Genomic DNA, 72,089 nt, shown 5'->3' on the forward strand with positions numbered 1-72,089 from the left:
TTCAACATCAGTCCTTCCAATGAATAGTCAGGACTGATTTCCTTTAGGATGGACTGGTTGGATCTCCTTGCAGTCCAAGGGATTCTCTAGAGTCTTCTCCAACACCAAAGTTCAAAAGCATCAATTCTTAGGTGCTCAGCTTTCTTTATAGTCCAACTCTCACATCCAGGCATAATTATTGGAAAAACCATAGCTTTGACTAGATGGACCTTTGTTGGCAATGTCTCTGCTTTTTACGCTGTCATGCTTCCTGCTGTCTAGGTTGGTCATAACTTTTCTTCCAAGGTGGGAACAATGTCAGGGACAAAAACACAGTTTATACGGTATCCTTGAACTCAGCCTGTACAAGTTGAGAGAACAAAATTTTGTGGACTATGTAACTATCTGAAGGGGCTTCAAGGATAAAGAAGACTGTTTTCTTGACAGTCTTAGGCCAATCACTATTCCTTTCCAAAATCATTCTATATTCACACATACACTTATATAGAATAATACAGTGTGGATGTTTATAATTTAGTTAACTCTGGCCTAAAGGAGATGGTTTTCTTGCCTGGGGAGAGAAATGAAAAAATAAACAAACTTTCCACTCAGGAAAGAAATCTCCAGAAATTTAAATGAGGCAAATGAAATTTAACAGTTGAGAAATTACAACTATGAAGAACTAGGTTAATCCAGGAATGAAACAGAGTGAATCAGGAAAAAAAATATAAGAAGCTGAATTTAATTAAGGGACCAAGAAGGAAGATATTAGTAGCTGATCTCTGTGAGGAATAATAAATGAAAGATTGTCATTTTTGGTTGTAAAGGCCTAAATTATGGTCCTCTGCATGCTTCCCTCCTCAGAAAAGAATGAATTTAATTTATCTGTAAAAATTTCACAAATGGAAGGAGCCAAGGCGGGCTGACTACAGTTTGTTGATTTGTTTGTTTGTAACAAATTCTACTGCGTTGACTACTAGAGGCAAAGTAATTCCCAAACGGGGAGAGAAGAAATGTCCTTTGTTCCTGAGTGTGGTTGGTGAACCAAGAGAAGTTGTTTGAGTCAGAGATGGGCACTTAGCCTGAAACACTTCATTGCTCACACTGCATAACTTCAAATGCATTTAATTCCTGTGTTTGGGGAGGTTTGTGTGTGTGTGTGTGTGTGTGTGTGTGTCTGTGTGTGTCTGTGTGTGTCTGTGTGTGTGTGTTTAACCTCCTGGTGCAAAGTCATTCTATAAAAACTTTTGGAATCTTGGAATCAACATGCCAGATGCACCATACAATGGCAGTGAGGTAACCGCTACTTCAGTCATTTTCAGTCAAAAACTACTTTGTTCTCTTCAGAGGAAAAATACAATTTTACTATTTTAAAAACAGTGTGGTGATTATAATAAAGTCACAGCCAGCATTTTCCTCTAAATCTATCACTAGGGCCTTGTGTATGTCGCTCAGTCACATCTGACTCAGCCCCACAGCCTGTCGGTTCCTCTGTCCAAGGGGTTCTGCAGGTAAGAATACTGAAGTGTGTCCCTTCCCCAGGGGATATCCCCAACCGAGGAATTGGACTCACACCTCCTGCATTGCAAGTGGGTTCTTAACCACTAAGCCACCAAGGCTCTAGTTGGGCCCAATTAAGGGTGACTGAGGTGAGTTCCAATCTTTCTGGATCTGTAAAGTAACTGTTTGCAAGGAAATGTCGGTAAATGGAAGTTTGAAGCCTCTTTGGAGTTCTGTGTCCACAATGTGCTAGCCATGGGAACCTGACCGGTAACAAAAGCAAATGCTTACGGAGCACTTACTATGTGCCACATACGTTTCTAAGTGTTTACATGCATTAACTCATAATCCTAGCGACAACAAGATGTAAAGTAGCCATTATTATTCACATTTGCAGGCAGGAAAACAGAAGCACAGTAACTTGCCCCAAACATATAAAGATTTTCTCCAAATCAGTAAACACAAGACAATAGAAAAATGGGCAAAAGACATGAATAGGTATTTTATAAAAGAGGGACAAACTAAGGGTATGGGATTAACAGATACAACCTACTACATATAAAATAGACAGGCAATAGGGTTATATTGCACAAGACAGGAAATTATAGCAACCATCATATCATAGCCTATAATCAAGTGTAACTGCAAAAATACTGAATCACTATGCAGAAACCCCACTCCTAAGTTTACAACAAACATAAATGTTTACATTTCCGCACTAAAAAACACACACAGGAATGTTCACAGACGCATGATCTGGGAAACTCCTAAACTGGAAACACCCTGAACGTCATCAACACCAGGACTAAGAATCTTCCAATACTCATACAATATTCAGCAGTAACAAAGAATTCCATCTCCAAGCAATGGCATGGCTGAATTGTATAAACAAGGTAGAAAAAAAGGCCTGGGACTCAGAATAGTGATGTCTGCTGGTATTTAAATCACATTCCAGTTTGCAAATTTAATGTCTAATTTTAAAATTCAGGAGAGGGGGTGATTTTGGGGAAGGATGGGAGGGAGGATGTTTGATGAGGAAGAGGCCTGAAAGTCTCGTAGAGGTAAAGACCTACTCCTCCATCTAAACCCATTCCTGGCTCAAGTTAAACATAAACAACTTTAAATGCTATAGACTTAGAAATATTCTAGTACAATGAACTGGTGATTTCAATTTCATTTTGCATTCCAGTTATTGTCCACCCAGTTTTAATCCAGGAATTGCCTTCAGGTAGTGATATTATTGTTTTCTTTTTTTCTCTATCTAATTTTCTGTGATTTTTTTTCCCAAATTAGCTATAATGAACAAGTATTACTTTATAACAAAACAAATGCCAAAGTAAACTTTAAAATTTAGCTTAACCCTTAATACTGGGATGTGGAAGTTTGAAAACACTATGTGGTCCTTGCTTGTGCATTGCTGGTGGCCTATATGCCTTTCTCTCCTCTGACCTGGTCAGTAAACTTTGTAGAGAATTTTGCTATTTGAAACTTCTACTGAAACCAAGCATTATGTGACATGGATGTGGCCCAGATCCCACCTCTTTGTGAAGGATTCTGTTCCCTGATCAGCTGATCTTTTCCCCTGAATCCATCAAACACTTTGAGGGTAGGGCTTCCCTAGTAGTTCATTTGGTAAAGAATCTGTCTGTTACGCAGGACACATGGGTTTGAGCCCTGGGTGGGGAAGATCCCCTGGAGAAAGGAATGGTAACCCACTCCAGTATGCTTGCCTGGAAAATCCTATGGACAGAAGAGTTTGGCTGGCTACAGCCTATGGGATCACAAAAAGTAGGACACAACTGAGTGACTAACACACTTTCACATGCATAAGGGTTTCCCAGGTGGTACAGTGGTAAAGAAAACACCTGACAATACAGGAGGCTCCAGTCTCGGGTTCGATCCCTGGGTCAGTAAGATTCTGTGGAGGAGGAAATGGCAGTTCACTCCAGTATTCTTGCCTGGGAAATCTCATGGACAGGGGAACCTGGTGGGCTATAGCCCATGGGGTTGCAAGAAGTTGGACATGACTGATCATGCATGAAGCAGCTGTCACATGCCTAGAACTTAGTGGTATCCATCTCTTGACTGATTAAATGATTTACTAATGAAGTACCTCAAAATTTGATTCCACAGTTTTGGCTTTCTTTATTCTCTATTATAACATATAACTACAAAGGTAATGTGGAAATTATAAGACAAAATGTATAATACATCATGTAGGGGTGCCATTTCAAAGGTTCTAAGGAATAGCATTGCATTTGACTGACTTTAGGATTGTTTTTTACATTTTAATATTTATGAAACTGAGATTACACTACAGTTGATAGCATCTCACCATTGTGGTCGGCCAGGAAGTTGTCATGAGGCTGATGCTGCTGCCTGTTTGTGGGTGGACGTGCCTGTTGCCACATCCAGTGTATGCTCTGTACCAGGCACTGTCCTTGTAATCAGAAGAGAAGGGGGCCATTTTCAGGATTTTAGACAAGAAGAAGCTAAGGCTAAATAACTCAGGTGACATCACAGAGCTCATTCTGCAGATCTAGGACCTGAACCCTGGCAACCTGGATCTGGAATCTGCCCTCTTGAGGTTTGTCATATGTCCTGAATGTTTATTTTGGAAGAATTCACTTCATGTTCTCTTTCCAAGAATGAATAGGGTCTAAAAGGCATAAACTGTGAATCCAACAGACTTCCATTAACCCCAGGAAATGACCTTGGCCATGGTAACAATTAGAGTGCAGGATGGTAAATAATGAGAGCTAATTATGGGCAGTTCTGGAGTTCAGCTCAATGAAACTATGAAGCATGCCATGTAGGGCCACCCAAGATGTACAGGTCATGGGGAGAGTTCTAACAAAACATGGTCTACTGGAGAAGGGAATGGCAAACCACTTCAGTATTCTTGCCTTGAGAACCCCATGAACAGTAAGTTAATTAGGACAAGGGAAAAAAGAGTTCATCAGGTGGGAGATTTTAAATCAACTTCTGTAAGTGGCACCCCTATTCCGTGCCCATGCCATAAAGACGAAGATGGATATCAGCTAAATAAGTCCTTTATTACTAAGGGAAATGAGATTGCAGAAATTTCCCATGTGAGAGCTAAGAGGGTTGCATAGCTGAACCCCAGAACTGGGCAATAACCCAGAGAAGAAGAGACAGCCCCGGGCCAGAACAGACCTCTCTCCCACAGAGGAGGACCCCAAAGAGGCAGCAGAACAGTCGAGCAGGTGGGACACTTCCCACAGGCATCTTGCTCCCAAGAGGAAGAAAGACAGAGCTAATGGAGGATCTGAAGATATTCTTCCCAGTTCGTTCACAAGTAAGTCCATTCACTGGGCTTCCCAGGTGGTTCAGTGGTAAAGAATCTGCCTGCCAATGCAGGAGATGTGGGTTCAGTTCCCGGGTTGGAAAGATCCCCTGGAGGAGGAAATGGAAACCTGCTCCAGTATTCTTGCCTGGAAAATCCCATGGACAGAGAAGCCTGGTGGGCTACAGTCCATGGGGTTGCAGAGAGTCAGACATGACTGAGGAACTGAACACACACATACGCCAACACACAAGTCCATCCACTTCCCTACGCAGGCAGAGTGTCTCTACCAATCAGAACAGCTTCTAGGTAGAGTGAATCCAGAAAGGTAGGCTGACTCCAGATAAGGAACAAGAGCTGGGAAGGGCATTCAACCCTCCAAAGGATGTTTGGATGCCTTCCTGATTTTCAGCTCTAAAGACGACAGGGAGTGCTATCTCCACTCCACTCCTGTATCTCCAGGGCCCACCCCTGTGCCTGGCACAGACTAAGAACTAAAAACTGCATGGTGCTGGAATAAATGAAGGAATGACCACAGACACCAGAGCTGAAATCACCTGCATGAAATCAAGGGCCACGGTGTGAGATAAAGTTTGCCAGCAATACATCTGTATCATAAATGTATGCAGGGCTAGAAAAACAATTACACTGAGAACTGAGCTTTTAAGCCTAGAGTTAGTTTACTAAATGCAATTATAACAGTACCATGAATATGGGATTTAAATACCTTATGGATAATTCCTAGAATGTAAGTATCTTTTCAAGGCCTGAAAAGAACCCCTGATCTCTTCTTCATTTGGAAGAGATAGACCATAAACCCCACTGGATTCTTCTTTCTTTGATGAAGTGACTATATGAAATTAAGTAAAGAAACAGAGATTATATCATGAGATGGGGGGAAAAACACAGAAGGACTTGATGTTCACCTGATCCTAAATCCAGCATTGCTGGTTGTATGCCCTTTAGGAATTTCCTTAACTGCTCTCTGTCTGGGTGCAAAATGAGGATAAGAGATAATCAGATTCCTAGCACAAAGTTTATCAATAAATGCCATGATTTTTATTTACCTTTTCATACCTCCACCTTATTTCCCATGCTGTCTAATATGTTTTCCCAACTTTGTACAAGTTAGCCATTTTTAACATGGAATTCAAGCATGGTTTCATCTAATCAAAGTTACTCAGTCGTATCCGACTCTTTGCGACCCCATGGACTATACAGTCCATGGAATTCTCCAGGCCAGAATACTGGAGTGGGCAGCCTTTCCCTTACTCAGGGGATCTTCCCAAACCAGGGATCGAACTCAGGTCTCCCTCATTGCAGGTGAATCCTTCACCAGGTTTCATTGAGTCTCTATCCTAATCCGTCTTTGGTTCACTTGTTTTGACATCTTCTGTGTCCGGGATGTCAGACCCTGTTTCCACGCTGAGGTCTCTCATGGTCACAGGACAGACACAAAAAGGAACTGAGGTATCATATTTGCAAGCTAGCCATTTTAACATTTTATAATAAATATTGTTACCAATATATTGAGATATATCAACTTGATCATTTTAAATATCAAATGCTTTTTTTTTTCTTTTGGAGCTAAGTTGTCTGAGCTTCAAAGTGTTCTATAAAATACACGTTACTACCATAAAGGAGAAAAAAAATGTATATATATATATAGATATAGCTAGCTCTTTCTGAGTGTCATTACAAACTCTTTTATAAGAAAAGTATTATAAAAGTCAGAAAGAGAACTCGTGAGCACCTTTCAAGACTTTTCTCATAGTTTTGATTCTATTTTAAATCTGGAATCAAAACAAGGCTCAGAAGTGAGAAGGCAGCCCTGCCGGTTTTCAGGGACAATAAGGCCACACTCTGGAGGACTTCAGCAGGGACTCCAAGAGGAGAGAGCTGCTAGAAATAGCAAGTGATGCTTGAATCTGCGAGTTCAGGGTAGAATGTAGGGGCGTGAGAATCACATCCCAAATGTTCCATCGACCTCCCTAGTACACAGGGAAACTGAGCACATGAGAATCATCAGGCTGAATTGTAATTTTTTCTGTTCTGCGCATCTGTGAGCCCCTTTGGGTTAGGGCTTACACTTTATTCCTCTCTGTACGTCTCCCGCCAGGTACTTACCACCGGGCTGCTATCTAGGATGTACCCAGTGCTTCCACTGAACTGACAGGGCTAGAGAGAGAGGTACAGATCCTTTTTTTTTTTTTTTCCTGAAGAGTTTGAACCTCTCAGGATCCTTGAATAAGGCCTAAAAGAGAGAATCAGCAACATCTGCTTGTCAAAGCATCATCAGCTTTGGTCCCTGCAAACCTGAAATCAAAGAGAGTGCCGCAATTTCCCATGGCCATGAAGGTTTTCTGGCGCTCAGCAGGGTCTAACAATTTGAACAAGGGGACCACTTCAGGACTGCAATATTGCAATTTTTGCAGCACTGATGTGTGTAATTTGGGGCAAAGCTTGACACAGGACCAGAAATAAAAGCAGCATGTTTTCTATAGTTGTTTATCCAACATAACAAATGGACCTTAAAGTATGAGTCTGGAATTGCGGTTGTCACACACACTCTGTGTGATCAGTCTCTCAGTCGTGTCTGACTCTAGGCGACCCCATAGACTGTAGCCCTCCAGGCTTCTCTGTCCATGGCATTCTCCAGGCAAGAATACTGGAGTGGGTTGCCATTTCCAGGGATTCTTCCTGACCCAGGGATCGAACCCATGTCTCCATCTCCTGCATTGGCAGGCAGATTCTTTGCCACTGCACCTCCTGATCAGAATCAATTAAGTGTTCATCCCCAACAACATCACCACCAACACAGGGCCAACCACTCCATTAGAAGTCTTGAGAGCCCAAGGTACTTTCAGGGCCTTTCAAAAATATTTTAATTTCTTTTAAACTCCCAAGAAATACCGATTTGGAGGCCTCAGAAAGTATTTAAATAAATAAAAAATAATATCAATATATTCTTTACTGGAGAAGGAAATGACAACCCCTTCTAGTGTTCTTGCCTGGAGGATTCCATGGACAAGGGAGCTCAGAGGACTACACAGTCCATGGGGTCATGGGGAGTCAGATCATGACTGATCAACTGAGCACGCACACACATGATTCTTTATGGCGACGTAGACATGCAATATAATTTTAATATTTAATTAACTACATAAGCAATATGGGAGAAGGATAGGTCCTACAAAGGCAAAAGTTAGAACTGAAACTTGTAACCACCTGTGCCATGTTACAAAGGGGATGAAAGTCCTGTTTTCAGAAAAACATCCAACAGTCTATTAATTGCAGAGGCGTGAGCCATTTTCAAGGACACATAGATAAAGCTGGGCGTTGGACAGGCTGGTGGGGCAGGCAGGTGACAGGTGTGCTGACTGGGAAGAATCACAGTCCTACATATTTTCTGGATGTGACCATCATTTTTCTATTCTCACAAGCCTTCTGCTCCAGCTAATTAGCAAGTCAAAAGAAATGGAAACAATTCTAGACCTCAGCACAATCAAATTAGAGGAGTTATTTGAGGATACCGTTTTCACACAGTGTAATCACACTCTCTTTGTTTTGGTCAAATGAGCGAAAACTATCTTTCAAACCAAACGCCCTCTCCTCTGCCAACCAGCTCCGTGCACAGTGGCATTTCATATCGGCTCTCATCCATTATACACGTGATCTTTTCTATGACGACAGGGATGCACAGTCTACAATTAAACGACACCCATCCAGCTTTCTCTACAACAAGGACCTTTTAAAAATACACTGACTTTTAAGGTGATTCAGCACTGAAAGCCATTAGTGCATCATCTAAATCAAGACTTGGAAAGTTTATTAAAATTGGATTTTTAACCTGATCCCAATTTCCTCTGCTTATAAAGAATCCCATTGGACTCCTTAATATTCATGCTATTAACCTGCAAGTTTCAAATGGCCATTAAGGGAGGAAAGGCTGAGGCTGTATGGGGTAGCTTTACAGATAAAATCAGGGTGAGCTCAGGAAGGTAGAGTGACTCTGTGTCCTCGACGTCTTCCGAGGAAGCAAGCCCTCTCTCTAATTCTCCTTCTCCTGACCTCTCTCTTCCATCATACATTTGAGGAAAAGTAGAAAACCAAAAAAAAGATAACAAAAGCAAACATAAACTATTCCAGTACAGAAGGCACTGGGCTAGGAATCTTTTTCATGGCAAATAGATGGGAAAAAATGGAAACTGGCAGATTTCATTTTCTTGGGCTCCAAAATCACTCTAGATGGTGACTGCAGCCATGAAATTAAAAGATGCTTGCCCCTTGGAAGAAAAGCTATGACAATCCTCTATAACGTATTAAAAAAAAAAAAAAGAGATATCACTTTGCCAACAAAGATCCATATAGTCAAAGCTATGATTTTTCAAGTAGACATGTATGGATGTGAGAGTTGGACCACTAAGAAGGCTGAGCACCAAAGAACTGATGCATTGGAACTACGGTGCTGGAGAAGACTCTTGGGAGTGCCTTAGACTGCAATGGGATCAAGCTAGTCAATCCAAAAGGAAGTGTTAATTGCTCAGTCATGTCCATTTCTTTGTGACCCCATGGACTATAGCCCACCAGGTTCCTCTGTCCGTGGAATTCTGCAGGCAAGGATACTGAAGTGGGTAGACATTCCCTTCTCCAAGGGATCATCCTAACCCAGGGATCAAACCTGGATCTCCCACATTGCAGGCAGATTCCTTACCATCTGAGCCATCAGGGAAGTCAGGAAATCAACCCTGAATATTCATTGGATGGACTGATGCTAAAGCTGAAACTCCAATCCTTTGGCCACTTGATGCGAAGAGCCAACTGATTGGAAAAGACTCTGATTCTGGGAAAGGCTGAGGGCAAGAGTAGAAGGGGGCAAAAGAGGATAAGATGGTTGGATGACATCACCAACTCAATGGACATGACTGAGCAAACTCTGGGAGATAGTGAAGGACAGGGAAGCCTAGCATGCTGCAGTCCACAGGGTTGCAAAGAGTCAGGACTTAGTGAGTGAACAACAATTACAGCAACAAAGATGCTAAATAAGAACAAAATACCAGTGAATACTTTCTTATTAACCTAAGCATAAGAATATTGATCAGTGATCAATGAATGCTGGCCAAAATAAAAAAAGAGAGAGAAGCTAAAACACCCATCCTTGCCAGTGGCCATATCCGTCTGGAGTCATTTGGGGCAAGTGAAGCTTGTTACAGAGTCTCAGGGCTGCAGGCCTAGGTTCTAGTTTCCTTTTAGGGCTTGCAGTGGGGAACTAAGTAGACCAGTTAACCCGACTTTGGCTCCCAGGGTGTAAATGGAATCACTGCCAGTCTCACTTTGCATCTCACAAATGCGTTGTGAAATCCAGACTGTGGGCCCAAAAGCACTTTGAATTCTTAAGGAAAAGCAATCATACCAACTCAGGACATCAAAGTGGCTCCCTATTTTGAAGAACTTGTGATCTGTGCTGGGCTTAGCTGCTGGTAGGAGCTTCAGGGCTCCAGTGCTTGGCAAGGGCGTATCTGAAGCTACCATTTGACCTGCACAACCTCATCATACATGATTTTACAGGGCTTCATAGAATGAGGCAGGAAAAGTACTTTTTTTTTTAAAGCTAATGCAAATTTGAATGTTAAAGCTTTTCAAAAAGGGGCTTTAAACTGACTTTGTTTTTTTTCTGGGTTTACTGAGGAGTAATTGACATACATCACTTTAAGGCATACAGCCTGATGGTTTGATTTACATCTATTGTGATATAATTATGACAATGAGTTCAGCTAACAGACACCTTCTCGAGTAAACCCAATAAAATGGAAGAAAAGAAGAAAAGAAAAAAGTCTCTTTGTGATGAGAACTCTTGGGATTTACTCTATTAGCAACTTTCCTATATACCATACAACAGTGTCAGCTGTAGTCATTGTGTTATACATTATACCTCTGATATTTCTGTGTCTTTTAACTGGAAGCTTGTACTTTTTGACTACCTTCCTCCACACCCAGCCCCCAACCACAAGTTTGATTAAAGTGACTTTTTAAAATACATATGTGTGTGTGCATGTGTGTGCATGCATGCACATGTGTGTGTGCACGTGTGTGTGCATGCGCGTGTGTGTGTGCGTGTGTGTGTGTGCGTGTGCGTGTGTGTGTGTCCAGTGGCTCAGTCGTGTTTGACTCTCTGCAGTCCCATGGACTGCAGCCACCAGGCTCTTCTGTCCATAGAATTTTCCAAGCAAGACTGTTGGAGCGGGTTGCCATTTCCTTGGGCTTCCCAGGTGGCACTGGTGGTAAAGAACCCACCGACCAACGCAGGAGATCTAAGAGAGGACTGTTGGATCCCTGGTCCAGGAAGATTCCCTCCAGGAGGAAACGGCAACACACTCCAGTATTCTTGCCTGGAGAATCCCCATGGACAGAGGAGCCTGGTGGGTTACAGTCCATGGGGTCACAAAGAGTGGAACATGACAGAAGCAACTTAACACAAAGGTACTCCAAATGTATTCTAAAAGTTCAAAAATATTATGTCAATGTTAGTCTGGCTCAAAGAATCGATCAGGATCATTAAAACTCCTATAATCTTATTTTCCAAAATAAGACTTGGCTTTGGCGTCCCAGATGCTCCTGGTTTTATTAGACAGCCAGAAAATGCTGATCATCGTTTTGCTTTCTAAAAGGGCAGTGGGTAACACTACATGAGAAAGAGGTCAATTTCCTATAGGATTTATTACTTAAGTGAGTGTATTTTTAATCTGAGCAAAGTTAATGAGATTTTTTACACTTGAAGGCCAAATTTGATTTCTTCCAAACATTTATTTTCCACTACTTAAGATATGGAAGAGCGACTGAAATTTCATCTAGAATAAGTTACTTTGGCACTCATCTGGTACGTTTTCTCTTTCTTTCATTTAATTTCTTAACGTATTGGCTGATCTGCCTTTTAGGACCACTAGTTTGGGCTCGGATAGACAGGCAGCCTAGCTTCTCCAGCGCGATTCCAACCCCGGGTCCCTGGAAACCTTACATCTGAAATTAGACCGAAGGCCGGTCTAGTTCTGACACAAAACTTCCCAGGTATTGGAACGCGGGGGAAGCGAGCAGGGGACCGGCTTAATTTCAGAGCTGACGTTTGCAGTCCCGATGCACTAGCGAAGGCAGAGCTAAAAGCTCTGCGCTCTCCGGGTGAATCCGCATCCGCTCCGGGGACGCGAAACCGAAGAGGGAGGGAGTGTTCAATGGCGACACCGAGCGCTGGGGAACTGGCTCGTCGCGCGGATCCTCGCTCCGGCTGCCCGGCCGCCGGCGTCCGGGTCCGGCTGCGGTCAGCGTGGATGGCTCCCCTCGCTTCCTGGGCGGCGCAGGGAGCAACCGATGTCCAAGGTGGGCACCTGCCCGGACGGAGATCGGCCCCGCTGACGCACGTGGGAGGACCCGGCAAGGCCGGGGAGTGGAGGAAGACGTGGGCTCGGGGTTAGCACCTCGCCTTCCCTAACAAGAGTGACGGTGGAGACAGGATGTCCCAGGTTCGCAGGGACGGCAGTCACCCAAGCCACAACCGGCCCCACCCTCCCGGGAAGGAGCGCTGGTCCCCTCCCCAAGTCCCATCCCCACCCCCAGCTTCCCAGGGCTGAAACCCCGGGAACTGCCGCGCCAGGGAAGGGGCGGGACTGACTCGTGCGGTACCTGTCGGCGGGATTTCCCGAACCCTGCCCCGGCCGCCCCGGGAGCGGTGTGGCGAGCCGGACTCCGAGTCGACCCGACCCCGGGGCAGCACCGGAGCCGACCGGGCAGCAGTGGGCGCTCGCGATCCTCCTCGACCTGACACGCTATCCCTGCGGGCCCGGCCTGCTCTGTCCCCTCCTCCCGCTCCCGCTCCTCCCCCTGCTCCTCCCCTCGGCGGCGGTGATAACCTCGCCTCCCCGCCTGCAAAGTCCCCGGCGCGAGGGCAGCCGCGAATCGCCGTCACCGCCGGGTCTCCGCGGGCGCCTGCGCTCGTGTCTCGCCCGCCGGCCCGGGTAGTCCTGAAAAAACTCGCTCCGCCGGCCGCCGGGGCTCCACGGCGCTGCCCATGGCCAAGCCCGGGAGCCGACTTCGGGCGCCGGACCGGCTGGACCACCGCGACGCGGCTCAGGTGAGTGCGGCGCGCGCTCGTGGCGGCGGGGGTCGCTAGTGTGGGGAGCGGCAGGACCCGGGCCCGTCGAGGTGCCCCGACCTGGCATTCTGGAGTTCAGGGCCAGAGCAGAGCCCAAGGTGACTGGAGGCTGGTGCAAGTGGATTGCACGTAGGTGGGGGAAAGGAGAGCCCAGAGCTTTCCCCATCCTGCTAGCCTCCTGACTTGGTCCCTCAGCTAGGCAAGTCTTCAGGGACTGGTTTTTTTCAAGCAGGTTTCTGACTTAGTGGATTTTCTTTTCTTTTTTTTTTTTTCCTTACCCCCTAGAAGAGTCAGGAGGTTTGCTTCTGCCCGACGCGTCTCTCTAGGACCGACAGTGAGGGGCAGTATGAGCGCAAAGCGCCGCGGAGCCTGGGTACCACTCTGGCTGGGAACTGGGGCGGGGATAACAGCAAAAAGTCCGTCCGAGAGGGAGCATCCAGGGTGGGGAAACCTCAGTGCGGTTAGCTTTGGGAACGAAGCAGAGATGGGACATCTTCCGAGGGGCGGGGAAAGCTCTGGAGGAGAGAGATGGAAGCGGTGGACAGACGGTAAGTAGCCTCCCTCACCCCCCATGCCAAAGATACACGGTTCTGGTTTTTCGTGTTACTTTTGACTTTCTGTTTTTCCCCTGCGTCTGTTTCTATTTCGAGCACCTTGGGTGGTGACAGCAGATGAAGGTGAGGGGAGGAGGGGCGCCAACCCGCGGTGGAAGCGCGTAGACCCGGACTCAGAACCCGGGCACACTCGCGGAGCCTGAACTCTCCAGGTGCTGCCTCCGGGCCAGGCGGCCGGTCGCGCGCGGCTCGCGCTTCTGACCCCAGTCTGTCCCCGACGCGGACAAGAAAAGGAAAAAAAGAGAGAGAGAGAGAGAGAGAGAGAGATGAAGAGGCGAGAGGGAGCGAGAGCTGGGATGCAGGGCGCGGGGTGGGGGGTGGGGGGTGCGGAGAGTGTGAGGTGTGCTCTGCTCCGCGGCAGTTTGCGAGCTCCGCGAGTCTTCCATCTCCTCCCCTCGGCGAGGCGAGCGTCCTCGCTTCTTCGCGCACCCAGGCCCCTCTCTCGGGAAGGGATCGCATCCCTCTTCCTCCGCCCTCCACTTTGGAGGACCAGTCGGATCCTTGCTTAGCCTTGCGTGAGTCTCGCTCCTCCCTCCCCCCCGGCGCGGTCCGCTGGCTATTTTTATCCACTACTTGTACAGAGATGCTTTCGGGGGGATTCTAGGGAGGCGACTCCAAATCTGGTGTTTAATCTCTGCGCTCCCAAAAGCGGTACCCTTCTAGCAGAGAGCAGCCGCGAGGAGCTGCCGAGGTATGGAGACGGAGCTCTGGAAACCCCGGTTTCACCTGCCAGGCTTCTCCGCCTGCCGCTAGGTGCGGGCGCGGATCCCCGAGGGTCCCATAGCGCCCGGGCGCCGGTGCTTGCTGGCTTTTGTGGACGCCGCCCGTTTACACTCAGGATCCTTGGGGTCCTACTTGGGCGTTATTGCTCTGCGGCACATCTTACCTTATTTTGTTGAAATGCAATTGCCCACTACTCTTGAAGGGTTAATTTCAGGAATTTTATGCTTAAAAGAAAGAAAGAAAGAAAGGACAGGGCGATAACCCAACTTCTGCCACCTTGCATTTCTAAACCCCATCCTTTGGCGTTCGGAATTATTCTTCCTTTCTGCTTCCTCGGTACTGATTGGGTGCGACTCCAATAAGCCTGACCAAGTGAAATTCCAGGAGATGAACGCTTCAGCTGCAGATCCCCGCGTTGCTCTTTGTATTTCTAGCGCTTAGATTTTCCCCCCTTTCCTCCCATAGGCTTGCAGAAATAACATATTAAAATGGCCCATTGTGTTACATAAGGTTTTCTCCAGCGCCCAGCAGAGCAAAATCAACTTCTTATGGAGCGTTTCGGGGCTTCAGCGGGTCGCTCTAACTCAGCCGAGAGTTTGCCTAGGATCAACAACTTCGTGACTAAGCACTCTTAAGTCCAAACAGTTCATTACTATGACAGCATCCACTGAGGATCCTTTACTGAGGCATCCTGAGCCTTGCTTTTGGGGCTTCTGATCCAGGCTAAAGCTGGCCGCTGTACTGTGCATTGTAGCTTTAAGATGGGAGATTCTTTGCTTGGGAAACTGGTGAGAAATAATACCTTGAATTCTACGGTGGAGAACAGGAAAAGCCCATGGTTCTTAGCTGTGTTGTTGGTGTATCTTGTGTGAAATTTCAAGTCTTCCACGTTGTTGTTCAGGAACCCTTTACTTGTATTCTCCCATGTAATTGGGGATATGCTTTTGTTCTGAAAAGAAGACTGTTCTCTGACTGGAAATGTCCAGAGAGCTCCTTGAAGGGAAATGCAATGTGGTAGCTTTCTTTATCTTGAATTAAAATTTGATGATGGCTAGAAAGAGGCTGGGGAGAGGCTGATGTAACGTGCTTGATCGGTGCACAGTGGCTTTTCCAGAACAGGGCCGTCTACCCAGGGTGGTCCAAACCCACAGTGAGTCCTGAGTCACGTTCTGGCTATAGAAGTCAGTTTGGAGAACGGGATAGTGAAAGGTACTGACATCCTGGTGGAACTGAGTGTATTCAGGATCAGGGCTGAGAATTCAGCCTCCAGGGCCTGCTTCTATGCCAGGGTTCTTGTGTAAGATACAGTCTTGGAGGAGTAAAGGCAAGTAGCAACTTTGGTGAGTAGCAGCAGCCTTTTAGCTGCTCTGTGGGAGATGAAGTGACTTTCTGGCTGTTGCTGAAAGCTATATCTTTCCAGCTGGTATTGGAAAAGTCTGCGTTGTTCCCCATCACTTTGATGTAAGTATCTTCCTTCAACCCCACTAATGGCCCAGTGCTTCCCAGTCAGACCAACCTTTCCCAGTGGGGAATGGCAAGACTGCTAGTGGGATTTGGAACCAGCTTCTTGCCTCAAGACCCTAAGCGCATTCTTTTTCCTCTCTGAGCCTCAGATTCATCCCCTAAAAAATCGAGCTCGGAAGATTATTATGAGAAAGTGGGAAGATATATGTGGAGAGCATTTGGGCAGTTGTAAAACACTGGTGACAAAGGTCCTGGGTTACTTAATTTCCTTTTGCTGCAAATTTCATTTGGTCTATTTTAATGCTAATTTTCATTTTAGTTTGTGAATGTGTGAATTACATATTCTAAACATTCAATGAGGGAGAGGATTTCATATAATGGGTCAATATCTTCTGATTATTCCACCTGAAATTAACCAGCATCAGGTCTCACTGCTTCTGAGAACCTTTAGTTTCTTATTTGTAGAATCAGAGTTAAAGTTTTTTGGTGCTTTTTTTTTTTTTTTTTTAGCTTAATGCATTTTGTATATCAGAAGAAAATGTATGTTTCAGGAAGGGCCTTGGTATTGATTAACCAAAAGAGGAAGAATGTTGCAGATGAGTGTTAGCAGTTGGGGAAAAGGGATACATGATCAGTTTTAGAAGATGACCTGGGTCTCCGTTATCTACATCTGTCATCTAGCATAAAGCACTGTCTCTCTGTTGCATTTTTGGTGTTCAAAATTTGTCCCCAGGTGCTACCTAAGTGGCTTAGTATATGCTCCAATAGTATTTTCAAAATAAGTGAATGAATGCTTGAACTGAATCTTAACAGCAAGCTCATGCAGTACACAGGCAGATGGCAACATTTCTATTTTAAAGATTTGGAATCTGCCAATTAGAAAAGTTAATTAATTTTCTAAAGGTACAAAGGATTCCAGATTGGAGTTGAGGTCTGCCTGTTCTCGTTCCATTCCGCTGTACAGCCTGTGTTGCCCTCTCTCCCATCACCACTTAAAATCTTCCTAATCCATAGTGGACTTTTGGATTCTGTAAGGTTTCCAGCAATCAAACACCCTTCTTCTTCAGGGAGGTACCAGCCTTCCCTCAGGTTGGCTTAGCAGTAAAGAATCCATCTGCCAATGCAGGTGGCGGTTCAATTCCTAGGTGGGGAAGATCTCCTGGAGAAGGAAATAACCCACTCCAGTATTCTTTGGAAAATCCCATGGATGGAGGAGCCTGCATGCTCCTGGGGTCACAGAGAGTTGGACAGGACTTAGCCACTAAACAACGGCAACAACAACCTCCGCTCGTGGAGAGACTTTTCCATGGGGAGGGGGCTCTTTCTCTGTATCCATATCTCTGAGCTCTGAACTGGGGCTCAGCCTGGTGAGCCCACCTGAGGCTTGGAATCTCAAAGGACTGACTGAAGGACAAAAGAACAATTGAGCATTTATTTACCAGTGTGAGTCATGAATCAAGAGGCGTCAGCTGCAGCCACAGTGTCTTAGAATGTCCCAGGGATGCTATTCCAGTGGCATAATCCTGATGCTCCCAGGTTCTCTTCGCTCCTTCTCATTTCCAAGACTGGCTTGCCAGCTTCTCATGAATTCCTCGAGGTAACTCATAGTCTTCAAGTAAATTCCTTCTCTCTCAGATTCAGTTGTAACCAGCTGATGTCAGCCTCTTACAATCCATCTTCAGGCCTGCCTCTGGCATGAAGCTTTCTCAGCTTCCTCTACCCTTACGGAATTAAGTTTCATAGCTTTTTCAGGCCCTTAGAGTAATATTTACTGGGCCATAGTATGTCAACAGTTATGTGATACCACCAGAGTTCTAGAAAAATGAATACATTATTCTTCTGAGAAATAGCCTGAACATAACAAAAATAGGTCCCAGTGGGCATATTTTCTTTTCTTTTTTTTTATCTCCATGTTGTGTGTTTTTTTGGTAACTTTCCAGCAGGGGTCGCTCATTGAAATGCCTTTAACAACCAGGCAAGTAAATAGCCTGAGTGAAACAGGCCTGGGGACAGGCTGGGTGAGGGGGATGTCTTGGTTCTGACCCAGCACACAAACTGGAACCTCAGGCTCTGTCTTGCCGAGTATGATTTTATTTTCCAAGATAAGTAAGTTTACAATTTAAAACTTACAATTGTAAGTTTACAGTTTTATGTAGAATCGACTGACTTTTAAGTTCACTGTGTCCAACCCTTTGTGACCCCATGGAGTGTAGCCCGCCAGACTCCTTTATCCATGGGGTTTTTCAGGCAAAGAATACTAGAGTGGGTTACCATTTCTTTCTCCAGGGGATCATCCCAACCCAGGGATGGAACCCACATCTCCTGCATTGGCAGGTGGATTCTTTATTGCTGAGCCACCAGGAAAGCCCCTGACTTTTAATTGTGTCTGTGTGTGTGATCAGTCATATCGGATTCTTTGTGACCTCGTGGACTGACGTCTGCCAGGATCCTCTGTCCATGGAATTTTCCATGGACAGAAATGCTGGTGTGGATTGAAATTTCCTACTCCAGGGGATCTTCCTGACCCAGGGATCAAACTCCAGTCTCCTATCAGCAGCTAATTCCGTATTTTTAAAATGATATGATGTGACCAAAGAAAGCACGTCTATAGGCAGACCTCCTTCCTCATCTGTACCTGCATCCCACAGGCCTCCAGTTTATGGCCTCTGGGTTCCAGGCAGAGAAAAGAAATTGGTGGGACTACAGAGGCTCAGTATAATCAGTTATTCATAAGCTTGAGGCAAGAGTGCATCAGGAGTGTAGTGTAAACCGTATTCCTGTGAGTTAAATTTTGCATTTACAGAATTTCTGTTTGCGGTGTTACTTTTTCCTCGTCCTGTAAGCTGCTACGCCAATCACATTTATGCCCCTAACACATGTTTACTGAGTTCCAGTCGTGTCCCAAGTGGTGTTCTTCTCACTGGTGACACAATAGGGGGTAAAACAGATGGAAAGCTCTGCTCTTCTGCTTGTCCTCAGTGGGGGAGACAGGTAAAACAAGATGGGGACGGAAGTCCATCTTAGGTCAGACTCTCAGGTGCTAAGAATAAAGAGAAATTAGGGGAAATGTCAGGATACTGGGGTAACGCCTTTGGCAAAGGGCCAGGAAGCTCCAGGTTCAGCCTCTGATCTAACATAACCGAAGTCAGGTCCTCCATAAAGGACAAAAAGGATTTGAGGATTTGGGAGTTTGGACCTAGTATTATATTCCGGGAGTTGCTATTGTGGGTAAACCCCTAAAAGCAGACTCTTCTCTTAGTTTTAATCAGGTCACCTCTTGGGTCCATTCATTGAGTGTCCAGCAGGTGGTAGGCGCTACCTTAGGTGCTAGAACCCATTAACAGACAAAATTTCCAGTCCTCCAGGAAATTGCAGGCCAGTGTGGAAGACATGAACAAACAGTCACAAAAGAGGAGATTGCTGAAATGAGTGATGAGGGTGAGAAGGGAGTTGTAACCACTGAGTTTTGACACTCAGAATGCTGATATTCAGCATCTTTTTGACTTTTATTTTTTAAGATTTTTTTTACTTTTTAACATGGACTGTTTTTAAAGTCTTTATTGAATTTCTTGCAATATTGCTTCTATTATATGTTTTGGCCTGTTGCCTGTAAGGCATGTGGGATCTTAACTCCCTGACCAGGGATTGAACCCAGGTCCCCAGCATTGGAAGGCAAAGTCTTAACCACTAGTCTGCCAGCCCCCCCATTTGTCTTTTTAATGGACCATCTGAGATGTACCAGGAACAGTTTAGATCTGTGCTTTTAAATCTATTTGAACCCCGGACCCCATCGTCAATAAAAATTTTTTGAAGCTTTTTTTTAAAAAACCTGGCGGTGACATTTTGTATTCTTAACCAAATTTCACTTTGTATCAAGAAAATGGAGTCTTTAAAACATCTGCTCTAAGTGTGAAATGTACTTAGGCCCTTTGAGTCTCCAGTACATCTCCCTCTCCAATCGACTTCTGCCATTGATGGCGACTTTGTTGCCAGGGTGGTTGCACAGAAGTGGAAAAAAAAATTGTTTTTGTTCTTGAGGAGCTTACAGTTTAGTATGGCAGTCAGATAAATGCCCAGTTTTTTTTGCATGTGAATCGAGAAATGCATCCTATTTGGGCCTTTGCTTGTGGCATCAGGTAGGCCTGCCTTTGAGGACAACTTCTTTCCAATAACTCTATGTATTGCTTTCATGGCAATCCTCCTTCCCACAGCATAATTTTGCAGCCATAATGTTTATCTTGAGTCATCCTGTTACTTCATTGGTTCCCGTGCTCCCCACCGTTCACGCCCCCATCAGAATATACACCCGGTTTGAGCAGGCATCTGGAGCCTCAGGTTTGCTTCTGCCACCAGTTTGCAGAACAGTGTGTCTGGTTCCAAGAGTTGCTCAGAAAAGAAACAAGAGGCAAAATTTCTGCCGGGGGGAACTGGGAAAGGCTTCATGGGGTAAAGAAATATTTAAGGAAAGAGAGGCTTGCGGAGAAAAGCCAATGAATGGTGATGATACAAGATAATCAAAATATGGCCCCAAGCCATCCCATTTGTCCATTTTAGAGATTCACAGTGTGGTCAGCCCAGGTGAATAGCTGGCATGTTAAACACAAACCCTTCCCTGAATAGATTCTGGCAGCACAAAAGCAGTCTGGCATGAAAATGATTTAAAAAGAATGAAAAAATGTAAAAAAAAAAAAAACAGGAGAAAAGAATGAAAGTGATAACTCTTAACTTCCATCTAGAACTTTCATACCCACTGTCTCCCTTTTCTCTTGTACCTGGTCCTTCAAGGGAGACAGGGATCTCTTAGCATTTTTATTTTATATTTAAGGAAACCAAGATTCAGAAAAGTGATTTTTCTTAGATCCTCAAAATGATGGCAGCAGACCCTGGATTCAGGGCCACAATTCTCCCCTTGTGGCGAGCAGATGGCTCAAGGTGGAGACTGGTTAAATCCCTGGGGGGCTGAGTAGCCCACATTTTCTATAAGCGAAGGAATGTATTTAGGTTTCAAACATTCACATCTCCTTTGATTTGTTGAGAACTTCCACTTCAGCACTTTCTGAGATGCATTGTGTGTCTTGTTGAATTTCCCCTAGAATTCCTACAGATTAGGTACACCCTGCAGTAGGGTTGTTTTTGTGTAAATGTCTTCACTCTTTAAGGAGAGTAAGTCAGAGTCCTGTATCAGCAGTTAGCATACAGTGGGAGAAAGGTGATTGCAGATGCAGCTGAAATGAAAAGGCTTGCTCTTCTAGCTGTGCGCAGAGAAATACACACTTGAGTGGCATGGTGCCACCTCCGAAAAACTCAATTGAGCTTGATATAAATTCCATCTTCAGCCAGATTTTTCCCAGTGTCCCTGAGAGGAAGGCCGGAGAAGGTGTCAATTACAAGTTTCTGGAATTAGGTGTAGGAGTTGTTCTCGAAGAGTGTGGCTTTTGAAATCATGTCTGTTTGAATTTCTGATCTCCTCCTGACTGATGGTATCATCCCGAGAAATAGACAGCTTTTCTGGCTTCAGATTTTTCAGTATTCTAATGAGGATTAAAGGAGATTGCCCTTGTCAAATGCTTAGCCTAATGCTCAAGAAAATGCATATTCTTCTTATGCAGGGTTGCCTGATTTCACAAGTAAAAATACAGGATGATCAGTGAAATGTGAACTTTGAATAAAGAACATATACTCTTTTAGTATAGGTATATCCCAGATACTTCATATTAAGACATGATTGATTGTTTTTCTGGAATTTAAATTTAACTGGAAGTCCTATTATTAAGCATCTCTAATCTTGCAGTGACAGTTGTAGGTGATGCCTTTGATGAAACTTCTAGAGCTATAGGCAGTGAGAGAGGGAAGAATACAGTCCTTCGGAGGTGAAATAATTTAGCCACCGTATGATCCAAGGAGAGAAGGAAGGGCTGTTTTCTCTGATGAGCTTAGCAACAGATCAAACCGAGGCAAACTTACTTGTTTTTGAAAAGAAACAGAAGAATTATGGACGAGTCAGATCTCTGCCATCTATGCAGCAGATTATTCCCAGCACCCTTTGGGAAGAAGGCATTTCAACCCTTGAGGCCACCAGGGGAGCAGCCAGTCCACCAACGCAGCACATTATTCAACACAAACATTGCTCTGAGCTCATTACTGCAGGACGGGAGTTGGAACCAGGAGATGAGCGCAAGGGCTCTGCTGAGTACACTGAAGGGGAGCTTTGTGCTTTGAAAACTCACGCTTGCGATTGCTCCCTCCTCGGATGAATCCAAAGCTAATAAAACAGTGAGAGGGCCTTTCAGACTGGCTCCTCCCAAGCAGATGACCTCAGGTTATGAACTGAGTCCGAGATCTCCCCAGGACTGCTGGACTATGTTGTTCTGAGGATGGTCATGGAAATATGTTTCCATTTCAGGTAATAACCTGGTGGGAACTCAATAAGCAATACTTTGGTTGCCAGTGAACTTTTCCCAAGCAGAGTTTAATGCTTTCTTCTATAGTAAGATACTGCTTATGCCAAAATGATGTTTCTGTTGCATATGAAATCACTAACTCTTTGTTTAACTTGAGCTGCTTACTAGCAGTATGTTTATATGGAATATGGATCAGAAAGAAAGCAAAGTGGCTTGGTGGGTTGCATGTAGACTGACTCAGCCAGAGAGATCTGGTTAGATTTACTTTGCTACTCCTTGGCTGTGGAACAGATGAGTTATCTCCCATCTCTAAGCCTCAGTCTCCACATCTTCAAAATGGGCATAATTAAAATTATAGCAGATAATTGTTCAGTGCACATTAAACTAAATAAGTAATGTCAAACATTTACACAATGCCTGACTCATCAGCATTAAAAAAAAAAGATGCTGTTAATAAGATAACAAAAGAAAGCAGTGTAGACTTCTAGAGTGCAAACTCAGTGTTATATCACAGAGAGCCTGGATCTCATAACTCAACGTTATTGGGAGATTGTCTGAGTCTTTTGCCCTTTGTTTTTTTAGTCTTAATTTATATAGTGTGAGCAAATAGTATTTCATTTTCTGGGCCAAAAGCTTAGAAGCAGCAATGCAGAAAGGGTACAGCAGGAAGGGAAGGAGGAAGAACCCAGGAAAGGAGGAGGGAAGAGAAGGGAGGAGAAGCCAGGAGAGAAGAGGATTGTGAGCAGACAGAGGATTCGGAGCCCAGGGAAATGCAGTGTGGCCTCTTGCAGCAGGAAGTCCCTGGTTAAATCCTATCCAGATACACTCATTTAAGTAAATGTCACTCCCTCTCCCTGTCCCAAGGCTTCTCAGGATCTGGGCTTAATACCTATGACCTTGAGGGAAGGACGTACAAATTGTACCGGTGGAACTGGAAAGAATGCGGAACGTGATGGAGCTAGAGAAGCTGAGGCCTTTCTCCCTGCTCCGAGTCAGCACGAAGTCCCCGATGACAACTGAACGCAAGGAACCCAGTGCCATCTGGTGGAGACACCGGCCACCATGCCCCTCGTGGTCCTCCACATGATGCCAGGGGTGGGTCTGTTACTTTGGGTTTGGTTTTATTTCCATTCATTACACAGGAGCTCTTTTTATTTTAACTTTATTTTTTCTTGAGGTATAGGCCATTAACTGGAGAAGGCAATGGCACCTCACTCTTGCCTGGAGCATCCCAGGGACGGAGGAGCCTGGTGGGCTTCTGTTTATGGGGTCGCACAGAGTCGGACACGACTGAAGCGACTTAGCAGCAGCAGCAGCAGCAGCCCATTAACAATGTTGTGATAGTTTCAGGTGAACGGCGAAGGGACTCAGTCATTCACATACGGGTACCCATTCTCCCTAAACTCCCCTCCCATCCCAGCTGCCGCATAACATTGAGTAGAGTTCCGTGTGTTGTACAGTAGGCCCCTGTTGGTTATCCATTTTAAACATAGCAGTGTGTACACATCCATCCTAAACTCCCTATCGCTTCCCCTCATCCTGCCCCCAGCAACCATAAACTGCTTCTCTAAGTCCATGAGTCTCTTTCTTCAGCATGGGCTCTTATTAGAGAGAGTTTCGGGTGGCATCTCTCCTGCCCTGCTTTCTCCCTGTGAAATGCTTCCTTCCCCCCGACCTCTCAGCCCCATCTACACACACACCAGAGGGACTGACCTTTTCTGGGGGACAAGGCGGTCCTCAGTTGTCCAGTGAGGCAGGAGCATCTTTGGGGCCAGAGCACTAAGGAGATCACAGCACAGGAGAACCGCCCCTGCTCCCGACAACACTGCATTATTTGGGGTTTTCGACATTGGAGAAAATGCTTCTGTTTTTCCCAATCTTGGCTGTCCTGTTAAAAGGCATTATACTTCCTCATGGACTTTTGGACTTCCCTGCCAGCTCAGTGGTAAAGAATCCACCTGCCAATGCAGGAAACACAGGTTTGATTCCTGGGTTGGGAAGATCCCCTGGAGAAGGAAATGGCAACCCACTCCAGTTTTCTTGTCTGAGAAATCCCATGCGCACAGGAGCCTGGCGGGCTACAGTCCGTGGGGTCACAAAGAGTCAGACACGACTGAGCGACAGCAAGAACCTGGACCTTTTGCTGGTGGAAACATTGGATAATATATGTAAAATATGTAAAATACTCTCCAATGGGGAGAGTCTGGTACTGAGTACGTGTGTATAAGGCAGCACTTAGCAGTGATTATGAGCTTTTCTTGCTGGTAAGCCTGATCTTGTGTGAAAAGCAGATTAAGAATGTTACTGAGGCTCTAGCAGTGTATCCCTTCCCAGACCACCTTGTCCTGCACTCATCTGCCCAGGTGGGGAGGAACCCAGGACGACCCCGACAGCTGCCCTTCCCCTCTGCTCTCACGTAGGAAGAAAGCAAGGTTGAGGGACTCTTAATCAGGGAAGGAAATCTTTCTCAAAAGCCTGCAGATGTCCCTGTGAAACAGAGAAGTTTGAAAGTTAGTCACTCAGTCGTGTCCAACTCGTTGTGACCCCATGGACTATACCCACCAGACTCCTCTGTCCATGGGATTCTCCAGGCAAGGATACTGGAGTGATCCCAGGTCTCCATATTGCAGGCATACTCTTTACCCACTGAGCCACCAGGCAAGCCAGATGTCCCTGTAGGTCCCCTTATCCAAAAGTTTGGTCACATGCACACAGGCCAGAACTACAGAAGCAGAAACTAAGGCACAGCCATTTGAATCTGTGGAGGAGCCAATTAATCAAATAATAACCCAATTAATCTTGGCCATCCAGAATTGATGCCTCTTGCCTTTGAGCAACTACAGGAGAAGTAATAGAGACACAGGTTCGATCCCTGGGTCGGGAAGATCCCCTGGAGGAGAGCATGACAACCCACTCCAGTATTCTTGCCTGGAGACTCCCCATGGACAGAGGAATTTGGCAGACCACAGTCCATAGAGTCCCAAGGAGTTGGATATGACTGAAGTGACTTAGCATGCACACGCCTTTGGGCAACAATTACATTTATGTTTGGATCCTGCAATTGGTGATGGAGCTGCTCTGCTCTATAACATCTTTGACTGCTGTCTTCAGCTGAAATGTAAATCTTGTATTTTTCTGGTTTTGCTTTTCTTTCCCCCCTCAGCTTCATAACTTTTACAGCTGTTTGCAATCTACAGTATTTCTCTGTGTTAATTTCTCTAGCTCTGACCCACTGTGAAGAACACAAATATAATCTGGTCCCGACCTTGTCCCCTGGTGCACAATGTCCCATGGAGTCCATGGTATACGCATTGGTGTTTGAGTACAGGACACTTAAATGCAGATGAGCTCTGGGCCCAACTATATTACTACATCACAGTATCCCTTTGGGCAAGGTTATCATTTCTGCAAACCTCACATACTCTTCATGATTTTTTCATACACTTATTTAATGTTTAATCTGTTCCAGTAGATTAAATCATAGGAGGATGGAGGCTTTGTCTGGACCCCTCAACCCCTAGATCAATCCTGAACCAGGATGTGGTAGGCAGTTGTCACCCAAGAAATAACTATTGACCAAAAAAAACTAAGGACCCTAACATCCTCTGTTTTATTGATTTGTCAGGGTTAAAGGCAGTGGTGTATAGAGAACATTTAATGTTCATGATGTTATTTAGTAGCTAAGTCACGTCTGATTCTTTTGCAACCCCACGGGACTCTAGTGCTCCAGGCTCCTCTGTCCATGGGATTTTCCAGGCAAGCATACTGAAGCAGGCTGCCATTTCCTTTTCCGGGGGATCTTCTCAACCCAGGGATCGAATCCTCATCTCCCTCGTCTCCTGCATTGGCAGGTGGATTCTTTACCACTGAACCACCAGGGAAGCCTTAATGCCCGTCGTGGGTGCTCCACACCTAGCTGTTAATAATGCAAGTGATGATGCAATTCCAAGTCCCGCAGCCTGGCGTTCCCAGGCTACTCTTCCAAGCCTTGTCCCTCACCGACCTCTGTTCTGACACGCACCTCGTGGTCTGCCCACAGGACTGCCCACTGTTTCCCCAGACGAATCAGGGACGTGGACATCCCCACCCTTTGCCAGCCCCCTCCCCTTTCTTCTTAGCTCCAGACTCTCTTGTCTTTCCCTAAGATCTGTCTTGGATGCTCTCCGCCTCCCGCCTCCCATCCACAATAAATAATAATGCCTGTGGCAGCATCCTGCTGTCTTTAGGCTCAGAGTAGAGTTGCACTCCCCCCCATCTGAAGGTCGGATGCCTTTGGGACTTGCTGCGGGCAGTGAAAGTGACAGGAAGCGCTGTGTCACATCCTGGAGCTGGAAGGGTCAGCTGAGGTTCTATGCACATTCTCCCCACTCTGCCCCAGATGGCTGGCACTGTCTTTCTAGGTCTCTGCGACCCTCGAGTGGGCAGAGGCCTGCCACCAACCCGAGTGGGACAAGAAGCCGAGGGTTGGAGGTGCTGAGATGCAAGGTCTGTTCTCCGTGCTCCTGGCTCCTCTGGCGCCGTGACGTTGCTGTAATTGACCTGGGCTTGGCTGCTTCCCGCAGGAAACGGCTGCCACGGAGAGCAGGATAAACCTCTGCTCTCAGCTCTGCACCGGCTCCTGCCTGGTCCCAGATCTCAGTGCAGGGTTGCGCAACAGAAGGTGGATCTATGTGGGGAGAAGGCAGGAAAAAAAAGCCTCCCGTCGCAGCTGCTGGAAGTGAAAGTACTGTTACCATAAACAGAAACAGGAGTCTTTGAGAGAAGCCTGAGGTTTTAGTCCAGATTTGTGAGCTCAGATGGGCAGCTGTCGGCGGTGGTCTCTCAGGGAATGAAAGTGACCTGAGCAAATGGTCTCCGGGTAACGCCAGTGCCAGCTGGCGCTCTGTTCTCTCCTGAGCTCTCTGGTTGCAGGCAGCCCTCTGTGCGCCAGCCTTCCCCCAGCCTGGCAGCCTCTGTTCCAGGGACGGCTTTACATTATTTAGTCTTGAAAGTGGGCTTCCCGGGTAGCTCAGCTGGTAAAGAATCCATCTGCCAGTGTAGGAGACACAAGAGACGTGGTTTCCATCCCTGGGTCAGGAAGATCCCCTGGAGAAGGAAATGGCAACACACTCCAGTCTTCTTGTCTGGGAAATCCCTTGGAAAGAGGAACCTGGAGGGCTACGGTCCGTAATGTGACAAAGAGTTGGACATAACTGGGCACACATGCACACACACAGTCTTGAAAGTCAAGCCTGCCTTGACCTCGCTCTGCTCCCAGCCACGCTTCCTGGCTGCACAGATTCCAGCAGAAGCTGCCGAAGGGCTCAGGCTTGGCCTGGAGCCACTTGGAGGATTCCAGTTACACAAGCCCCTGGACCCTGCTGGTTGAATCAGCCCACGTTCAGAATTGCCTTCACCTGCCGCCTTTTCTTACGTGAAGAGTTCTTTACGGTCCTCTGCAAAGATGGTGCCAAGGCTAATTATCTCATAATCGTTGTCCTTTAAAAATATTAGATTAAGAGCCACTTTGTGCTTTTCGTCCTGCTATTTTCTTTGTCGTCTCTCTCCATGAATGGCTCTCAATGCTCAAAATTTTCCGCTTTCCCTAAAGAATCCTTTTCCTTACATGTCAGTTTTGGAATGTTGTGATTCCTTTCTTTACTTAGGACCATTATTTAAGCAGGCTAGGTGTTATAAAAATCTGAATTTTAATTGCTGTTGTTGTCCTTTTCCTTCTCTTTTCAAGCTGATGTCATCATGCTACTGTTACTCTTTTATTTTTGAACTCCTTTGTCTTGAGGGTGTATCAGGGGAGCCAAAGTGTTCTCCTCAATGTATCATTTTAACCTTACAGTCACTCAACATTGTAGGAACCACCCCCATTTTTGCATATGTGGGTGCTTAGTCATGTCCAACTCTTTGCAACCCCGTGGACTGCAACCTGCCAGGCTCCTCTGTCCATGGGATTTTCCAGGCAAGAATACTAGAGTGAGTTGCCAGTTCCTTCTCCAGAGGATCTTCACGATCCAGGGATCGAACCCACATCTCCTGTGTTGGCAGGAGGGTTCTTTACCACTGAGCCACACCAGGGGTGCCCCCAGTTTCTTTAGATGGGAAAATTAAGACCCAGAGAGATGTATGACTTTTTCATGATCAAATAACTAAGCCAGGATTTAAACCCCGGCAGATATCAACTCACTTGCTTTGATCTTCCCACACCATTCTATTTATTTCTCTGTTTATATGCTTTACCCTGGATGTCATTTAAAAGCATATTGAACTTGGTTTTTGTCCTCACCAGACTTCTGAGTGTTCCCTAGGTGTTTTTTCCATGAAGTATGTCCCAAACTTCCTCTTCCTGGCTTTCTTTAATTTGCTAAAATAGTGTTCATCCCAGATCCTCCTCCAACTAATTGGGCCAGAAGTGTCTACTTCCACATCCATCTTCCTCCTTCCACAAAGGGCCTCTGGGGGCTGTGGAGGGACCAGTCTCCTTCTTGTATCCCTGACCAGTGTCCAGAAGGGACCTGTGCTCTGGAGACCTGGTGTCCATGCCCTGAGCAAACGATGTAGTCTCCTGGATGGTACCTGAGAAAAGAAGGAGGGTAATGTGTATAAGAAGAAATCTTGAAATTTGCTTTAGTGATTCACATTATTAAATGCCTTTCTTCCTGTGACTCTAAGTACCTGAAAGACACTTGTGGACAGCCAAACCAGAAATGTCAGCATAATCATCAATACCTCATTTAATTGGAACCTTGAGCTTTGGCTGAGCCCTTCACTTGCCCTGACAAATGGGATATCAAATGCTGAAGAATTGGTGCTTTCGAACTGTGGTGTTGGAGAAGACTCTTGAGAGTCCTTTGGACAGGAAGGAGATCAAACCAGTCCATCCTAAAGGAAATCAACCCTGAATATTCATTGGAAGGACTAATGCTAAAGCTGAAGCTCCAATACTGTGGCCACCTGATGCAAAGAGCTGACTCATTGGAAAAGACCCTGATGCTGGGAAAGATTGAAGGCAGGAGGAGAAGGGGACGACAGAGAATGAGATGGTTGGATGGCATCACTGACTTGATGGACTTGAGATTAAGTGAGCTCCAGGAGATGGTGAAGGACAGGGAAGCCTGGAGTGCTGCAGTCCATGGGGTCGCAAAGAGTCGGACACGACTGAGTGACTGAACAGCGAATGCTGGTTTGAGTTTGACCCTAGTCTGAAGCACAAAGCCAGGCCATCAAGTTCACACCAGCTGATGGGGAAATGAAGGCAGTTGTCAACGTGGGATATCTGTGTGGCTTAGTGACCCAGGTGACAATAGTGATTTATTCTTTGACATCTTTGAAAACGTCCGTTGTAAAGGCATCATCATAGAAACATCACATAGGCAAGACCTCAAGGCGTGTGTCAGCTTCCTTAGTGCCGTGATTGCCTTGAGAGGATGTGAAAGTTGCAGAAAGTCTTAAAAACGTGGTCTATCATCAGAGCTCTAACACACAAACACACACACATACACATACATACAGATTTTATGTAGCAAATTCCTTTCAGAAGGAACTGGAATAGGGAATCCCATGGATAAGTCTTCATGTCTTGTGTTCGTACTCATTTTTCCAGGCAGGAATTCTGAGGCTGGTTGTCATTTCCTACTCCAGGGGATATTCCCAACCCAGGGATCAAACCCACGTCTCTTGTATCTGCTGCATTGGCAGGTGATTTTTTTTTTTCACCACTGACACCACGTAGGAAGCCTAAACCCTATTGAAGTCCCATCAAATCAAGTTGACACCATGAAAGAAGGAGCAATGCAGAAACTCACACACAGACTCCTGTCTCGTCTCTTCCTCTCCCAACACCTTTGCTTTTTCCTTCTTGTTCACTAAGACTTGGAGGAAGAAATTCTGCCTGTTATTGGGACATGATAACTCATTCCCACTCCATTCTTCTACCTTTGATTTTGACAAATAGAACAAACTATTTCTAAATGCGACTTTGTTACAATTCTTCTTGTCTCTTGACACATTAATATGATCAAAATAATTTGATGTGTGATGTATGTATACCCATCATTCCGTTTTCTGTGCATCTTTATGCTAGTAAGCAGTGTATTCATGGCCCTCTCTCATCCCTAACCATAGTGCAGTATCACGGATGTTGCCTCCTCTCTCTCATCCGCACCCCCAACACACCCTGCACCCCTGCGTGTACCTGAGTTATTGGAGGGAAGGAACAAGGATGCAAGCTGTGTCTCTTAATTCCCCAGTGCCTGAGACATGGCAAGTCCGTTTAGGTCTTGGCTGGGTTCTGGGTATGTTGGGCCAGCTGATAATTAGGTTTTGCACTTCCTACTATTCTTTAAAGGTTGCATCTTCATTGGTTTAGGAAGAGACTGAATGTTACATGTGGTCAGGACCAAGAAGCGGGACCCGTCTGGCAGCCCTCAGTCCTTTTCCATCGTCTTAAGGAATTCTGCTCACTCCCAAACTTCCATCCCAAATGTACCCAAGCAAAAGTCCTGAACTCAACTGCCTCCATCCAGCCCAGAACGTGCTGAGGCTCACCCTTTGGAGTTGAGTGTGGGGAAGGCTTATCCCATCACACACAACCCCACAGCCCCCACCCCAGTCAGAAGGGCTTGTTTTACTTTGTATAGATTCCTTTCATTGAGCTTTTATATAATGCTATTTTCCTTCATCTTCCCCTCCCCCCGCCCCGGGGTGATGAAGCCTCCTTCAGAGAGGGTTCCCCTATCCTGCATATTCCCCTCTTAATCAGGTCCCGGGTTTGATTAATATTTGTTGATTGAATGCTGAATATGATCTGAATAGAACCAGAGCAGCAGGTAGTTTGGGAGACCCTGCTACTGCTAAGTCACTTCAGTCGTGTCTGACTCTGTGCGACCCCATCCCTGGGATTCTCCAGGCAGGAACACTGGAGTGGGTTGCCATTTCCTTCTCCAACGCATAAAAGTGAAAAGTGAAAGTGAAGTCGCTCAGTCATGTCTGACTCTTCACGACCCCATGGACTGCAGCCTACCAGGCTCCTCTGTCCATGGGATTTTCCAGGCAAGAGTACTGGAGTGGGGTGCCATTGCCTTCACTTGTCAAAACAGGAGACATAAGAGACATGGGTTCAACCCCTGGGTTGCCAATATCCTCTGAAGTAGGAAATGTTGATGTTTCTTGAATGTTGGATAATAGTGTCTTGCTTTGACAGACAAGAATGTTTCTTAATTCTCTAAAGCCTTCATATTGTAGATGGATATAAGAGGGCAGATGTTCTGAGAATTTATGGTCCAGGTGTTTTCTTTTGTAAAAGAGGCTTAAGAGTATTCTGGGTCTTGGCCAAGGTCACACAGAAGTCAGGACAGAACTTGGGACTAGACTCCAGCTCAACACCCTGCTCACTCTTGTGTGTGGGTCCTTTCAAGCCAAGATGACTTTGTGGAGATACATGTTATGTGCCTGAAATGATGGGTGTTAGAGAAATTGATTACCTGGATTAAAGATGGAAAACAGAGTTCCGCCAAGGGCTGGTGATCACATTTGGTGAGGGTTTTCTACATGCCAGGGCCTCTTCTTAGCACTTCATGTATGTGGTAATATCTCCTTTAAGCCTCACAGCGATCCTACAGTATTAATACTGCCATCATCCATGCATGTTATGTACAAGAACAGAGCCCATGGAGGTCACGTGACCTTGGTCACAGTGGGAGTAAGGGATGGAGCTGGGGTTCAAACCCACACTCCTAACCACCAGCTGGCCCCTCTGAGCTCACCATTCCTGAAGAGTCCTGAATGTCTCCCTCAGATGCCAGATTGTTTCAGATACATTATTTAAGGAATAATAAATTGAAAATATTTTTAAACTATAAACCACTTTGGAACAGCATTCAGAAAGAATACATGATCAGGCTGACGATAGTTGAACTTACTGTATAGTATTGTAGTTAATCTGAAGACACTGAAATTATCACAAGCGATAACAAGAGATCACAGAGAAGGTTGTGTCGAGTGCAAGACCTAGGTGTAGTTCTTCTGGGCAGATTAAACAGCATTTAAAGATTCCAGGATGACTGAGATAATAAGGCAGATGCTTTCTGTTTAAATTTATTATAGATAAGTTCAAGCTCGACTTGGAGGCAAATGAGACACTAACTCATTTTGTAAAACCTAAAGCTTTAAGAATAAGGAAATATTTAACTTGAATAGTACTTTTTTTTTAAGTAAAGGATGAACAGAAATCACAGTTCTGTGTGTATGTGTGGGGGGAGGGAGAAACCAGCCGTTACTTTATTCAATGCTGTTACAGTAACAGCAACAACTCAATTCAGAAGAGGAAAAAATAAATAAATAAATAAATAAACATATATATATATATATATATATATATATATATACACAATGTAAAACTGAAACTAGCTATGGTACCGTGCGTTAACTCTACCCATGCCTGTTTCCCCCTCAGCAACTTGCAGTCAGGGGTATCTCAGTCCTTGCTTCACCCTGGTGTCTTTCAAGGTCAGTATTGCGCTCACACGCAAACGTCTGTTTTTAAATGATCACGTTAAACCAAGAACACGCGTATCCAAGAGGAAAGACAAAAACAAGCTCTTGGACCAAAAGTGAGCAGTAGTTTCCAAGATTTTCCATTAACATGTCCCAACTTGGAGTCTGTGAGTGGCGTTTCTGGGATTTAGGCTTGGGACGTTTTCCTTTGTTCCATTGCCAGGGTTCTTTTCCTTCCCTGTGCTTCTGAATCTCAACTTGTGACCCCCACAGGCTCCTGCAGTCTGGTATCACCTGCCACTCTCCCCCAAAGACCTAACCTCCACTGCCAACCCCAGCACGGGCTGAGTCCCTGCCCCCTGCCCAGCCCTGATTCCGCTGCAAACTCTTTCTGGGCTGATTGTCCCTGGGGACTTGCTGCTAAGCAGACCCCGAGCCTCCTCCTGGATTATTTCTGGCCTTGCTGTTGATTCCTTTTAGTGGAATGACGCCAGGCCCTCCCTGTCTTCTTCTTGTGTGGCTTCTCTCCCCGGCGCTCTGATACAGCGGTGCCTGATCCCTGCTCACCCTGGACACGGTAATAGGTTTCCTCCCGCGGGTATCTTCTACATTACAGGGTGCTCTGAAGGCAGTGACTGGGTCATTTCTGTGTCCCCAGGAATTCCCTCCTCCAGGGGATTCCGTTTGTTGGAACTCTTCACTATGACCCATCTGTCTTGGGTGGCCCTGCATGGCATGGCTCATAGCTTCATTGAGTTACACAAGCCCCTTCGCCACGACAAGGCTGTGCTCCGTGAAGGGGATGGAAACATCATAAGTGCCTTGTAAAAGTGGGGAGTGATCACCTGTGGGCAAGTATAGACCTGAGGCATCAGTCTGCAGACTTGCCTTCTAATCTTTTTTTTTTTTTTTTTCATCTTCACTTCTTTGGGCATCCACAAAAATCAGGAGTTTTCATACAAGTATATACAGTAGAGTCTCAAAAAATCCAAAGATCAGACGACACTGCTCCCTCTTCCCCAACAACATCGGCCAGAGTTATGGCAGCAGCTTGTTCTTTACACAGCCCACGGGCACACGGGGCTGCTTGCTGCTGTCTCCCCCGCCCCAGCCACCCAGCTTCCGAGGTTCATGTCACCTGCCTGGGTCCAGGAGACCATGGTGTGCCACCCCTGGGACGACTCACCCAGTGGAAACAGTCCCAGGCAGACTCTTTCTTCTCTCTCCTAAGGGCTATGTATCAGTCCTGGTGGCTCAGATGGTAAAGAATCCTCCTGCAATGCGGGAGACCTGGGTTTGATCCCTGGGTCGGGAAGATCTCCTGGAGGAGGGCATGGTGACTCACTCCAGTATTTTTGTCTGGAGAATCCCCATGACAGAGGAGCCTGGTGGGCTATAGTCCACGGGGTCCCAAAGAGTCAGACACGACTGAGCGACTAAGCAAGCAAGCAAGAGTATGCTCAGGTGGCAGAGACAGAGCACGAATCTCTCTTCCTCTTTTCCCAGGGACGCTCATCTCATTACGGGTCTTATCCTCAGGACTTTATCTAACTCTAATTACTTCCCCAAGGCCCCATCTCCAAATATCCACCACACCAGGGACAACAGCTTCAACGTGTGAAATTTGAGAGGCAACCAAATTCAGTCTATCCAGCCTGACTCAAGAAATGAGACAAATTCACCCTCCACCTTTGCCTACGCAGGGGAAGAATTTACTTTGACTTGTATATATTTATTTCCAGTGGCAACTATTCTAGGGCTCCGTGACCACAAATAAAAGAAGCACAGGTTCCCGTGTGTTTGGGGTTCAGGGCATGGGCAGCAGCAGACCTTGCTTTCTGATTCATTTCAGCCCCTGCACCCTTGGGCCTTGCGGCTCTGGTTCTCTGTGACCTGTGTCCTCATCGACAGGGATGCAGACGGGACAGGGGGTTCTTTGGCCTCTGATGCTCTGTCTTTCCTGTCCATTTCCAGGGAAATGGATTGCACGGGTGCTGGCCCTGAGTGGGGTGATGAGGACTGTCTGCCTCGTCCAGGGACGTTCTCAGAGTCAGATGGCATCTGTCAGGAGGTTGGCTCACACCTGGAGCGGGAGCTGAGCCCTGCGTATCCGAGCGCACCGAGACAGTCGAGATCCTGTCTCCCGTCTGCTGGCATGGCCCCCTTTTCCACTCAGCTGCGCTGAGTAATAAGAGAGGCCCCGTCCGCCCTCCCGTCACGGAGCTCAGCCTGTGCCAGTGTTTCTGCTGCTAATGAAGGATTTATTTAGGTCACCACTGCCTTCTGTGCACAGCATCGCAGATTAACCATGAGGGGGGTGGGGCTCCTCTTCGTCTCCCCTGCACACACCTGGCCGCCCGCCACTCAGGCAGGGGGCCTTTCTGGAGGACCCTCGGCGCCCCTCCCCGGACAGAGCCTGGATCGCCCCTATGTGTCACTGTCCTTTCTCCTGCAAGCCTCGGTCTGGTTGAGTCACTGCAGTGCTTTGGATCGTGAACAAATGCATTTGACTAATTATCAGCCTTGATTCCCATTTATATCACACAGCCTCCTTTTTTTTTTTTTAAAGACAAAAATAGCTGCCACGACTGAAGGGCTTGCCATCGGCCAGGCAATATGGCAACATCGTAAGCACCCTCATAGGCTTCTGTTTAATCCTCACAAGCGGTGTATGTTGGCCAAGGCATTCGATCGAAGGTCTGGGTTTTTAGTGCTCTCTCGTGGATTTTAAGTTAGAGAGCTGAGATTTGCGCCTGGGTTTTTGGCTCTAAATCCTCTGAATCCCAGCAGCGGCCCTCCGCCCCCCTCCACAGATAACACCACCTCTGTGACCAGGCCGATCCCTCTCTATTTTGTCTGCTGCAACTGTTTCCAACCCTGGATTTAAAAACAAACTACCCTAACAACCATAGGAAACCAGATCCAAAGGCAGCCTTCCCAGCCCAAGGCCAGGACCATCAGGCTCCCAATCTGAATGGATGCAGTTGTTCCAAGCTCAGGGAGTTCTTGAGTTCTTGCCATTCCAAAGGCTGTGGGTGGGCAGACCGGTTCTCCAGGCAACTGGTTAGAAACGCAGACTCCCAGGCCTCTGCCCAGAGCTCTTGGATTAGAATCTGCATTTTGAACTAAATCCCCAGGGAATCGATGTGCACTTGTAAGTCTGGTAAAAGCTTTATGCCTGGCAATGGTGATGGAGCTGCCAGAGCTCCTGGTGGGTGTGTGGAGAGCTTCAGTCGCCTCCCACTAGCAACCCCTTGTCCAAATCCTTCAACCTAATCTCTCACCTAATTTGGAAAAGTATGTCCTGTGGGTTGACTTCAGGCTACCTATGGGGCAGTTGGCATTGGATCAGGGAATTCTCAGAAGCTTGGAAATAACACGGTGATTGAAATCCACTGGCTTCAAATCCTTACCCCACCATGCTGCCCTCCCTGGCTGACCCAGGCGCCTCCTTCCTTCAATTCCGGGGAGTTGCATTCACTATCCAGGTAACCTTCTGCAAATAAGGAACCTCCTGTGTCGTGGAGGTCATGGAGCCTGTAAAGTGGAGGAGGGAGTGCTGGACGAGTCCTGGTCTTTCTCAAGAGGAAAATAGGGCTAGTCACCCCTCCTTTTCCCAGGCAGTCAGTGTGGCCCAGAGGAACTTTTTTCTTTAAATTGGAATGTGGTTGCTTTACAATGCTGTGTTAATTTCTGCGGTACAGCAGAATGAATCAGCTATTCATACACATATCCCCCCTCTTTTTTGAATTTGCTTCCCATTTAGGTCACACAGAGCACTGAGTGGTATTCCCTATGCTCTACTATAGGTTCTCCTTGGTTATCTGTTTTATACATGGTACCAGTGTGTATAAAATAGATAAATATCAACATACATATGTCTATTCCAATCTCCCGATTCATCCCAATCCCCCCTTGGTATCTATATGTTCTTGCATCTGTGTCTTTATTTTTGCCTTGTAAATAAGATTGTCTATACCAATTCTTTTCTGATTCTACATATATGCATTAATATTCCGTACTTGTTTTTCTCACTCTGACTTACTTCTCTCTGTAGTAACATTATGTGAACCGACCTTGGGTCTTCTGTACCCTGAGCTCTTTTCTACCCCAACTTACCTCACAGCAATTACCATGAGTAAATCCAAGCCAAAGTAAATGTCAGCAGCTGTTGACGAGGGTCATGTGTCGGCAGTTTCAAGAAAATAAATATTTATGGGAGTCCTGAGATCATGCTGTCCTTCTGTAGACTGACAGGAAGGAGCTAAATCTGCTTCCTCTTTCTTGGTTTCCACAATGACCTGCCAAGGATGGAAAGTTGACCCCGCTGCCACGGGCTCTTAAGTTAGCCCCGCAGAGGTAAAGGTCTCCTAAAGGCAAACAAAAAATCATATACCATTGATTGCTCATCAATGGTTGCATACAGAAAGGACAGTTCTGATCAAACTGTCTTTACTCGGGTATTAGTGCATTCCAGAAAGTTAAATCACTTAACACCCCAGCATGCATGGACAGAGGCAATTCTTGGGGAGCAACACAAGAGCTCTCATCCTTCCCGCTGTGTTACCAGGCTTGGAGCAAGCTCGCCCCTTTGCCTGGAATGTGCTTGCTGCAGTGCAAGGAAGGCATCTCCGCTCAGAGGCAAAGCAGAGCACTTCTTGGTCCTGTGACCTTTTTGTTCTAGTTCAGTTGCTCAGTTGTGTCTGACGCTTTGTGACCCCAGGGACTGCAGCATGCCAGGTTTCTCTGTCCTTCACCATCTCCCGGAATTCACCCTAACTCATGTCCATTGAGTCGGTAATGCCATCCAACCATCTCATCCTCTGTCATCCCCTTCTCCTGCCTTCAGTCTTTCCCAGCATCAGGGGATTTTTCCCAGTGAATTGGCTCTTCCCATCAGGTGGCCAAAGTATTGGAGCTTGAGCTTCAGCATCAGTCCTTCCAATGAATATTCAGGACTGATTTCCTTTAGGATGGACTGGTTTGATCTCCTTGTTGTCCAAGTGACTCTCAAGAAACTCCCGCACCACAGTTTGAAAGCATCAATTATTTAGTGCTCAGCCTTCTTTATTTGAGAAGGTCTTTTAACCCTGGTGGCTCAGAGGTTAAAGCATCTGCCTGCAATGTGGGAGACCTGGGTTCGATCCCTGGGTCAGGAAGATCCCCTGGAGAAAGAAATGGCAACACACTCCAGTATTCTTGCCTGGAGAATCCCATGGACAGAGAAGCCTGGTGGGCTACAGTACATGTGGTTGCAAAGAGTCAGACACGACTGAGTGACTTCACTTCACTTCACTTTAACCTTAATAGCATGTTTCTGTGTCTGCCTTAGGGAGAAAGGCAGGCCATTAGCATTTGTCGTATGCCCTGTAAATGCTAGACATTGCCCTGTCTCTTTGGCATGGGTAATCTTTTGGAATCATGATAGCATCCCTAGGAAGTAGATTTTAGCCCATTTTGCAGAATGGCACACTGAGGCCCAAAGAAATGAGAAACTAACCTGAGCTTGGTTGGCTCTCAGAATTCTAGCCTGGGTCTGTCCAATCGCTTTTCTATTACCACTCACTGCCCTTTTATTGCAAAAAACATATAAAATAAAAGGAAAATAACCACCCCCTTGGTACTGTCACAGTTATTAGTGGGGATGATTTCTACACGAGGGCCTATCGCCTGACACACAGTCGGCACTCAGGGAGAGAGTAATCGCTTCCTTTCCAACCCTTCTGTCAAATCCCCTGGACGACTTTTGTCCCCCCAGATAACCATCCCTGTTATCCAAGAAGACTCTTACCTGTGCTGGCTGGTTCATCAACTTTTTTGAGGGGCTGGGAAGGTTTTCCGGCAGACAGAGGGACCACGGGCATCGCTGTGCTTGATGTATACTGAATGTCCCTCCTGTGAAATATTCTAGTTCTTTAATTTTATCCATGAATATGTTCTAGTGATGGGGCTGAGAGTAAATGTGTTGTAGTGGTTACATTTGAAATCTCAGTCATAAAGTGAATTATGTAGTAAGACTTAAGAAGAAAATTAAATATTTTTGAAGGGTTATCTCACTACTTCCCATCCTTCTTTAATGAAAATGCCTTCTAGGCTCTCAGGCGATTTTGTCTGTCCTCTATGAGAAATTTTGAGCCCCCTTCTCAACATCTGGTTTCTATTTGATCCTCTAGGGAGGAAAGCTTACTACTTTTTGCCACTGTCTTTTTCATAAATGGCAAATGGTTAAGTTTCTCTTTCTGCGGAATGAAAAGCCTCTGTCAGTGCCTTCCGTCATTTGCCTGACTTTCCAGTACATTCGATGTGTTCATTCAGCAAACAGCTTCTCTAGCACCCGCTGGGTACCAGCCATCACGCCAGTCCCCGAGGATGCAGTGGAGGGAGGTAGGATGCTGATAAGGAAGCTTTGAATTGACTTTTTTGGGTGGAGAGGCAGGCAGTAAACAAGCAAACATAATTTGGATAGTATATCAGGAATATAAACATGATGATGGGAAAGAACGTGATTAAAGGTGAGAGGGTGGGCTCATGTTGCCGAGAAAAGCCAGCATTTGAAATAAACTCCGTGACAGGGGACAGCCAGCCTCAGGAAGCCTGGTGGGGGGTGGGGGAAGTGGGGCATCCTGGAAAGATGGAGCAGAGAAGGCCAAGACTCAGAGCTGGTGTACCTTCAAATGAACCGGAAGGCCTGAGCTTGGCTTAAAGGGGCAGTGAGGTGGGAGGGGCAGACAGATCCTATCCTAGGTTCATTCCTGACCTAAAAAGGATTTGGATTTAACTCTTTTATTTTTTCACCTCAAAGCATGTGACTTCCCATTTCCCTGACCCCATGCCTCCTTCAGCAGAAGCTAGGAGTCTTCCCACTGGACCGCCAGGGAAGTTTAATTCTTAATGCAGGGGAATCTCCACCTGGAAAGTTCTGTGTCCTCTCCCATGTGTCCCCCATGCCTGGCGTGTGGTCAGCATCTTCATGTGGGGCCCAAAGGAGCCTAGTGCTGCTGATGGGAAAGACTCTTGGCTTTGGAGTTCTTGAAACTCAGGGCTTGGTTTATCACCACAGGATGAAGCAAGCAGCCTCCCTGGTAAAAGGGCGTGAACAGAGTGGGCTGGATCTCTTTCAGGGATCTTTTAACCCATCTACACAGGGAAGGATGGGACTTTCCAGGTGGTGTCAGTGGTAAAAGAGCCCGCCTTCCAGTGCAGGTAGACAGAAGAGACGTGGGTTCGATCTCTGGGTCAGGAAGATCCCCTCGAGTAGGAAACGGTAACCCACTCCAGTATTTTTGCCTGGAGAATCCCATGGACAGAGGAGCCTGGTGGGCTGCAGTCCTTAGGGATATAAAGAGACGGACATGACTGAAGAAACCACTCCATTTCTCTGAGCCTCACTTTCTTGTGACAATATCAGTTCTGTCCAGCATGCAGCGCGTGTCACACGGGTCCTACGTGCAAAGTGGCTAGCCTAGTGTCTGCTCAGTAGCGAGTGCTCTGGATGACTGCTGCCAACATTGCTTTTTGGAGGAATGTGGACTGGCCTCCAGGTGCTGTTGAACAGTCTTTGTGCTGATGCCAGCTCAGGCTCCAGACTTCCAGAAGATTCCCTTTGATAGTACCTAGTTTACTTCTGAAGAGAGAATAAGCTGTTTATTTTTGTGCTGCTTGCAATTTCAAACTTGCCTTCCCGGTTCTTTTCCTGTTTGAGATGGTCCTGATTTGTGAGTGGGGTCAAGGATCTTGCTTTTGAAGAAAGCACGTTCCACAATTAAAGAGTTTCCAGAGTAAGAATTGCAAAAAGTGTTGTGTGTCTCTGGGCTGTCTACTCCAGTTGTCAGAAACCACAAGTGGCCTTGGGCCCCAGAATCACCTCAGATGGTGATTTCAGCCACGAAATTAAAAGATTCTTGTGCCTTGGAAGAAGAGCTATGACAAACCTAGACAGCAAATTAAAAAGCAAGCCTGGCTTTGCAAAGGGGTTGCAAAGACTCAGACACGACTTAGTGACAGAATAACAGCAACAAGAAATGGCCTTGAGATGTCCTGCAAATGTATACACACTGGCTTTTGAAGACTTAAGACAAAAAACTGCAAAATATCTCCTTCATTTTATTTAGTGATTATGTGTTGAAGTAATAACACTTTGGATAGGGTTACAGAAAAAATTGGTTTTCAAATCGGGTCTCCTGGAAAATGCGCAAGTGCATATGTGGGTCATTTTAACATCTATAATAAAAGTAACAATGATACATGATCCATCTTAGGACAAGCTATGACAAAGTGTCAGAGACATAAATGAACAGTGATTACTGAATTGAGAGGGGTTGCTCTTACCTTCCTGAGCAGCTCTTAATGACCTGTGGAGATTTGAGTTTTTCTGAATATCTTGTAAAACAATGTGTTACACTTTTATTTACATAATTCTTTTGGGGAAGGCAGTATGGTTGGAAGAGTGGAGGGGAGAAGGTATTGGTGAAGGTAGGGAATACCAGATCACCTTACCTGCCTCCTGAGAAGCCTGTATTCTGGTCAAGAATCAACAGTTAGAACCAGACATGGAACAATGGACTGGTTCCAAATTGGGAAAGGAATATATCAAGACTGTATATTGTCACCCTGCTTATTTAGCTTATATGCAGAGTACATCATGTGACATGCCGGGCCAGATGAAGCACAAGCTGGAATCAAGATTGCTGGGAGAAATATCAATAACCTCAGATATGCAGATGACACTGCCCTTATGGCAGAAAGCGAAGAGGAACTAAAAAACCTCTTGATGAAGGTTAAAGAAGAGAGTGAAAATGCTGGCTTAAAACTCAGCATTCAGAAAACTAAGATCATGACGTCTACCCATCACTTCATGGCAAATAGATGGGGAAACAATGGGAAACAGTGACAGACTTTATTTCTTGGGTTCCAAAATCACTGCAGATGGTAACTGCAGACATGAAATTAAAAGATGCCTGCTCTTTGGAAGAAAAGCTATGACCAAACCAGACAGCATATTAAAAAGCAGAGACATCACTTTGCCAACAAAGGTCCATCTAGTCAAGGCTATGGTTTTTCTAGTAGTCATGTATGGATGTGAGAGTTGGACTACAAAGAAAGCTGAGCACAGAAGAATTGATGCTTTTGAACTGTGGTGTTGGAGAAGACTCTTGAGAGTCCCTTGGACTGCAAGGAGATCCAACCAGTCCATCCTAAAGGAAATCAGTCCTGAATGTTCCTTGGAAGGACTGATGCTGAAGCTGAAGTTCAATGATTTTGACCACCTGATGCAAAGAGCCAACTCATTAGAAAAGACTGTGATACTGGGAAACATTGAAAGCAGGAAGAGAAGGGGATGTCAAAGGATGAGATGGTTGGATGGCATCAGAGACCCAATGGACATGAGTTTGAGCAAGTGCTGGGAGAGAGTGAAGGACAGGGAAGCCTGGCGTGCTGCAGTCCATGGGCTTGCAAAGAGTTGGACATAACTGAGAGACTGAACAGCAACAAGGGGTTTTTAAACTGTATACTAGTCTTTCGGTTGTTTTGGAGGGGGGGATTGTTTTGGAATGGTGTTGTTTTTGTAAAGGACAAGCTATATTTAGTTTCTTCTCCGGAATCCCCTGGTGGTTCAGTGGTTAGGACTTCAGGCTCTCACTGTTGAGGGCCCAGATTTAATCTCTGGTAGGGGAACTAAGATCCCACAAGCCTCGTGGTTCAAGCAGGAAAAAAAAAAAAAATTGTTTCTTCTTTTCGCTCTCTGCTGGTAACTCCCCTTTAGGGAAGTGATCTCAGATGCTCACTGTGCTACCTGGCATGCCTCATAATAACTTGAAAAGAGCATGGAGAGTCAGCGCATGTGGCTTTCAGGGCTGGCCTCTGACTCTGTCCCTGCCGTGTTCCAGGACCTGGCTGTTTTCTGGAATGTGAGGCTGTGAGATGGGCAGGGCGTAGCTGTTCAATGTGGAAGAGTTGCTATCTCCCTCGCTTCACCCATCCCACAGCCTGCACATGCACACACATGTGAACACACATGTACACACAGACGTACAGACACGCATGTGCACATGCTCACATACCCCAAACATGTGAAAGGCAAGCACAACTGGTCCCTTTGGCTGACCCACACCGGCAGTGGAAAAGGAAATAAAATTTCACTGAGTCGTGCTAAAACATGCATTTGACTAAAGCAAATGGCCCATTAAATTTAGCTCATCCAACCAGTAAGACCAACCTTGAACCCCATCTTGTTTGACCATCTCTCCAAAACGTTTTTTTTTTTCCTTTTTTCCCCCCTAAATAAGCATATCAGGTGATTTTTCTGGTTCTTTCTCCAGTGTTCTGTGATTTTTCAACTTTTTAATTGTTTGATCTTGAATATACATTTTTCAAAGTGGTTAATACAGTTGATATCTGAAGGATATCAAATCAGTTTGATCACAAACAGGGAAGTCCTGTATATTGTTCTTCACTGACACATTTAAGACAAGTTTTAGTATTTCTCTAGTGGATCTAGCTGGTAAAGAATCTGCCTGCAACACAGGAAGTCTGGGTTCAATCCGTGGGTTGGGAGGATCCCCTGGAGAACGGAATGGCAACCCACTCCAGAAGTCTTGCCTGGAAAATCCCATGGACAGCGGAGCCTGGTGGGCTATATAGTTCATGGGGTCAAAAGAGTCGAACACAACTAGCAACTAAACCAACCACCCCCAGACAAGTTTTAAACTAATAAAGTGAATTTTAAACCTGGCATAATGAAGATGATGGGCCTTCTTGATAGAAAATATGTTTTCTGGCTTTGTAAGTCCCACAGTCCCCAAACCAGGCCTGTCTCCAAATCTCCCTGAGCTGTGTTTAGACAGAGATTATTTAAAACAGAGCTTCCAATCGCCTCTTTCCTGGATAGGGTCAAACATGGATTGCTGCTTATCAGCCCCGTGAAAACATCAGCCGTGGCTCACGTGTCTTGGGGGCCCATGCGCTGCAACTCAGCAGTGCCTGCGTTCCTGGGAGACTTTAATGCCCAAATGTGATAAATCTCAGAGAGTTAAAGAGGAGGAGGCATAAAGGAGGCAGTTCATGGGAAGAGCCCTGCATTCAGAGCTTTAAATTTGGACCGTGAATTTTGAAATGGAATAAATTTTTGTGTCCTTGGGCAAGACCCTCATCTATAACTGTCCTGCGTTTCTACCTTCCACTGTCCTGTTGGGGTGACATTCGACTGAGCCTGCAAGACCCGCTCTTTATAAACAGTTAACCTTCTCTTCTGTGAAAGTTTTTTTGTTCCTTCCAGTAACCTCACCTGTATATCCCTCTAGGCCCACTGCACAGGCTTGCTCTACTAGGAAGACATTCCTAGTCATTTCAGGCAAAATGAAGGAACACAGGTCCTCAAAGTACCTAAACTGTGATCATAACGGGAATCGCACTGATGCTCGCAGCCAGGCTGTGTCAGTTAACTTTTGCCAAATGTGTACTGAAATACAAACCACCCCAAAACTCAACAGCTTAAAACCACAAGCACTCATTCTCACACATGAGGGAGATGGCTAGGCTGCACACAGGAGACAGATGGGGTGGCTCTGCGCCAAGTGTGTTTCATCTTCCTCCTGGGACCAGGGCACTGTTTTTTTTTTTTTTTTTTTTTTCATCGCAATGGTGTAAGGGCTGAGGGCATGTGAAAACACACAGTCCTCTTAAGGCCTGTGCTGGGCACTGACACTGTCGTTTCTGCCCATGTTGTTGTGCAGTCGCTAAGTCGTGTCCAACTCTTTGCAGTGCCGTGGACTGTAGCACGCCAGGCTCCTTTCTCCTCCACTATCTCCCTGCTCAAACGCATGTTCATTGAGTCAATGATGCCATCTAACCATCTCGTTCTCTGCAGCTCCCTTCTCCTTCAGCCCTCAATCTTTCCCAGCATCGGGGTCTTTTCCAGTGAGTCAGCTCTTTGCATCCAGGGGCCAAAGTACCAGAGCTTCAGTTTCAGCATCAGTCCTTCTGATGCATATTCAGGGTTGATTTCCTTTAGTGTTGACTGGTTTGGGCTGAGCGCCAAAGAATTGATGCTTTTTGATTGTATTGCTGGAGAAGACTCTTGAGAGTTCTTTGCACTGCAAGGAGCTCAGACCAGTCAATGTGCCCACGTTCCACTGGCCAAACCTAAAATCACTAGGAAGTACACTCCCCCTGCACTGAGGCCACAGCAAGAACTAGATCCAGGGACAAGTGAACAATTGGAGCTAACCATTCCATTTTTCAAACAGGTTCGTCGGCCCTGTTAACTCAGAAACCCCTGGTGGGTATGGGAGCAGAAACCATGCCTGCTTCGATGTCACTTGCCCCTCTGCCTGGGGCTGGCAGCTGGTTGCTATTCACTGATGTCTACTGAGGTCCGACAGACCTTGCCCATCTTTTTCCTTTGTAGCAAAGGTTGGCAAAATAGGACTACAGGCTAAATCTGGCCTGGTTTTTGTGCCAGTAGAACACTAAACATATAAATGTCTGGGGGAAAAAAGTAAAAGAAGAATAATTTTTAATGACCCATGAAAATGATATGAAATTCAAATGTCAGTGCCCATAAATAAGGCTTTATTGGAAAAACAACCACACCCAGGTCTCTTTGCACTGTCTGTGGATGCTTTAGAGCGAAACAACATAGTTGGAGGAGTTCCCATGGAGACTATATGTCCCCAAAAGCCTAACCATTTACTCTCTTGCCTGGTACAGAAACTTTGCCACCCCTGCTTGATAGGATAAGTGAAAGTGAAAGTCGCTCAGTCATGTCCCACTCTTTGCAACCCCTTGAACTCCTCTGCCAGGCTCCTCTGCCCATAGGATTTCCCAGGCAAGAATACTGGAGCGGGTTGCCATTTCCTTCTCCAGGGGATCTTCCCAATCCAGGGATCAAACCTGGGTCTCCACCATCTGATAAAGAAACAGAAAATCCGGAGGAGGTGAATGTCTTGCCAAAGATGACAGAGTTGTCAGCTTGATTAAGCCCGGTATTTACGTGGGGTTAATACTTTCCTCCTTTGTTTCCTAGTAATCAGAAGCCTGCGATACCCATGTGTCACTGATCTGGAGACGTCCCCCTGCGGGCAGCGCTTCATGACCCAGCGGCGCCCAGCCCAGTGAAGCCACAGTGGTGTCCGGCATGGCCCCGCTGCTCCTGGGCGCGGTGATGCTGGTGGCCCAGCTCCAGCTAGTGCCTTCCCGCCCCGCGGTGGTGTCAGGGGACGAGCCGGGCCAGCTGGAGCTGGTGCGGAAAGCGGCGAGCCTCCAGGACGAGATCCCGGACGGCGCGGCCCCCAACGGCTCCGCCCAGCAGTTGCCTCAGACCATTATCATCGGGGTGCGCAAAGGCGGTACCCGCGCGCTGTTGGAGATGCTCAGCCTGCATCCAGACGTGGCGGCCGCCGAGAACGAGGTGCACTTCTTCGACTGGGAGGAGCACTACAGCCAAGGCCTGGGCTGGTACCTCAGCCAGATGCCCTTCTCCGCCCCGCACCAGCTCACGGTGGAAAAGACCCCCGCGTACTTCACGTCGCCCAAAGTGCCTGAGCGCGTCCACGGCATGAACCCGGCCATCCGGCTGCTGCTTATCTTGCGGGACCCGTCGGAGCGCGTGTTGTCCGATTACACCCAAGTGTTCTACAACCACGTGCAGAAGCGCAAGCCCTACCCGTCCATCGAGGAGTTCCTGGTGCGCGACGGCCGCCTCAACGTGGACTACAAGGCTCTCAACCGCAGCCTGTACCACCTGCACATGCAGAACTGGCTGCGTTTCTTCCCGCTGCGCCGCATCCACATCGTGGATGGCGACCGCCTCATCAGGGACCCCTTCCCCGAGATCCAGAAGGTGGAGCGGTTCCTGAGGCTGTCGCCGCAGATCAACGCCTCCAATTTCTACTTTAACAAGACCAAGGGCTTCTACTGCCTGCGGGACGGCGGCCGGGACCGCTGCCTACACGAGTCCAAAGGCCGGGCGCACCCCCAAGTGGACCCCAGACTCCTCAATAAACTGCACGAATATTTTCATGAGCCAAATAAGAAATTCTTTGAGCTTGTCGGCAGAACATTTGACTGGCACTGATTTTTTTTTTTTTTTTTGCAATAAGCTAGGCTCGGAACCTTTCCTATTGTAAGTTCTGGTGTACATCTGGGGTGGGGGAAAGAATTTTAAAAGGGCATTTAAGTATAATTTATTTGTAAGATCCATAAATTACTTCTGTACAGTATTAGATTCACAATTGCCATATATACTAGTTATATTTTTCTACTTGTTAAATCGAGGGCATTTTGTATTGTTTTTCATGGTTGTTAACATGTGTAATATGTCTCTATATGAAGGAACTAAAATATTTAACTGCAAAAGAAAAAAGAAATTCTGGAGATGCAGTCTTTTTTGAATATAATTAACTTGCCCCCAACTCCAAATAGTTGTGTGTGTTCATTCATCACATATATTTCTTTGTTACTCTTAAAAAAAAATGTTTTTCATAGTTATTACCTTCCTCTCCCCTTCTCTCCTTTCTTCATTGTCTTTTTAATGTCTCCCTGAGGTCATCAGATTTATTTCTTACTTGCATTGTGAGATTTCTCTTCATTGAGATGCCCTGTTATTGTTGGAGGTGATATTTTCACCCATTTCCAGCTTTAGCAGGTCCCTGAGTGTAGATTCTAACTCCATGTAAACTCCAAGAGGACAAAGCAATTAAGCTGGAGAAGTTAGTTGCTAACCAGCAAGAGGCTTGCTTCAAAGAGTGCTTACACTTCCTTCTGATTGCAGCAATAGATGAAACAACAATAAAGGAAATTAAACCTGGCTTTCAGAATGATATTGGGGCTGTGTACTTTGCCCCAGGTGGCAATGGGTCTCTGGAAAGTCACTTAGAATAGAAAAGAGGAATTACAGAATGTATGCATGTCCTCATCTGTGAAAAGCTGACTAAAGGGATAACCAGTTGCTGGGGCTGGGAGTTTATTAATCTATTTCCTGAAAGATCAATATGCACTTATAGACATATATTCCATACGCTTTGAGACCTGGGCATGTACATGTTTAAACATCAGCTCCAAATTTAGAGTCCTGAATGTGAAAGGAAATTTAAATTCCCAAGGGTTGAAATTGAAAAGAGAAAAGTTCAAAGCGGTGGCAGATATAGGTTTGGAATCCCTTGCACCTGCCTCAGAGGCGAGGGGCCCAATTTCAGTTTCACTTCTGCTCTGAACAACTGGGTTGTTAGGAATGATCAAATAAACCCCTCTGAGCCTCAGTCTTCTCATGCGTTCTTCATTCAGTCAGCCTCATACAGAATTAAATAAATCAGACTTTTTTTTTATTACTATGAATACAAATATGTTCGTTATGGTAAAACAAAAAAATACAAGGACACAAATGTGTCTCCTAACATAGTTCTTGCTTAAGGCAGAGGAGTGAAATAGACATTTTGTAGAGGAACTCTTTGAGATTTCCCTCAAGCAACCCCAGGAAGGAGGAATCATAATGGCAAGTTCAAAGTGGAAGAAACGGGCACAGTGAAGATAAGGAACTCGCCCAAGTTCACGTTAACTATAAAACAGAGCTCAGAGTTCACTTACAGTCAAAGCCCAAGGTTCTTTTTTTTTTGGGGGGGGGGTGATTCTACCCATTTTTTCTCTAAATGCAAATGGAAAGACCTAGAGACAGCTCTTCCTGACATATTCCTTTTCTGGTGCCAAATGTCTTCCATCCCAAGAGGTGAGCCCGAGCCAGAGGGAAAGGGTAAGAAGGAGCCTGAGGTTTTCTCAGCCGTGCTATCAGGGAAATGAGTCAGCTTAGTTATGCTTCAGCAGCTGCAGCCTGGCTTGACCTTAGCATGGCCTGCGCCCCACCCTGGGCCCTGCACAGATAGCAGAAAATGCCTTCTCTGCACCTTCATTAAGTGAAAGTGAAGTCTCTCAATCGTGTCCAACTCTTTGTGACCCCATGCCTACCAGGCTCCTCCATCCTTGGGATTTTCCAGGCAAGAATACTGGAGTAGGTTGCCATTTCCTTCTCCAGGAGATCTTCCCGACCCAGGGGTTGAACCCGGGTCTCCCATATTGTAGGAAAATCCTTTATCATCTGAGCCACCAGGGAAGTCAAGATTGTCATTAAAAAAGCCAGCTCCCCAGAGGGTGTGGCAGAAATGGAACGGGCTTCCTGTTGACGTGGTACTTTGTCATCTGCAGAGTGTTTCCCTCTATAGCGAATCACTGGATCTTACTTCTGTCATACCCACTGTAATAGATGAAGGCTGAAAAAATGAGAGACAAAGGTGAAATCGAATTATCAAGCTTGCCCAGGAACTGGGTGACTGAGTGGAGACTCTGGTATGTGTTTTCTGAGTCCAAAGAGGATGCTTTTTGCAAAATACTTAAGCATGCCAGCACCCTCGGGATGGTGTACTTGAAGCTTGCACTGTTGGGGCAAGAAGGTGGTGGGTAGGGATGAAGGAGGGAAGGACCAAACACTGGAGACATGATCTACCTTTTGTGGCTGACACTGCTGATGCTCGGAGATGCCCCAATTTACGACGATCAATGGGTATAAACTCAATAATTGTTGGTTTAAAGGTATGCTTGTGTGCTCAGTTACATCTGACTCTTTGCAACCTCATGGACTACAGCCCACCAGGCTCCTCTGTGCATGAGATTTTCCAAGCAAGAATACTGGAGCAGGTTGCCATTTTCTGTACCAGAGGATCTTCCCAACAAAGGGATCGAACCCACATCTCTGGCATCTCCTGAATTGGCAGGTGGATTATTCACCACTGAGCTGCCTGGGAAGCCTGATGGGGGTGTTGTTGACTAAAAATGCTCTCATGGAGGTCTAGCGCAGGCAGGGGGCAGGGGCCCTAGTAGCTATTTCTATCCATCTGTTTTTGGTACCCCGTGAGCCAGCCATTTGGAAGGGATAGGCACCATAAGGCCATTGCTCCAGACCTGTTCCAGGCCCTTAGCTCTCATCTGAGCACTGTCAGATTCAGAGGGGTCCTGCCGTAGACCAGGGTGGGCCTACTCAGAGGCCCAAATGCAGTGACTCAGGAGTCAGATGGACACCTGATCCGTCTCCAAACACCTCATAGAAAGTCAATTAACCGAGAGAAGCCGAGGGAGTGAGGCTGCTGCCCAGACTAGTCTAGGCTCAGGGCCAGCCTTGGGTGATGACCTCCTGGCAGGGCGGCAGAGAGTAGCTGATCAGGGCCTCAGCTATTGTGTTTGGGATATTTGGAATATTCACTTTGCTTGATGCTTCTGAGGCGTCAGAACAGCCCCCTCCCATCCTGCTGGAATCGGATAGTGCCGAAACCCTGGTAACACTATTTTGATTATCAGCTCACAGCCTGGAAATTGGCTATTTTAACAAAACTGCTGGTGTGGCTCTGAGCAGAGTGTCTTGCTCTTTCTATCTTGGGAGACGGTACGCAGCAGAAAGGAGATTTGGGGCAAAAGAGGCCATCGTTCAGAGTGCCTACTACCTGCAGAGGTGGAATCAGAGATCACTGCTGAGAGTTCGGGTATTCATTACAATTGTGTTTTTCTTTTGAGACCCTACTACGTGCTCAGCATGGCACTAAACTCTCAGGAGAATGAAAATGTTAATGCAGGAATAAATAGTCATTAACTGTTCTGTGTTTAAAATAAAAACAACAAAAACATAGAAGCACTAGGAAGGCTATTCTGTGTTTAAATTTAAAAAAGGAAAGGCAAGGAAAGCAGGCAGCTTAAACTGTGTACAGATTAGCCAGTGTAGTGTGCTTATGAATTCAAGAACATCCCTGAGAGAAGTCAGTTAGCCCTAGGATAGAGTGGACTAACTGAAGCATAAGACATGGAACTGCCCCCATTGTTTTAAAGGAAAATAAATGGAGGGAGCTTCCCTGGTGGTCCAATGGCTAAGACTCTGCATTCCCAATGCAGGGGCCCAAGTTGGTCTCTGGTCAAGTAACTGGATCCCACAAACCACAGTTAAGAGGTTGCATGCTGCAGTCAGGAATTTGCCTTTCTCAACCGGAGGTTCACGTGCTGTGACTGAGGATCCCACATGCCACAACTGGGACCTGGAGCAACCAGATAAATAAATATAAATATTTTTCAATGATGATAATAATAAAGAGAGGAATACTACTCCCGCTATGGGGATGGTGGTCCCAGAGATGGAGAATGTTGGCACTGAGGATCATAGAAAGTGAGAGATGACAGAGGTATCACTTAACCACACCATTGCTCAGGAGTAGGAAGAGATGGGAAGGGTGGCGTGGCAAAGCTGTGACCCAGATCGCTTATATTGTGGGCCAGGGGACCCTGTGGTTCCTGCAGGAAGGCTTCTTGGAGGAATCGCCACAGAGCCGGAGCGCAGAAGGCAGTGGAGGCGACCCGAGCAGGGCGTTCTGGACAAGAGCAGGTTAAGGAATCAAGGGGGGGGGTGTGTGGAGGCAGAAGAAGTAGAGATGCAAGCAGGAGGTGGTCTCCTGGGCATGGGAGTGGGCTCAACACACTGGAGTTCACTCTGTGGCCTTGACATCTGCTTCCCAAGTGGCGGAAGCTTGCTTAGCAGGCATCCAAGCGTCTCTCTCTCTCCTGTGCAGGTGTATATCTGTCATATAAAAATAACTACCATTTTTGCATACCTGCTATGTGCTTGTATTTTAAATATGCTGTTTTTAACCCATGTGGCAATTCTGAGAAGTAGGAAACAACATAGTACTGATTTTACAGGGGAGGAAGCTCAAATTCAGACGCTGAAGGGCTTGACCACAATGCCATAGCCATTGATGGCTATACCTGGAGTTTAGGGTCTGGTGTCCACGCCCTGCTACTAAAAGTCTATGCAACTGTGAGTCAGCAGAGGAAGAAATAAAGCATATGCATCAGGCTTCTCTGTCCACAGGATTTCCCAGGCAAGAATACTGGAGTGGGTGGCCATTTCCTTCTCCAGGGCATCTTCCTGACCCAGGGATTGAACCAGGTGTCTTGCATTGACAGGCAGATTCTTTACCACTGAGCCACCAGAGAAGCTCCTAGAATCATAAGAGGCATCCAGAATGTCAGGAGGCAATGTCTAGTGCTATTGGATCATCTTCAAGCCAAGAGTGGCTGGATCCTGATACTAAAGGAATGTGATAAAGCAGATTCCTTACCAGTAGAAAGTATATATATATTTCTATATATATATAGAAAGTCTGAGCTTGAGCTAAAGACTAGAGAAGCCCAAAGGTGCTCGCCAAATGGCAAGCAAAGGATGAGGACCGAGATGCTGAGATTCTTGACTGAGATGCTTAACTGAAATATTTTGGTGGAAGAAATGACCCTGACTCTTCCGTTCACCCTGAAATCAAGATCCTCACTCCACTTTCCTCAAATTTCCAAGTCAGGTGACCTGAGAGAAAAAGCAAGGAGAGCTAGGAGACCTGGATGAATGTGAATCCCAATTCCACCAGCTATTAGGTTCAAATTCCCAGAAACTCAAAAAAAAAAAATTTTTTTTTCTGAATATAAATGGATTGACATTTACTTAACTCTATTTTGGGGAGAATTCAGTGAGATAAAGTAAAAACTGTTAACTGTGGGTATGTGGTTTAGTGGTTAAGAGCATTGAGAACTTTGGGATGTAGACCAAGACTGGTTTTGAAACAGCAGGTGCCAAGGCCTTGGCTTCCCACCCATTTCCCAGCTTTGGGACCATGGCCTTTGCTGTTGGTGTCCCGTCTGGACTCCATTCACCAGAAAAATACTCCAATTTCCCATCGCCCATTCCCCACCCCCATCTGGCTACTAAAAGCTCACCCTGTGTACTGTGTTCTAATTGTCGGTTTCTGCCTTCCCTGGAGGTGCCTGGGAAGTGATGCCCACCCTTCTTCTCTACTCTCCATGCAGTTGCCTGTGACTAAAGATTGACTGATGTGGCATGAGGCTTAGGACTGCAGGGAAGCAGCCCAGCCTCCTGGTCTCTGAGCAGGACAACCTCTATGGCACAACTCACGTTCCAGAATTCGTGGGATCAAGTGGAGGCTAGACTTCTGAGGGCTTCCCAGGTGGCGCTAGTGGTGAAGAGCATGCCTACCAATGCAGGAGATGCAAGAGACGTGGGTTTGGGCCCGGAAGGTCCCCTGGAAGAGGGCATGGCAACCCACTCCAGTATTCTTGCCTGGGAAATCCCATGGACAGAGGAGCCTGGCAAGCTACGGTCCATAGGGTTGCACGGAGTCAGATACGACGGAAAGGACTTTGCACACATGCACGCACGCAGACTTCTCCTGAAGCCACGCTTCTGCCTAGTTCTTCTCCTGTTTTATCCTGTGTCCCTGGTTATCTATTTCTTCCACAATCCCATTCTTAGTAAATGACTTGCCCAAGAATACAGGCGGAGGAGGAAATGGCAACCCACTCCAGTGTTCTTGCCTGGAGAATCCCAGGGATGGAGGAGCCTGGTGGGCTGCTGTCTATGGGGTTGCTAAGAGTCAGACACGACTGAAGTGACTTAGCAGCAGCAGCAGCAGCAAGGATACAAGAATCCCCATCTCGGGCTTCGCTTCTAGAGCATCTACTCTAAGATTGTAAACTTGCATACAGGTCTTAGTCTCTCTATATTTCATATGTGTAATATGACCAGCCAGTAATACAACAGTTATTCTAACTTTTCCCATAAGAAATGAGGCCACTTTGTTCTCTGACACACAGAAGTGCTAAATACAATGATAGACATAATTATTATCAAGGAGTAGTCTCTTCTTTTGCCTTCTCAGACTATCGACAGTGTCCATGCATTACCATCAACCTCCAGCATCATGAAACTTTCTGGTACTCACCAACATGCGGGCATCACTCCATCTTACTTATGGGACAGGATATTGTATCTCTATTGTTTGGTTAGTATTTACTTTAGGGCTCCTGAATGGATGTCCTTTCCTCTTCATTACAACACCCTGGCGCTCAGCACTGTGCCTGGTACATGGTAGATAGCAAATACTTCTCTGTGGATTGAATTATAATTCTAGCCCAGATGTCAATCTGATGTGAAAACCCCCTGTACGGTATCCCAGCTTCCTGAGCTGACGTCCTGGGAACGCCTTCTCTGGGTCAGGCACTGATAGCAGTTCACAGTATACTGTTTTACTTAATCCTTACAAAACCCGGGGGAAATAATCAGTCCAAGCTCATTGTTTTTTTCTGACCATCATATCCCCAGCAAATGGAGCAATGTTTGGCCTAAGAGTTACAAACATTTATTAACTAAATGAATCATCCCAACGTCCAAGCTTTCTCCACTGTGCCATATGATACAACCTCTTCCCAAACATTGCGCTAGTAGAAAATCCAGTATTCCCTAAGGCAAGCCATTGCATCTCCAAATTGGCCACTAAAATTCATACTTCCTGTAACGACAACTCTATTCCCCTAGCTTCCTCCAGTGGCTATGACTTCTGCACCAGGTGTTATGAAGAACAAACCTCATTCCCTTTTTCATGTTGGCACATTGGAAAGAACACTGGCCTTGGATTCTGAAGTCCTGTACTTAGCTAATCCTGAACCTAGGTTTTCACGGCAAAGTGACCTTGGGCAATTACCATAGCTTCTCTCAACTTCTGGTACCTTTCTGCAAAGCAAGAAAAATGATGCCTTCTTCACATAGATTCTATGAGTCTTGCATGGCCAGTGGCCAATGTACAAATATAAGAGATCATAATTCTACAAAAACTCATCAACATTGAAAATTAGTAATAATACTGACTAATAATGAAGAGCTGGGTATGGATTATCTCATTTAATTTTCAGGTCAGCCTCTGAGGCAGGCATTACTATTAACTTCATTCTATGGATGGGGGATCCAAGGCACAGAGACATTAACTAATTTTCTCAAAGTCACATGACTAGTAAACAGAGCTGGATTTGCTCCCTGGACTGTCTTCTTGGCTAGCTTAAGCATGTAGTACTAGCTAGTACCAGCAGGGTAGCTTAGTATCACCGTGTTACCCCACCTTTCAGTGCAGAAGAGAACCCTTTTCTCTCACATGCCTTCTCCTGAAAAGAGCTAGAGCATAAAGAAAGCAAACATAGAGATTAGGAATTTAAGATAAATATCAGTAAGGATATGTAGTAGGTAGAATTCAAGAATGCCCTCCCAAGATTCCTAGTCCCTGGTGTACATACTCTATGTAACCTTTTCCTCTTGAATGTAAGCTGGATTTGCAAATAAGATGGGATATTTACCCTCTTGATCGGGTTACATTATCTGGTAAGGATAATGGCATGTGACGTTATCAGGGGAGGGAGAAAGATTCTCCCACTAGTTTTGAAGTCACCTGCCATACAAGAGGCTTATCAAGGGACTGCAGTTGCCAGCAACACTGGAAGTGTCCCTCAGTCAGCATCCAGCAAGGGAACAAAAGCCATGGTCCTACAGCTGCAAAGAACTCAGGTTTCCCAACAAGATGTGAACTTGGAAGAGGGCCCCAAGCTCCAGATGAGAACACTCTGGCTGACACCTTGACTGCCACCCAGTGAAGGCCTGCTTGGACTCCTGTCTCATGGAAACTGAAATAGTAGTATGTTGGTTTTAAGCTGCTAGATTTATAATTATTTGTTATGTATTAATAATAGAAAATTCCCTGGTGGCTCAGATGGTAAAGAATCTGCCTGCAATATATAAGAGCCAGTTTGATCCCTGGGTGGGGAAGATCCCCTGGAGAAAGGAATGACTACTCACTCCAGTATTCTTGCCCGGAGCATTCCATGGGCAGAGGAGCCTGGTGGGCTACAGTCCATGGGGTCGCAAACAGTCAGGCATGACTGTGCCATTAACACACACACACACACACACACACACACACACACACACACTACAAAGTCTTAAATCTACTTTTTAGCCATTCTTCTCAATTTATACTCACTTTTATATACTCTCTCTTGAAAACAAGCAAAATGCATTACTTTTTTGCTACCCAGGATATACATGTTCATTATATGAAAACTGAATCCTTCAAGTAAGATTATCTAAAAATAATCACTGCCAACGTTTTGTCTTGCTTCAGATTTTTCCAAGACATGAATGTATTAAAAATAAATTACATCTTTTTGATATCTCACTCAATAACCTGAGGGTAAACATCAGCTGATACCTATCCACTGATAAAGTTGAAAGAGAACTTAGAAATCCTTTAAGCTAATCTTATTTTATGGAAGAAGGGTGTGAATTCTAGAAGAGTCAAGTCACTGTTCATACTGAATTTATATTATAATAGATGAGAACTCAGAACTACTCCTTAATACCTTCTACACTGTATGTTTGATGTCATATCACTTGTGTAACTCCCCACCAGTATTTGGTCCCCAGGTGAAGTCCTATTGCTTCCTACGAAACCATTGCCTCACAGTGTTTTACAGGAAGCCAATATCTAGGTGACAGCAGCTAAGTAAAGTTAAAGTCTTCATTTAGTAGTGGTTTTGATTAAATGGGAAAAACAACAAAAGCTAGGTAGACTTGGTATTCTGGGCTTCACTGGTGGTGCCCTGGTAAAGGAATCCACCTGCCAATGCAGGAGAAGGAAGAGATGCAGTTTCAATCCCTGGGTTGGAAAGTTCCCATGGAGTAGGCAATGGCAACCCAGTCCAGAATGCTTGCCTGGAAAATTCCATGGACTGAGGAGCCTGGCAAGCTGCCGTCCATGGGGCCACAAAGAGCAGGATATGACTGAGCAACTGAGCAACACACACACACGCACAGACCTAGTGTTATAATTGCCCATGGTGATGTTCCCAATTACTCTAAAACCTAGAGCCATGCAGCATTTATTATCTCTGGTAGTTCTGAGGGTGGGCTGGGCAATTCTGGCCAGTTCTTCCTTGGGTGCTCACCCAGTTGTAGTCAGATGGTGGCTAGGATTGAAGCTGACTGAAGGCTGGGCTGAGTTGCAGATCTAAGACAGCTTCGTTAATGGCATGTTTGATGCCTTTATACTTTTGGGCTCCAAAATCAGTGTAGATGGTGACTGTAGCCATGAAATTAAAAGACACTTGCTCCTAGGCAGAAAAGTCATGACCAACCTAGACTGCATATTAAAAAGAAGAGACGACATCGCTTTGCTAATAAAGGTCTGTCTGGTCAAAACTATGGTTTTACCAGTAGTCATGGATGGATGTGAGAGTTGGGTTATAAAGAAAGCTGAACGCTGAAAAATTGATGCTTTTGAACTGTGGTGTTGGAGAAGACTCTTGAGAGTCCCTTGGACTGCAAGGAGATCCAACTGATCCATCCTAAAGGAAATCAGTCCTGAATATTCATAGGAAAGACTGATGTTAAAGCTGAAGCTCCAACGCTACGGCCACCTGATGCAAAGAACTGACTCATTTGAAAAGAACCTGATGCTGGGAAAGATTGAAGGCGGGAGAAGGGGATGACAGAAGATGAGGTGGTTGGATGGCATCACCGACTCACTGGACTTGAGTTTGAGCAAGCTCTGGGAGTTGGTAATGGACAGGGAAGCCTGGCGTGCTGCAGTCCATGGGGTTACAAAGTGTCGGACACAACCGAGCAACTGAACTGATTGAGTGACTGACTTGATGCCGCGGTTGGAATGACCGCTGTGCCGGGGGCCTGGCTGGGTCTGCCTCCCTCCACCCTCCATGTGACCGACTTGTGCTTCCTTACCGCATGGCAGACTTAAGGTCACTGGTGGAGCTTCTCTATGGAATCTGACTTTCCCCAGACTGAGTGTTCTAAAAGAGCAAAGCAAAAGTTGCAAGCGTTACCTAGAGAAACCACTGCTACATGGTATTGTTACTGTGGGGCCAGCCCCGATTCAGTAGGAAAGGACTTTATAAGGAGCTGAATAATAGGAGGCGTGGTTCACTGGGGGGACCTCTTTGGAGACTAGCTGCCATGCTTGGTGGTTCCTTGACAATAAAATGGACAGAACACCTACTTAATGGATTTTTGGTCATATTTAAAAGAGAGATTAATATAGGTATGAGCTTTCATGAATCTTAGAATCCATTATACAAATGCAAGGTGTCATTATTAAAAGTCCTTGGGCCAACTATGTAATTTCAACTATTTTGACCTAAAGCATTTGCCTATTTTCAGCCCAACCTTTTGATTGTGTGTGATGGTGATTAAGTGATTTTGCATGAATCATTTGTTCCGTGTTACTTACACTGTGTTTTTATTATAGCCCAACCAAACCCTATGAGGAGAAAAGATACACTTAGAACAAATTGAGGACTGGGTCAGCAGGGAAATGTTGTCCTCTGTGTAGGCAGAGCTACACGACCTCTCAGATAATCTGTCAAACACAAAAGAAAGTTACTGAGACATTTAACACTGCATTTTAGAAGCTGTGTACAGCACTCTGAAAAGAATGCATGGCAGATTCCATTTCTACTTTCTTTAATTTGGAAGTTCTATCTTTAGTAGTGATTTACATTTTCCACACAATTAAAGACTCTACCTAGTTCTGATTTGCACTTGAAGTATCCAGTTCAGCTGTGACTTACATATTTTCCTCTATTTATCTGCTTCTGAGTTAAAAAAAACAAAAAACAAAAAACTAGGTCTTAAATCTTGAGATTAATTGGGGGTCATACAGGACAAATATGATTAACAGAAGATCAATATGCTCATATGTTAAATAAGAATAGATAGTATTTAAGGAGTTCTTGTGCATATTAAACGCCACAAGCACAGACAGTCACGTGGTAGCCATTCAACTCACGTGCATCCATTGTTCTTTAACACGCTCTTTGGGAATCCCTTCAAAAGTTCTGTAATAAAGAACTGGCTGTTGGAAACAGAAGAGGCCCTTGGTATCAATGCCCATTTTAAACATCAAGGCCAACACTTCAAAATATCAGTGAAAACTTGTTGTGCCTCTAAATATAAGCATCCAGATAAATCCAGGCCATTGATGAGCAAACACAATTTTTGAGACAATTATCTGAATGATAAAGGTCTATGTTTTTCTGAAGTATTCAAGTATTGAAGTAGATAAGTCTGAATGTCCTCTTCCTTTCTTTTATGTACATGTCAAATGCAAATTTAAGGTATTTTAAAAAGAAAATCTCTTCCACTAAATAGTTTGGAAATTTACCTGTTTTGGTAGAGAAGGCTCCTAACTATTTGCTAAGGACATAAAATTACTGTTTTTCAATTACCTGCCATTTCTCTCATCTGTGTTTGTGTGTGTGTGTGTGAGTGTGATCTGTACCATAATCATTCATTTAAGATTCAGTTCTCCCATCTCCCAATGTATGAACTTTGAAAAGGAAACTTGAAAGAGTTTGAAATTTCAAGGGATATTTGACCCATGCTCGTCATCTATCTATTAAAATCCAACCTTTCACTTATATCACCCACTGGTAGAAACTGGAGAAGGGAATGGCAACCCACTCCAGTACTCTTGACTGGAAAATCCCATGGACAGAGGAGTGTGGTGGGCTACAGTCCATGGGGTCGCAAAGAGTCGGACACGACTGAGTGACTTCACCTTCATTTTCACTGGTAGAAGCAACTCAAGTGTCCACACACAGGTGATCCGGTAAACCAATGTTTTCTCCCCATACAATGAGGAAAGGAATTCCTTTCAGCTGTGGAAAGGAATGAATTCTTATATATGCTACAACATGGATGAACCTTGAAAGCTTTATGCTGACTGAACTAAACCAAACACAGAAGAACAAACACTGTATGACTCCAATTATAGGAAATAAATAATTGATCAAATTCATAAAGACAGAAAGACAATTAGAGATGATCAGGGGCTCGAGAGGAAGGAGAAATGAAGAGCTATTATCCAATGGGAGGAAAGTTTCTGCTACAGGGCTTCCGGGGTAGCTCAGTAGTAAAGAATCCGCCTGTCAACACAGGAGATGGAGGTTCAATCCTTGGGTCAGGAACATCCTCTGGAGAAAGAAATGGCAACCCACTCCAGTATTCTTTCCTGGGAAATCTCATGGACAGAGGACCTGGTAGGTTACAGTCCATGGAGTTGCAAAAGAGTGCAACAGCTGAGTAACTAAACACCAACAACAGCGAAGTTTATGCTGGGATAGTGACGAAGTTTTGGAAATAGACAATGGTGACCAATGTACCTTTTTTTTTTTGGAAATAGTGATGAATGATACAATTAAAGTGTATGCTTAAAAATGGTTAAAATTTATGTTATATTTCTTATCACTTTATATATATATATATGTATATATATATAGACACAAATTCAACCTTAGGGTCTATATTAACTTTTTACTTAATTGCAAGCAACTCAACCTTGTTCTTAATTCATCTGCAATTTATGCAGGTGGACTTTCATAAAAGTGTTAACTCCATGTATCACCAATCACTGCACAACAATTCTAGTTTATAATTGCTGCATTATATATCAATTTTAAGATGGAAAATAAACATGATATTTATTGTAAAACCAGTCTAATTGGATCCACTTTTCATGTGCCTAACTGGTGACTTATCTTGAGGCCAAATACATCATTTACAGTTATAATTTAAGCTATTCTACACAGTTTTACACTGTGGTGTTGAAGAAGACTCTTAAGAGCCCCTAGGACTGCAAGGAGATCAAGCCAGTCCATCCTAAAAGAAATCAGTCCTGAATATTCTTTGGAAAGACTGATGCTGAGGCTGAAGCTCCAAAACTTTGGCCACCTGATGGGAAGAACTGACTCACTGGAAAAGACCCTGATGCTGGGAAAGATTGAAGGCAGGAAGGAAATGGATGACAGAGGAAGGGATGGTTGGATGACATCACTGACTATATGGACATGAGCTTGAGCAAGCTCCAGGAGTTGGTGATGGACAGGGAGGCCTGGTGTGCTGCAGTCCATGGGGTCGCAAAGAGTTGGACACAACTGAACGACTGAACTGAACACAGTTTTCAATCCCTCCCATGAGAAGTGCATTATTTCCTCTCTAATTGGTTCTCTTCCCAACCTTCCTGTGAAATGTTCAACATCCCAACCTTAGGGTGTCTGCATCATCCAGGATGAAAATTAACCCATGACACTGTCAGTTCTGTTTGACAATAATTTCTCATCATGAATTGGGACCAACTGATCAAACTTTTGGAAACAAAAGGTAAAAAAAAAAAAAAAAAAAAGATTACCTCCTTATAAGCAAAAACAAATTATATACATAATTAGAGTGTGTGCCTTGTATAGGAATGGGTTGTTCACCAACATGTGGGTTAAGGTCAACCCAGAAGACCCATCAATGTGCTTGTATTTTCTTCCTAAGGATATTGCAACAAATTACATGCTCAGCCATTCAATCGTGTTTGACTCTGGGACCCCATGGCCTGTAGCCCATCAGGCTCCTCTGTCCATGGGATTCCCCAGGCAAGGATAGTGGAGTGGGTTTCTATTTCTTTCTCCAGGGCATCTTCTCAAACCTGCCTCTCCTGCATTGGCAGGTGAACTCTTTACCACTGAGCCACCGGGGAAGCCCAGAAAGGAGTGTAGGTGTTTACAAAATGGAGGTGGTGGATGGGATTTTTTATTTTACCAGCTCTGAGTTCTGGCCTGGAGCTTGTTTCTGCCTCCCAGCCCTGGGCAGGTTGAGAAATGGGATCAGAGAAGGCAGACTTGTTCTCACTCAGTTTCTTTTCTCCCCAGACTATCCTGTCCTGTTGTCTGTTTTCATAGTGTGTGTCTCAGGGTCTACATGCTGAAATCCTAGTGTAGGTACCCATGGGCATTCTTTTCAATTCACGCAGTGCATTGCAAGAGGTCTCTAATGTTTGCAAAATGATAAGATGGTGTTTGTCCTGGAGGAGCCTATGGCTCAGGACAAGGGAGGTGACTGCATATCCTGCCAGGTGTGATAGAAAGGTGGACAGGAGGAGGTGAGAAGGGACATGGCGGTCACCTGGGCAGGGGGTGGGGCGCATCACAGAACAGGTGACATTTGCTCCAGGTCTTGAGGGCAGTCCTGAGTTTGTCTCCATCCACCACTGACTGCAGCCTCCATACTCCAGTGGATTCTTGGATAGATATGCAAGGTTTTCTTGAATTTCATTCCACCCCACCCTGACCAGTGTTGTCAATCATCGCTAGATGTACATGTCACCAAGGTAGCTTTTTGAGAAGCATAACTCTACCATACTCCACTTCCAGCAGATCCTGATTCACAGCGAGGGGTGGGCAGGGCCCTCTGGATTCTGAGTTTTTGTTGGTTGCTTGGCTGGGTGGTTAGTTTTGAGGCATCACAGATTATGAAATAAGGAATGATTGAATTTTTGTTCTGTCAGTTGGATCTGGGGAAGGGGTGGTTCTAAAGCTTGAGGATGTATCCCCACTTGATAGAATTGAGGCAGTGCCCCCATAACAGTTGAAGGCACAGCCCCAGAGTCAAGCTGTAGGTCTCAAATCTCAAGCTCTCCTTTTTCCAGCTGTATTACCCTGGGCAAGTTACTTGATTCCTGTTGCTTCATGTCATCGGCATTAATGTGGCCAATGTTAGATACCTCCTCACTGAGCTACATGAGAGCTGACTAATTTAACACGTGGAAAGCTGTTAAGAACAGTGTTTACTTCACTACATGATTCATAAATGTTCACCATGATTATTACTTCACTTTAAATTAGATCTCTGCTCAGATATCACCTCCTGACTAAGGGCTTCCTCTATTCTGCAACTTTCTGTAACTTTTTTCTTCCACTCTGTTTTATTTATCTTCAAGAACTGATCATTACTGGAAATGATATACATTTATTTTTAGATTATATACATATATAATTAAAATAAGAGAGACTGTTTATATATATATGTAATTTAACATACAAAATTACATCTAGCATAAAAATTGAAATAAGAGAGAAAAGTAATATATATATAATCATATGTATATATATACACACACATATATATATATTACTAGTCTGTCTTATTTCAATTTTTTGTACCAGATGTAATTTATTCAATCATTCCATGGATATTAAGTGAGTACCTTGTGGGCCAGACACTGTTCACAGGATAAGGAGTGCAATAGTGGATAAAAAGTAAAGCTTCTTCCATCACGAAGCTTTCCTTTGGTGTTGGCTTACTGCCCTTCCCTGCTAGAATTCCAACACCATGAGAGTAGGGATTTTGCATTTTCCATTCCTTCCTGAACCCTCAGAGCCAGCACAGTGTCTGAGCCCTACTGTTAATATTTAGTGAGTGAATGAACAAATGATCTTTCATCTGGCACATAGAAATTGACACCAGGGAGGAAAGAGTCTCTGACAGAGAAACTTGAGGATCTCTAACAGAGAACGGGAAATTGAATTCCTCTCCTGTTTCACTCTCATGATTCCTTGGGGTCTGTGTTTGTCCCTATGTTCAGCTATGGGCAGTGAGAACCAGAGACATGCAGTAACTTCCTCAAGGACACACAGCTAGAGAGAAGCAGAGTCTATTTGACCCGCCAGCTCTATACTCTACATACTGCATCTATTCAGAGGAGCACAAGCTTACTGATCAGTGACTGAGAGAAACAGTGAAGGATTGGTGAGGGCCTTAGCGACACACGCAGTTTCTCTGCACTCTCAGTACCACCACCACCCTCCATGTACAGCAGATGTTGGGATGAAGAGCTAGGGTTTAGATACCTGCAAGTATAAATCATCTCATAAAGGAAGGAGAAAAAGCAGGAGGAGGGATTCGGGGAGACAAGGAGAAGGAAGAAGAGAAAGACTAACAGAGTCAGGATATTTAGTTGACTGCTCACATCAGTATTTCATCCCAGCCTGCAATTCTGCACTTGATGGCATTTATCATCCTAGAGGGAGTTCTCACTGATTTCTTGTGCTGGATTCTTCAGCAGAGAGCCAAGATTCTCCTCCCAGCTGGGAGTCTCCCTCCCATTCACTTCAGTCCCCTGATGCCTCTCCAGAGCCCAGTTCCACTGGCTGGTGGCCAGGAGCTCAACCCGGTATAATAATGACATACGTTTACACAACTGGGCGGCTAGACTCTGCAGTTCAAATCTGGATCAGAAAATCACTGTGCGCGCCTTCCCCTCTCTAGTCCCCTGTTGTTTATCTAGACAACAGGGGGCTATGGGAAGTGCTGCACAAAGTTTCAGTTCATCCTTTCACTGGCTCTGTGGTTTTAGACACACATTGTCATTCCTCTGAAGCGTGAGATTTCCTTCTTTGAAAAGGGTTGTAGAACTAGATGATCTTTAAGTCCCTGGAAAGTTCTAGAATGTTGTAACTTCTCCTAGGTAAGAAAAAGAAGAAAGTTTTGTCTTCACTCCGTCTCTTCCTTCTTTCCCCTTTCTTACTCCTTTTTCTTTCTTTTCTTCTTCTTTATGCCAAGATTTTAAGTCACAGGCTGTTCTGGTTGAAATTAGTACCTTAAATTTTTGAAACTGTTTTGGGTAGAAGCCAGAAAAAATAATCTCTTAAAAGTTGTAACCATTTTGTTATGCTCTTAGAGGAGGGGACTGAAGGGCTCCTTTGTTGCTTGTGTCCTGAGAACCTCTATTTACAAATTTTTGAAAAGTCACTCACCCCTCCATCCTGACAGGTTATAGAGGCAGGACTTCAGCATGGGTTTGGAAGTGCAAACCCATTCTCATTTCATGTCTTGATCAGTCATTGGTGAGGTGTGAGTGTCTAGTCTTGGTCTAGAGTTGGAGCCTTGAATGTTCTGCAAACTGTACCTCATCACTAAAGAAATGGAGGTGGTTTTAATGTTTGGTTTTTGAGACTTGCAAACAGGAGAGGGGCCATGGAAGAGGGTAGCTGTAGGCACTAATTTCATGGGAGATTTTGTGAAATTCTAGGTAGGCAGGATTTCCTTAGGATCAGTGAAGAATTACCTCTCAATGGGAGGGGGTCCGCTGTCCACATTCCATCCCTGTTCCTCCCCAGCTATACAGATGGTGGTTGTCAAGTCTTTGAGATTCAGGGATGTTGCTACTATATCATGCATTGTATGATACAATCTAAAGCTTAACCAGAGAAGCAACCCACAGAGCTATAACAATGTGTTGATAACTGTGAGCACGTCTTCTTTTGGGGATCCATGAAAGAATTGGAAGATGCTGACGAGAGGAGATAATATCCTGTAATTAAGCCAGGAGGGTGCAATGGCATCATGATTTTGGATTGCATGTATATGAGAACTTGCCTGGATTCAGCATTCATGTCTTTGGTATACTTTGTGTCCTTGAACCTTGAAAATGAATCCTTAGAGGAGAGGACCTTGAGGCTGGGGTCCGAGCCAGGACTGTCTCACCTTACAGGCAGCTCTCCCCACCACACAACACTGACAACCTCTTCTCTTCTGCTCTGCTCTTGTCCCTGTCTGGCATGTGCATCATTTTAATACACGCATAATCATATCACACTATGTATTTTACTATCATTCTGCCAGAGACAATGGACCCTTCCTACTGAAGACCTTGACATATTCATAGTGGATAAAATAGCAACAACTAGTGTTTACAATACTTCAGTCTTGGTTCCTCTTCCTACGAAACACGCTTGGAGTTTGAAAACTTTAACTCTTGTTCCAGAACCGTGGGGAGCGGATAGAATTGAGATTTCAAATGTAGAGGAATTTGTTGTTTCCTTGGGCAATCTCATGTCATAATTCAAACGACTTCAAGTTTTTGAATGGTACACTTGTGATAAACTATGCATGCTAAGTTGCTTCAGTCATGTCTGACTATTTGCAACTCTATGGACCATAGCCCGCCAGGCTTCTCTGTCCAGGGGTTTCTCCAGGCAAGAATACTGGAGTGGGTTACTATGCCCTCCTCCAGGGGATCTTCCTGACTCAGAGATCAAACCCACAGTCCTGTGACTCCTGTGTTGGAAGGTGGGTTGTTTATCACTAGTGCCGCCTGGGAAGTCACTATGCTACTGCTAAGTCGCTTCAGTCGTGTCCGACTCTGTGCAACCCCATAGACGGCAGCCCACCAACCTCCCATGTCCCTGGGATTCTCCAGGCAAGAACACTGGAGTGGGTTGCCATTTCCTTCTCCAATGCATGAAAGTGAAAAGTGAAAATGAAGTCGCTCAGTCGTGTCTGACTCCTAGCGACCCCATGGACTGCAGCCCACCAGGCTCCTCCATCCACGGGATTTTCCAGGCAAGAGTATTGGAGTGGGGTGCCACTGCCTTCTCCAGGGAAGTCACTATAGACAGTCATTAATAAACATAAATGGGTTTTTGAAATTTAGATAAAAGTCAATAAATAAAGAGAAAGGAAACTCTGTGCAGAAAGCAGGTGGATGATGTTGGGGACTGCACTTTGGTAGAGGGTGGCATCTGCATGGAGTTCAGTTTATCTGTGTTGACGGTGACCCTGGGGGGGGGGGTGTTAGTTATTCCCCATTTTCATATCTTGATGGCTGCCCATTGATGGAAGGTAAGTTTCCTTTGGGGTTCTTAAATGTGGTTTTCAAAGCCTTTTGCAAGACTGGTACAACTTTACCTTCCTGATCCCTTTCTCTTCTCCTCTAACTACCTGACCACATTCTGAGACACTAGCCAGTTTTCCCAAACAGGCCACGTTTTTTCATGCCTCTGTGCTTTGCTCAAAGCAAGTCCCTTCCTTTTCTACCCACTGGTGACCTCCGTGGCTTTCAGAGCCCTGCTGATACACTACCACTTGGATTTAACTTGCCCTGGTCCTCATGGGTAGAAGGACTTAGCGCCTCCATGACACCCTCAGATCATTTTCTAAGAATATCCTCAGTGGGGCAGGCCCAGCCATTCAGCATCATTGTCACTCCTGGGCCCAAGTGCCCAGACAAGAAGAACTCCATGAGCATCTGTGTCACCTTGTCGCCCTTGGACCTCACATAGCAATGGCCTCATGGCCGGTACTCAAAAAAGGTTTGTTGAAAGAATATTTGAATAGTTAATAGATAGTTCATAGGCACTGGTATTCCTCTAGCTGCCTTCATTTAATGTTTTCTTTCTCCACTTGAGAGGAGGACCTGCTTTTGAATCCAGGGGTATCCCAAGGGCAGAACAGAGGGAGATGTCTTCCCTGCGTGCTTGTACTGAAATGCACACTCTTTGTGTGTGTGTGTGCACTCAAGCACTCAGTCGTGTCCAACTGTGCAACCCCATGGATTATAGCCTTGCTTTGTAAAGCAATTATACTCCAATTTGAAAAAATAAAATAAAATTCTGGTTAAAAAAAAAGCCAAAATGTACATGCCCAGTTTTCATAGACACTTCTAGGAACTCTTACTGACATATTAGTTTTTTTTTGAATATTTTGCAAGCATCAGGCCCCTCTATATAAAATATGTTACAGTGGTCTATACTTCAAAACTTGATACGCTGAGCCCTTGGGTCAGTAATCGTTTGTGTAAGTGTATCAGCATTAGCCAAAGCACAATGGCACCAGAGAGGGTAGAACTGGAATGTTAACAGGACAGGCATTCATAAACCACCAACTAGTTTCAGGCTGGGCATTCTCTTTCTGGGATTCCTGCGCTAATTGTTCTCTTCATTTTGAAAAGTAGGAAACTGAGACACTGTGTTTGTAGCCAAATTTAAGAAATATTTGTGTAGAGTAAGGAGACTCTCTATCAAGGTCCACCTTTAATTCCAGCATCAGGAGCAAAAAATGTATACTCCCAAAAGGTAAACTAGTTACTAAACAAAATATAGATAATTGCTCCAGGAATATTTTTAAATTACTTGTAATAAAAGTTCATGTCATTTATTCATTATTTATTCATTAAATATTTTTTATTATTATTATTATTATTTTCCATTTATTTTTATTAGTTGGAGGCTAATTACTTTACAACATTGCAGTGGTTTTTGTCATACATTGACATGAATTAGCCATGGATTTACATGTATTCCCCGTCCCGGTCCCCCCTCCCACCTCCCTCTCCACCCAATCCCTCTGGGTCTTCCCAGTGCACCAGGCCCGAGCACTTGTCTCATGCATCCAACCTGGGCTGGTGATCTGTTTCACCCTAGATAATATACATGTTTCGATGCTGTTCTCTTGAAACATCCTACCCTCGCTATTTATTTATTATTTATTCATTATTATTTATTAATTAAATATTTATTTATTTATTCATAAAATATTTAGATATTCATAAATATCTATTTATTCATTAAATAAATAATCAAATATTAAGTACCACTGAGTCACCTACAAATCCCCTTAAATAATTAAATATATGTATATACATACACAGTATACATGTATGTAATATTTAACACTGAGCTGAGTGCCAAAGAACTGATACTTTTGAATCCTTGTGCTGGGGAAGACTCTTGGGCTGCAATGAGATCAGATCAGTCAATTCTAAAGGAAATCAACTCTGAACACTCATTGGAAGGCCCGATGCTGAAGCCCAAGTTCCAATATTTTGGCCAATCAATGGGAAGAGCCAAATCATGGGAAAAGACCCTGATGCTAGAAAGATTGAAAGCAAAAGGAGAAGCAGGTAAGAGGATGAGATAGCTAGATAGCATCACCAAGTCAATGGATATGAGTTAGGGTAAACTTTGGGAGATAGTGGAGGACAGAGGAGCCCGGCATGCTATAGTCCACATAGTCACAAAGAGTCAGATTGACTTAGTGACTGAACAACAAACAACAAATGCTTAACACTGATAGAGATCTATGGATAGATTAAGACATGCTCATAAAATCTCAAGTTCAAAGGGTAAAAACATTCTGAAAAGCAACTGAACAATATATGTCAAGGTTGTTAAAATGAAAAGAGTCCTCTGCTCACTAATTCTGTGGCAACAAATCTCTTCTAAGAAAATAACAATACCTGGGATAAAGAAGATATAGCACATCAATGCAATGGAATCTCACTCAGCCATTAAAAGGAATTAATTTGAGTCAGTGGTAATGAGGTAGATAAAGCTGGAGCCTGTTATACAGAGTGAAGTAAGTCAGAAAGAGAAAAACAAATATCCTATATTAACTCATATAGATGGAGTCTAGAAAAATTATACTGATGAACCTATTTTCAGGGAAGGAATAGAGATGCAGGTTTAGAGAACAGACTTGTGGACACAATGAGGGAAGGAGGGGGGGACAAATGGAGAAAGTAGCATTGAGATATGTATACTATTGTGTGTCAAATAGATTACTACTGGTGGGAAGTTCTTATATAACACAGAGAACGCAGCCTAGTGCTCTGTGCTGACCTAGAGTGATGGGATGGGAGTGGGGAGGGAGGCTTCAGAGGAAGGGATTATTATTACATCATTATGGCTAATTCCCATTGTTGTAGGGCAGAAACCAACAGAACATTGTAAAGTGGTTTTCCTCCAATTAGGCAATAAATTTTTTAAAAAGGGGGAAGTTTTTGCATAGTCACTTGAGGGCAAATTAAAGGCTATAATACTGTATGCAACACAGAGAGGGCATCTAGCATCACAAAGGAATGAGAGAAGGGAAGGCATTTTCCTGAAAGGTGGTGAAGACTGGTAATACAAGTAGACAATTAAAAGTATTGGATATTTTTTGAATGGAAGGTGTACAAAGGATTGTTGAGCTCAGTGGGATATTTAAGGGAAGTACTTAGCTTTAGAATTTTGTTTTTCATGAAATGCTTTCAAATTCTTTATCACAGAAGTCCCAAACTGAAAATGTCCAGATTTTTAGGGTTCTGTTAAGATCTGCCTTGTAGACTTGAAGGACTTTTATTTGAAAAGATGGACGGGACCCTTTCTGTCTTATTCCAAGGAATGGGACAAGGGTTTCCATCACCTCTATAAGGAAGACCTTTCTATCAGTTATCAACATCTGTGGTAGTCAGATACCAATGAGAAACAGATGGTAAAATCAAATGGAGTTATTTGAGATGGGTTTCCCTGGTAGCTCAGATGGTAAAACGTCTGCCTACAATGCGGGAGACCCAGGTTCGATCCCTGGGTTGGGAAGATTCCCTTGGAGAAGGAAATAGCAACCCACTCCAGTATTCGTGCCTCAGAAATCCCATGGACTGAGGAGCCCAGGGTTTACAGTCCATGGAGTCGCAAAGAGTTGGACATGACTGAGCGACTTCACTACCAGTGGAATTAGCTACAAAGGCATGGGTGGCCTGTCGGAGAATCACAAAGGATAATCTGATAACCTGGGCTAATAAAAACAGGATGAGATGGTTATCAGCACCCACTAGCTTGAGAGGAGCAGTGACTTCAATCAGGGATTTTCCTATCCTACATTATGCTTCAGATAGGACCCAAGGAAAGAAGGAGGCTGACTTCTGTCTCCCACCCACCAATATCTTGCCAGATGTTGGTGAAATCTAGCTGGAAAGAAGAATACAGTTCATAGAGAAACTTCCTTGGCACTACAGCGGTGAAGACTTCAATTTCACTGCAGGGGGTTGGGGTTCAATACCTGGTTGAGGAACTAGGATACCACATGCCTTGTGGTATGGACGAAGTGAAAAAAAAAAGAAAGAATACAGTTCATAGAGATCTCCCCTCATGGAGAAAAGCAAAGGGTGGAGAGTGGGGAGCAGATCTAGAGTCAGATGAAAAATAGCTTGAGCACATTCAAAAGGGAATAGCCAACTGTATAAGACGGTATGTGTTTCATCATTGCTGTTGGTGAAGAAAGGCTGAGGATTATTTCATCGGAAAACCCAAGCAGAGCATGGAGTTTGGACCAGACGACTTAACATTTTCCATCAGATTCTGAGTTTGTAATTCTAAGGTACCTCCCTGAACAAAAAACATAAAAATAACCAGTGCTGCTGACATTGTGTATTATGGTCACCAGCCTCAAGTCAGGGAAATTGAGCTCCTTATTCCTCTTACTGGACTGACGGACTGACTGAGTCTTTTATAGAGCAATAACCTTTTGAGGATGCACACTGATTATCTGTGGAAGATTTTTACAAAGCAATAAAGCCAATGATATATTTAATTGACGCGTAGGTGTTGGCAATCAACAAACATGACCTGGGATGAATATGTAATGAGCACTCTTTACATTTGCCGCCCAAAGACAAGGGCATATGAGATATACATTTTATACGAGCTGATGAATATTATGTGGTCACCACGTGGCAGACTTTAAACTGTGTGTGAGTTCGTGCTCAGTCACGTCTGACTCTTTGCAACCCCCGTGGACTCTAGCCCACCAGGCTCCTCTGTCCAGGAAATTTTCCAGACAAGAATACTGGAGCAGGTTGCCATTTCCTTCTCCAGGGGATTTTCCTGACCCTAGGATTGAACCTGTATCTCTTGCATCTCCTGCATTGACAGGTGGATTCTTTACCACTCCTGCACCTGGGAAGCCTTTAAACCACATACTTTATATTGACTCATTTCATCCTGCCAAGGATTGTTTGAACTATGCTCTGTTAGTATCTTCTAATCTTTGCCCAGAAGCAGCCAGGGAAACGTACCCCTCAGATCTCTTGCAGCAGGAGCACACTTCGCTAATGGTCCTAGCAGTTGCCCCTTGCCTTCCTCACCCCAAGTGCCACACTTCCCTCAGGCCGCTCCCAGCCCAGTGACAGGGCACTCCACTCCCATTCCAATGAGATGTAAGACTCCTCCAGAGAGTGGCTGTCTCAAGAACACCTACTAGAGCTTCCACATAATCCAGTTATCTCACTCCTGGGCATCTGCCTGGAGAAAACAGTAATTTAAAAAGATGCATGCATACCAGTGTTCACAGGGCTCCCCCCGTGGCTTGGTGGCAAAGAATCTGCCTGCCATGCAAGACAACTGTGTTTGATCCATGGGTTAGGAAGAACCCCTGGAGAAGGGAATGGCTACCCACTTCAGTATTCTTATCTGGAAAATCCCAGGACAAAGGAGCCTGGCAGACAACAGTCTATGGGGTTGCAAAGAGTCAGATATGACTTAGGATATATATGACATATATATATATACACACACACACACACACATATAATGGAATATTACTTCACCATGACAAATAATGAAATAATTTGAAATGATGCCATTTTCAGCAGCATGGATGGACCTAGAGATCATTGTACTAAATGAACTAAGTCTGATAGAGAAATACAAATATCATGATATCACTTATATGTGGAGTCTAAAAAATAATACAAATGAACTTATTTGCAAAACAGAAAGAGACTCACAGACATGGGAAACAAACTTCCAGTACCAAAGGGGAACGTTGGGGGATGTGATAAATTGGGAGGTTGGGATTAACATATACACAATACTCTGCATAAAATAATCAACTAGGACCTGCTGTTCAGCACAATAAACTCCACTCAGTACCCTGCAATGACCTGTTAGGCAAAATAATCTGAGCAAGAACAGATACATGTACATATATAGCTGAATCACGTTGCTATATACCTGAAACTAACACAACACTGTAAATCAACCCTACTCTGCTATAAAATAAATTTTTTTGAAAAAGACAAATATGTGGGTTATGAATGTATGCATTAATTTAACAGGGAGCACTTTCACAATGTCTATGTATTTCAAATCATCGTGCCATACACTTTGGGTATCTCACAGAT

At 45.1% G+C, this 72,089-nt stretch overlaps 1 protein-coding gene across 3 annotated transcripts; it reads left to right on the forward strand.

Annotated features, from left to right (window-relative positions):
• Nucleotides 1-12,818: 12,818 nt before the first annotated feature.
• Nucleotides 12,819-47,027, forward strand: HS3ST1 (heparan sulfate-glucosamine 3-sulfotransferase 1). 3 transcript variants are annotated; one of them, XM_020888986.2, is made up of 2 exons: nt 12,819-12,908; nt 45,641-47,027. In XM_020888986.2, the coding sequence occupies exon 2, from the start codon at nt 45,752-45,754 to the stop codon at nt 46,688-46,690; it is 939 nt and encodes a 312-aa protein (XP_020744645.2). In that variant the 5' UTR covers nt 12,819-12,908; nt 45,641-45,751; the 3' UTR covers nt 46,691-47,027. The 3 variants fall into 3 exon arrangements, with proteins under 3 accessions (XP_020744645.2, XP_070314215.1, XP_070314216.1); XM_070458114.1 differs by lacking the exon at nt 12,819-12,908 and adding an exon at nt 14,140-14,234; XM_070458115.1 differs by lacking the exon at nt 12,819-12,908 and adding an exon at nt 23,056-23,226.
• Nucleotides 47,028-72,089: the final 25,062 nt, after the last annotated feature.

This window comes from Odocoileus virginianus, chromosome 29, assembly GCF_023699985.2.
Source record: "Odocoileus virginianus isolate 20LAN1187 ecotype Illinois chromosome 29, Ovbor_1.2, whole genome shotgun sequence".
Lineage (NCBI taxonomy): Eukaryota > Metazoa > Chordata > Mammalia > Artiodactyla > Cervidae > Odocoileus > Odocoileus virginianus.

Coding starts and splice junctions, on each gene's coding strand:
- HS3ST1 (XM_020888986.2), top strand. CDS start 45,752: ATGGCCCCGCTGCTCCTGGGCGCGGTGATGCTGGTGGCCCAGCTCCAG.